Raw genomic sequence first — 72,089 nt, forward strand, 5'->3', positions numbered from 1 at the left:
CTCTCTCCCTCCTATTTTTATTGTAGCATCATTTAAAAGAGCATTTGACAAACTCCAAAAATTCTGTGCTATTGTGTCTTTCATCTTTTTTAACTTAGAAAATAATATTCTTTAATCTCAAATTCTCTCCCATCTCTTGTTTAGTATTTAATGTTTAATATATGCTTGCTGTAAATTTGGCCCAAAATGGTGGAGTTAGATTTTTTTTGCAGTTTACATATTGGAATGACAGAATTAATAGGGTGTCTGTTTAAATTATCAGAGTGTATCCTGGCACCTGAGAGAGAGAGGAGCGAGAGAGAGAGAGAGAGAGAGAGAGAGAGAGAGAGAGAGAGAGAGAGAGAGAGAGAGAGAGAGAGTCAAGAATGACAGAATGTGTGTGATGTCGAAACCTAAGATCTATTTAAGCTGGTTAATGTCCCTGTTTAAAAGGCTGGTACTCTTTTGTGCATTAGTCAGAATTAGTGGTGTTCTGTTGTTAAATATATTTCCTTCATCATTCTCTAATTGTGAAGGACTAATTTTTCACTAGGAAGGCATGTTAATTCTATATTGGTTGTACATACTTCATCCATATTAACATTCCATCCAAAGGCATAGGAAATATGGAAGAGAGAAAGGAAAGAAAGCCACAGGATAGAAAGGAGTGTTGTGAAAGCTTGACTTTTCCCATATAAACAATGGACACTTGATTTAATAGGAATTGTGATTTCTTGGACTGAAGCTACACAAAATCAGGCTATGCAAAATTGCAGTTCGGATAGGAGAAAGGTTCCTGGAGCCCTATGGCTGGCTGTTGATCTATTGATAGATAACAGCCGCTAGGAGAGACAGAGAGAGAGAGAGAGAGAGAGAGAGAGAGAGAGAGAGAGAGAGAGAGAGAGAACTATTTTTGTGGATATGGATTCTCATAGGATGTCTATTCCCCCAGAGGATGGATCTGCACATAATTCATATTAGGTTATTATTTAATTGAAAAAACAAACAAGAACTTGTGTGAGATGAATAGGGATCATTCTCACAAGTGGCTGAAAAGGTATAAGAAGTGTGTATTATTTATATACATATAAATATATATGTGTGTGTTGTATGTGTGTTTTATATATAATATATATTATGGAATTTTCCAAAATATTATTTAACAAAACTATTTCAAATCTATGATCAACATACCTGTTTTGAGTTATTTTTAAATGCACAAGTATATATGATCACACTAATTTAAATCCAATAAATTAAAAACATTTGAAACCAAGGTCATGATACAAGTGAGAAGATGTAAAATATGTCTTTCAAAGCCTGGGTTACTCTACACAAAACTACAGGGGCAGAACAACAGAGGGCCTTCATAGAGAAGAGAATATTGGCAGGGCATCTCTGTGACAAGCTGGAGATCTGAGCAAATGTAGAATATTGGAGAGACCCTAGACGAAGCTCCTAGTAGCAAGGGTCATGGAGACTGAAAAGTACACACTCTTACAAGACACAAGGCATAGTGGAGTAAAGGGAACACCTACCTACCCACAAAATCTTCAACCAAATCATTACTCTGCCTACAAGCCATGTAGGAACAAAGACAGAAAAAAGATTGAAAGAATACCCCACCAATACCTGGCCTAACCTGAGACCCACCCCACGGAAGACAGTCAAACCCTGGCACTAATAATGATGCTAGGCTTGCACACAGAAGCCTAGCATAGCTATCCTCTCAGAGGCTCCACCAAGCAGCTGTTCCAATCAGATGCTTAAACTCAAAAATAAACGCTGGGAAATTAGAAAGTCTTATGGAAAAGTGGGGGAATGATATAAGAACCTAGAAGTAACAGGAGATCCACAAGAAGACCAACATGGCCAACTCACCAGGTCTTAGAGGGGCTTGTAAAATCTGAACCACCAATGAAGCACCATACATGGAATGAACCTAGACCCTATACACAGATACAGACGATGGGCACCTCATGAGCAAATTTTTGATACATTTATCTTCTGGATTGTGAGTGACCTCACTTAGGATGATTCTTTTCTTAGATACATCCATACTTTTACCTTCACACACACATGCACACACACACACACACACACACACACACATGCACACACACACACACACTCCCCACTTAGAAATTATACATAAGCTATGTACTTTGTTCAATTTCCTGCTGTCTTTTTCAAGGATCATAGGTAGTCATTCATGGATTTATCCCTCATGTCCATAGAGTCCAATAAACCTCTTTTATAAGATTTGCTGACTGGTGTCATTCTCTCATCAAAAGGAGCCAAGAAACAATGAAGAGAAGCGAAGAAGAAAGGAAGGGGAGGGGAGCTTAGGCTCTTGGGCTCCTCAGCTCACCTAAAATTACCCTCCCTAGGAGATGAAACTTTGAAAAAGATGTGGGGCTGTGGCTACTACTATCCTCAGCCAAGCTGGGAATGCTATGTCTTGGAAGATACAGTGCCTCTGCTGAGGAGGCTTTCTCTTAGATATGAGTGGTTCCTGAGATCCCATGTCACAGGATGCCCTTCTATTGGGATGCCTCTCTCTCAGAGCTATGTGATTCTTGGCCTTCTGAGTCCCAAGTACCCTTCTATCTGTGCAGGAAGGGCAATACATCCTACTCCAATCTTCTCTCCAATCCTACTCAATCTATCTCAGGCTCTGCTGGCTACTTATATCTTCTCCTATTCCCAGAAGTCCAAGGGGCAACCAACACTAAAAGTATTAGGATCAAGATGTTCTAATGGCTAAGCATTCCCAAAGAGTCAATTAACGAGCCTTTGGGGATCTTCAAATGGCAAGCCACACAAAATAAATAATGTTACATGGCTCGTCAGCTGTAGAGTTTTCTGGTGACATTTTTAGAATCACTAATATATACACCTGTAAATCAAGATACTTTGACTTCTCCTTTGCCTATTTCTTTTCACTTGACCTTCTTCATTGTTTTAATGTTCTATGTAAGATTTCGAGTACATAATTAACTAGGTATACAGAGAGTGAACAAGGTTGCCTTTTTCCTGATTTTAGTAAAAATTCTTTAAATTTTCTCTACATTTAGGATGATGTTGGAGATTGTTGTTAAAGCCATTATCAGTGACCAGCAGGACATATCTCATATTAGCTAGGCACTCCTGAGACATTTTTCGAGTATGAGTCTAAAGATTATACATTTTAGCCTAATGAGCTATTAGCCTACATACCTGCAAAGTAACCTATGTTTATATTTCTTACGCAGAGATAGAAAGAGCAAAAAAGTGCTCTTGGTAAACTGTTTTCCAATGAGTTGGCGAGAAATTTGTTTCCTGGACATTTTCTTTTCTTAAACAAGTGAATTAGACCTATACTTATTGTCCACAATTCCTCATCATTAGCTATGGAAATGATCCATTTATCTACACACCTCAAAATCCTGAGCCACCATCACCCTGCTTCACTCTCATGATAGTCTGTTCTATCAAGAACATGGATGACTGTCTCAATGACAGGAGCATAGTTTATACCAACATGTTCTCTACTCCCATGTGAGTGATGAATGGATTTTTGTCCTCTCACCTCTTAAGTATAAGATACCCAGGTACTCTGGATATTTTATTACCTGGGTCTCTATTGACTATCTTGTTAGATAAATATTTATAATGATGAAGGATTTTATTATCCATCAGTTCAAAATATCTTGATAAAGGGAGCATGAACTGAAGAAATGTTTCAGTTCCACTGGACTATATCCCCTCCGTGAGGCGTTTTCTTAGGTAGTCACTAAAATAAGCAGATCCAGCTCATTGTGAAAGGTCCAATCACTAGGCAAGTAGTTCTGTCCTATATAAGAAAACCATATAAGAAAGCCAGAAATCAGTGTTCATTTATTGCCTCTGCTTCAGTCCTTGCCTTCACATTCCTGTCTGGTGTTTCCACTTCGGTTTCTCTAGAAAGAATATAAAATGAAACAAATATTCTTTTAACCGAGTTTTCTTTGGTCATGATGGTTATTACAATAATTGAACAATGTTTAAGCAATAACCAGAAGTAGTAGGGGCTTTGCATGCTTCCTGTGTAGATGGTAAGAATAAAGGAGAGCAATTCAGACACTGAGAAGTTGTTCCCTGTGCTAGCTTGTCTTTTGTGAAATTGACACAATCCAGAGTAATCTGAGGGGAATGAATCTCAATTGAGAAAATATGTTCATAGGATCTGCCTAAAGGAAAGATCTGGATGAACTTTATTGATTAATTATTGATATAGGGCAGCATATTCCATTGTGAATAGATCTACCTACCATAGATTGTTTTAGAGACTCAAAGAAAACACAGTGAACAAGCCGTGGGGAACAAACCAATAGGCAGCACTCCTGCATGGCTTCTGCTTAATTTCTTCCCTCATGTTTCTGCCCTGCTTTCATCATTGATGAAGTACGACCTGAAAGTAATAAGTTAAAGTAAATCTTCCTCAATTGATTTTAGTTATGCTATTCTTTTATAGGAGTTAAAATATAAGTGTGTCCCTGCCACCCTTTTGACATCTTTACCTTGTAAATAGGCTTCAGTTGTGCAGAGTAAGGCCTGATGTCTCTGTATTGCATTCTATTAATCAAAGAATTTCTTGTCTGGGCTCTTGTATTTGATCACAATTGTTCAACCAAGTAGGAAATGGTTTACCTTAGACTTGGAGTACAGGCTCAGAGAAACCATAAGCTTCTGATAGAAATATTTAAGCAGTGACTTGCATAGACTTACCAAAAGTACAGAGCAGATGGTCACCTATGGCCTTTCATGACAGGAATGTTCAGGAAGAGATAGCAGTGTGTGTTCAAGAGCCAGGTAGTCTTCTATATAATATTAGTTCACCTAATTATCAGTATCCTTGTAACTTAATCTGAATGTTTCCTTTGCCTTGATTTCATTGTTTGTTTTACACTAAGTCTTTTCTAATGGAAAAGAGTGATGAGTGTTGCAGAAACATGGTGTTTAATGTTCCCATTTTCTCGATGATCTTGAACTGATTTGAGAGTACGTGTTCTGTAATTTTTGATTGCTTGATCTTATTTATGTTGTTCAGTTACAAAAAAGTGTGATAAGCTGGTTTCCCCTCAAATTGCTTTCTCCCAGTGATTACTAAATTGATACAATATTATCAGTGCATCTCATTCCTAAGACACGAGATTGAAAGAACTATACAGTCCATGTACAGTTTTCAGTAAACATATTTTCATCCAAGTAGAATACATATCTAAGGTCCTATTACTGGAAGAAAAGGTCAGAATATATGCAATCTCGTATAAATTGCCTCCATCAATATCTATGAAGTGAAGGCCACTCTGCTAGAATTCATGAGAGGCCTCATAGTGCAAACTTAAAGTCTGTGTCCTTGACATGGCTGAGCACTATTCAGAAACGAGTCTCTACAGTTACATATGAGAAGCAGACACCCAGACAGGAGTAGCCCTGCTGCAAGAGGAATGTAGGGCACCAGGTGGTGCTCATAGTACACACAGCAGAGACTTGAAGAACAGGTGCACACAGATGCACCAAGGGAGTTTACAGACTCCATCAGGATTTCCTTCTTTCACAGAACTTGATATAGCCCAGTTAAGCAAATGAACCCTCAAGAGACCATTCCCTAATGAGTTGTAATGTTTTCCCTGAGAGACCCAAAGCAGATGTAACTATAAATCTCCAACAATATATTTTAAACCTAAATCACTCTTCTGGGAATGTCACAGAAATAGAAATGCCACAATTCACAGGATCATTTTGTCATCCCAAACACAGTTGCTCTCCTAGTGGAATCAATTCCTCAGTTGAAAAATTATGAAGCAACAATCTTTCTCTTAAGGATGTTTTGACAGTCTTTTTATGGTGTGTGTTTGCTTACTTTGAGAACATTAAATAGTGACTTGATTTCTCAGGTTGTTGACACGAATATGCCCCCCAAAGGCATTTTAACATAGATAACATATATGTATATGTATAATACATACGTATGTATATGTATGTGTAATATATAGGTGTGTATACATATGTGTATATTCATTGACATTCTAAGTGATTTTATCATTAATAAAATATATTTATAAAATTATTTTTAATTAACTCTAAGGGTTTACTATGCTTCAATACTGGGCTATTACTTCAAACAAACTGATACATATGTGCATTTAGCTTAATTTCCTTTATGTTAAATCTTCAAAAACTATAAACATTTTATTCTTTTTAAAAAAGATGGTAAGGTAGGTAGACTATACTATGGACCAACGAAAGAAAGAAACAAACAAAGAAAAAAGGAAAGAAAGAAAGAAGTAACAATTTTTATATTTTCTTACAAAGATATTCATACTGTCATTGCCACAAACTCCCTAATTTCATATCTCCACCTTTACCTGTAAATGCTTTCCTTAATGTTTTCACATAAAGCATGACAGGGAAATACAGTTTTGGCACCTCGTGAGATAAAACACACCCTTAATCCTGCAGCTCTAGCAAAGAAGCCAACCCTTGGACTTTCAGATGTTGCCAGTCAATAACCAGCACTTAACACAGACTACATAGTCATTGTGTATTTTTGCATCTATGTTCATAAGGGAGATTGGTCTACAATTCACTTTCTTTGTTGGGCTTTCTGTAGTTTAGTTATTAAGGTGATTGTGGCTTTGTAGAATGAGTTTGCAAGAGTTCATTCTGTTTCTATTTTGTGGAATAGTGTGAGGAATATTGGAATTAGTTCTTCTTTGAAGGTTTGGTAGAATTCTGCGCTGAATCCATCTGACCAAGGGCTCTTTCTGGTTGGGAAATTTTAAAGACTGCTTCTATTTTCTTAGGGGATATAGGACTATTTAGTTTGTTTGCCTGATCTTGATTCAACTTTGGAAAGGGGAATTTATCAAGGAAATTGTCCATATGTTTTATATTTTCATATTTTGTGGTATATAGGCTTTTAAAGTAGAACCTAATGATTCTTTGGATTTCCTCGGTATTTGTTGTTATTTCTCCCTTCTCATTTCTAATTTTGTTAGTTTGCATACTCCCCCTTTGCCTTTTAGTGAGTTTGGCTAAGGGTTTGTCTATTTTGTTGATTTTCTCAAAGAACCAGCTCTTGGTTTCATTGATTCTTTGAATTGTTTTCTTCATTGATAACTTATTGGTTTCAGCCCTGACTTTGATTATTTCCAGCCATCTACTCCTCTTGGGTGTGTATGCTTCTTTCTTCTCTAGAGTTTTCAGGTTTTCCATTAAGTTGCTTATATGCGATGTTTCCAGTTTCTTTGTGAAGGCACCTAGTGCTATGAATTTTCCTCTTAGCACTGCTTTCATTGTGCCACAAAGGTTTTGATATGTTGTGCTTTCATTTCCATTAAATTCTAGGAAGTCTTTGATTTCTTTCTTTATTTCATCCATAACCCAGTTGTCATTGAGTAGAAGATTGTTCAGTTTCCATGTGTTTGTAGGCTTTTTGTTATTTCTAATGTTGTTGGTGCTCAGCTTTGGGGCATGGTGGTCTGATAGAATGAAAGGGATTATTTGAATTTTTTGTATCTTTTGAGGTTTGTTTTGTGACCAATTATATGGTCTATTTTGGAAAAGGTCCCATGTGGTGCAGAGAAGAAAGCATATTCTTTTTCATTTGGGTAGAAATCTCTGTGAATGTCATTTAGATCTATTAGATTCATGACCTCTGTTAGTGTGATTATTTCTCTGTTTAATTTCTTCCTTGAGGATCTGTCAATTGGTGATAGTGGCATGTTGAGGTCTCCCACTATTATTGTGTTGGGATCAATGAGTGATTTAAACTTTAAAAGTATTTTTTTTACAAATGCAGGTGCCCTAATATTTTGGGCAAAGATATTTAGGATGGTGATGTCCTCTTGGTGGATTTTTCCTTTTATTGGGACAAAGTGTCCGTCTAGATCTTTCTTGATCGATTTTAATTGAAAATCTATTTTGTCAGATATTAAAATGGCTACTCCTGCTTGCTTCCTGAGACCATTTGCTTGAAAAATTTTTTCCAGCCCTTTATTCTCAGTTAATGTCTATTTTTGCTGATGAGATGTGTTTCTTGAATGCAACATATTGAAGGATCTTGTTTTTGCATCCATTTTGTTAGCCTGTGCCTTTTTACTGGGGACTTGAGACCATTAATGTTAACAGATATTATTGACCAATGGTTATTGGATTCCTTTATTGTGGAGTTAGTGGTAATTATGTGTAGCATGTCTGTTTTGGTTTTGCTGGTGTGTGCTTGTCAGTATTCTGAATTTTTTTGGGTGTGGCTGCTCTCGTTGTGACGATGTTTTCCTTATACTATTTTATGTGGAGCAGGGTTAGTGTTTAGATAGTGTTTAAATTTGGTTTTGTCATGGAATATCTTGATTTCAATCATCTATGTTGATTGAAAGTTTTGCTGGATATAGTAGCCTAGGTTTGCATCTGTGGTCTCTTAGAGTCTGCATAATCACAGTCCAGGCTCTTCTGGCTTTCATAGTCTCTGTTGAAAAGTCAGGTGTAGTTCTGATGGGCCATCAGTTATTCCTCTCAAACTGGCCTGGATAAAACATTTAACAGGGGCTGGTCTACAATGCCAGAGTTTTCATTCATTATCATCATATCTGGAAACATGGCAGGCTGCAATTTGAGTTACAAATGAATAATCCATTATCTTAAAGGTCAATATTATAAAATTTCTCAATGAGCCCACCCCCTAATTAGCACTTTTTTATTAAATCATATCATGAGATTTATGTCAGACACAGCCAGTTAAGCTGATATTGTTCCTAATTCTTGACTTAGAAAAAAAAAGCTTTAGCTCACCTATTGTGTGTGCTTTTCTTAGCCCCAATGTTCCCTATATCATAGCCACAAACAAAAGCATCCTAACCTAACCTTACTAAAAACCTACTTCTCCAAATTCTTTCCAAGGTTGGTAGTCATTGCTAGCAGTCTACATCTGTAAATTGTTTCCATTGGTGGTGGTTCAATCACTAATCCGCCACAGCAGCATGCTTGAAAAAGGTAAAGCACTATTATTATAAGTGCCAGTGATACTGAACATTGAGGGGCAATAAGCCCCCTTAGAGTTTTAATACAATTAATAAATTATGAAGAATATGCAGGCTGTAATAACAACATGCAGAGTGATTCTTGATAGCAGAATAAAAGCCTCTAGAAATGTAGTCTTCAGGTATCTGATTGTCTGAGACCCAGACATCCTGGTTGAAGTAACCAGTATGTCAAATTCCATGAGTTCTAAGCCATCAGTTATTCCTCTCAAACTGGCCTGGATAAAACATTTAACAGGGGCTGGTCTACAATGCCAGAGTTTTTATTCATTATCATCATATCTGGAAACATGGCAGCATGCAGACAGACATGGTGCTGGAGAAGTCACTGAGAGGTCTACATCTTAATCCATGGGCAGCAGAAGGAGACTGTGTGCCACATAGAATTTATCTTGAGCACATATGACCTCAGAGCTGGCCTACATAGTGACACATTTCCTCCAACAAAGTGCAGTCTCCTAACGCTACCATTCTCTATGGCTGGGCATTCAAATATATGAGTCTATGGGGGTCATTACTATTCAAACTACAAAATCATGTGCTCAAGACATCAACATGATCAATTCAATAATTATATTCATGTATCCTATTCAAGTAAATCATGAAAAGATGAAGTAGACATCAACAATACATTTCCACACTATCATCAGTGTTAGACATTTGGTTACTAAAGTCATTATAACATATATATATATATATATATATATATATATATATATATATATATATATATATACACTTATATAAATAAATTTTTATATATGCATAAACGATGGAAACAGAAGAAAAGGAAATTAATGTTCTATACTGTGTCATTTTCTGATTCAAATATTTAATGTATACTAATTCAACAAAATTGAAATGTAAATAGCACCTCTATGATCTGTAGTGTAAAATTGGCACATTTTGCTTTTACACTATCACCTCGTTTCCCACCCCAGTCTCTGGAAATCAGAAGAATACTTCTCATATTTAGGATTTTCTGCTTTTTATGCTCCTTGTAACCCTAGTCAGGCACCATTTGTCTTTATGGACCTGGATTGTCTCAATTCATGTAACTCACTCAAGCTTATCCAATTCTACTCATAGGACAGCGTTTTCTTCAAGGCCACATAATAGTATTTAGATAAAATCTCATTTTAGTCCATTAATTCTGCCATAAATATCATGATTAATGTTCCTTTTTAATTTGATTGAATTTTGATAATTTCATAAATGCATATCATATGTTTAATCATAAACATAACCCACTTCTCAGGGCAACTTTTAGAGTATCACACTCCACAAACCTCTCCTTCTTTCATAAACTGGGGAATATTTCATCTTGATTTCTGTGAATAATCCTGTAATTGTTGCACTTGATGATATTGACATCTCAGATGCTGAAGGCTAGGAAAGTTATGGAGATGCTGTATTTTGTTTGTTGAAGGGAATACACCAGTATAATCATTCTTATCTACACTCAAACCAGCAAACACTCCTAATCTGTACATTACCATGAGCACTTTCCATCTCCCATTTCTAAGACATTATCCTAAAATGTGTGATGGGCATTTCCTTCAGTATTTAGTTTGTATTTCAGTGATGATTGAAAGTTATATTTTTCTTTGTGTTTTTTAATGTATGAAAATATTTTTATTGTTCTTTCTTGAGATAAGGTTTCTGTATGTAATATCCCTGGCTATCCTAGAAGTTTTTTTGTAGAGCAGGCTGGCCTCAAACTCACAGATATCTGCCTGTTTCTGCCTCAGGAGTGCTGAAATTAAAGGCACGAACCACCCCATCCAGCTTTAAAAAAGACTATATTTATTTATTAAAACAAGAAGAGAGCACAAGATCTCATTATATATGGATATGAGATACCATGTAGTTGCTGGGAACTGAACTCAGGACATCCAGAAGAGCAGGCCGTGCTGTTAACCAGTGAACCATCCTTCCATCCCTGAACATATGCAAATATTGATTTTTAAATGTCTATCTAATATGCTTAACTATTTATTTGAATTTTCTGACTGAATTGTGTTACCAATATATTAGACTAATAACTATATGAACTATACACTATAAACACTTTCAAATACCAATACCAAGTGGTCAGTTTGAAATCACTTAAATACAACACCTGAATGTGTTTTATACATATAAGACTTGACTCAATAAGTTGTTTGTTTGCATATATATATATATATATATTACAATAGCCACCATTGACTTGGAGAAGCAAAATAGTTTTGAAGCAATTGGTGATAAAGGCATGTGGTATGTTGGACAAAAAATGATGTAAATATATTTTAATGAAAATATTAATTAAAACATTTTTAAGGCTGGGTGTTTTCTTCACTTTTCAAGAGAAGTTTGTGCTGTGCTTTTTTCAAAATTGAACATGTTAGATGTTACTATCACAGGTGTGAACCTGTTATGTTTATTATTCCTTTTTATCTTCACTTAATTTGAAACCACATAATGGACATACTTAGAGGATGTGAGTGTGCTTCCTGAATGTGCAAATGAAGAAAGAAGATTCACACTTAACATCGATGTGGCCCTCCCATGATTGGCATCTCGGCACTGATTAGAATAATAAAAATGATAATGAATCAAATACCCAGTTAATAATTGTTTATTTACTCTTGCATCTATGCAGATGAGAGAAAATGATGAAAAGATATTCTACTAGAGATTCATTCCAACATTATAACTACCTAGGACAAACTTCTGTAGCTATAGACCAAGGGCTCCTTGCTTTGCATCCCTTTGGACTATAGTGGAATGGAATGTTTACTCTGTAATAAGATATCTGGGAAAGTACACATTGTTAAAAAGGCACTTTAATTCCATGATTAATCTTAGCTTTTAAATTTTGAAACATAGAATTAACACATTGACAATTTGGAGAATATCATTTTATTTACATTACCAAATTATATTAGGAAAGCATTAATTTTTATGTGGAATTTTAAAAAAGTCCTGGTGTATTTGTATATTTTTAAATTCTTATTAAATATTACATATACACATTCATAATACTACACACATGTAAAATAAAATACCTAGAGAAAGAAGCACCATGAAACAATAAAGAGGTGTGTGTGTGTGTGTGTGTTTGTGTGTGTGTGTGTGTGTGTGTCTGTCTGTGATGAATTCATGGTGTTTTGGCTATTTCTGGTTGCAGCCACGAAGAAAAAATCTTTCCTATCTTGGGGAGTCTAAAATTCTGAATGTAAATAAATAACTATTATATCTCTATATCAACTATAAAACATCTATCCAGACCTAAAAACATCTTAACCCCTAAACAACTAAGTTTGAATGTAAAACAAAACTATCTTGTCTACAGCACCATAAGAGAGTTGAGAAATAATATAATTAATTACCTGAGTATAAGGCAAGTGCAAGTTAGAAGCATCTCAAATAAGATGACAGAGATAGTTTGCTCTCTGAGCAGCCACCCTAAATTCTGTGTAATGATGGATCATCTTATTTATCCTTCTTGCCCAATATATCTGAGAAACATATTTGTGAGGCAAGAAGTATTAAGGACTTGCTTACCGTGTCTTGGCATAGTTTGGCCTTTGATTCTGCCTGCATCCAAGCTTGCCCATTTTTAGGCAGAATTCTGTCTGTGATAGAAATGACATTTTGACCAGTGGTTTGTTTGTCACATTTGAAGCCATCTCCATAAGGAAGTCCTTTGACGCTCATTATCTTCTGTGAGGTAGGCTGTGTGTTGCCAAGAGTTAATCTGCCTCATTGTAAATGTACCTTTGAAATAATAAAAAAAGCATCTGGAAATACAATATTCTGTATGTCTCAGAGGTTTCTGAGAATGAAGACATTGCTCAATTATGAAGAGCACTTCCTGCTATTGAAGAGGACTTGAATTTGATTCCAGCACCCCAGATTGTCAACTCATAACTATTTGTGCAACTGCTCCAGTTGCCCTGTCAACCTCTTCTCACCTTCACCTTCATCTTCACTAGTGTGCACACACCAAGAAATGCACAGGAACACATAATGAAGACAAAAGGCAAGATACTTAAATAGTGTGAAAACCTACTAGCTCAGAGAAGCAGAGAAACCACCCAGCTGATATCCTTACTCAGCCAATGTGCCAACAGGATAACGCCTTTTTACTAAGTTCACACCCTAGAAGGAAAAAGCTAAAAGCCAAAATATCCTCCTCCTCCATCTCTTCTTTCTCCTCTTCCTCCTCCTCCTTCTTCTTTTTCTCTATGCTATCTTAAATAGCCTTCTAAATATCCCTCCTTACTATTTAATTCCTATCACTTGGTTTCTTGTTCTACTTCCTGAACTAGAATTGACATTATCAAGCTCTTGCATTCAAGGTGTGTGCTAGAGCTGAACCACAGCACAGGGATTTGTTAACAGAAAACAGAAAGCTCTTTGGATGAACGTGTGTGTTTGAGCTGAGCCATGCTAATCATTATTTATGTGATGAAGGTGAGACTGAAGGGAGAGAGGGTTGTGGTCAGGCTGTAAAGTGAATTAATTAATTAATTAATTAAGAAGAAATTCCATGTGTGGTTTCTGGGAGAAAGAGTGAAACTAAAGAAAAGTACGAATTAGCAAAGCTGATAAATCCCAAAATATTGCGAACATGTAAGTTGACAGTTTTTGACATGAAGCCAGAAAACTGTCTTAATATATAGAAATGCAGTTTTTCCAGAATGGACTTGATCCATGGACACTGTTTAGGATCTGGGGGGGGTAATTAAGAGGAGTAATGTACAGTGTATATGAAGTGTTAGCCATCCCAGGCCTCAAATATTTTCTCTTCTCTAAGGATCATAGGCATTGTGCTCACATCTGAACCCACTATATATTACATAATTCACTTTCTCACTCTATAGCCCTCATTCACTTCTGTTTTTTGATTTTGACAAACAGAATGCAAATCTGACCCCAGGCTCCTAAAGAGCTGTACGATTCCCAGGGAGTTCAACCTTTGCTTAGCCGATATCTTCTCCAGGGCATCAGGTCATGACTGTGAAACTGTGCAATGCCCCTGAAGGATCGATTTACCATCTCCAAGACAATGCCAACAAAATTCTCTACACTCTGCACCTGAAATGAGAAAAGTGAGGTTTGAGGGCACAACCACTTATTTCTGTGCTAGACACACACTGACAGTGTAAACCCATAAACATCACTGTGAGTCCCCTCGGGACCACTAGGGGGTGCACAGCACACACAGAGCACAGGTCACCCTGGAATTATAAACACATAAAAGAGCACTCTCTTCAGGTCTCTAGGCTGGCTTTAATCTTAATTTCCCAGAAAATGTCTCTAAATGTTTGTTCCTGGGGAAATTGACATTCTCAAAACATTTCACATGTTTCTGCTGTTATCTAACAACATGAGGCAGAGTCTAACATGAAGAAAATTCAAAATGACAGCTATGGGATTATAAATGACTTGGTCTTCATCACTAAAATCACACGTGGAAGTTCATGGAGTTGCCAAGTTCCAATTTTCTCATATCCAAGGCAGAGCCTTGGTGTCATTCTTGATTAGAGTAGCACTCCTATTGATTGACCAGTCTAAGCATTCACAGTGCTACTGTGTGTGGAGGTCAGCAGCACTCCTAGTTCATTCATATAAACATTTTGCCTTTTATGTCTTCTTTAGTCAGGTTCTTCTAGGAAATATTACTATGGTTGTCACAGCTCTGTGCTATTTATGGGCAGTTTGAAAAGTGGCATCTAATGGTCATACAGGTCCCACAGCGATGTCCCTACCATTAATGAAACATGGCTGTCCTTTTGAGCAAAATTGACAGTACTAAACTTATTATTTCCAATTAATCTGTTCTTTTCTGCCTTGATGTCCATCTTGATTGCACATACTAAGAGGAAAGGCTATCTATATGTGCTTTGTGAATTAGAAAGCTCTGTTGGCCCACTGTTGTCCCTTGCTTCCTAATAAGGACACAGGAACCTGGCAAAATTCCCATCATAGAGTGATAGGAATGGTGGAAGTTAGCCAGAGGTTTGAAGGCATGTGCACCATACTTTAACATGCATATGAAAAGGAGAGGTGTCAACCATGGAACAGCATGGATAAGTGAAGGAGACATATGGACAATGGATCAGTATGCATGGGTAAAGAGGATATGTGCACCATGGATCAGTATGCAGAAGTAAAGGGGAAGTATGGACCATGGATCAGCATGAAGTGGTGAAGGAGGCATGTGGATCATGGATGATCATACATAGGTAAAGGTGAAATGCGGACCATAGATCAACATGCATAGGCAAGGAAGATGCATGGACCAATGGATCATCATGCATAGGTAAAGGAAATGTGTGGACCGTGGATTAGCAGGCATAGGTAAATGTTCAAAAAGGAATCTCCTTCTTAATAGAGAGAACATATTTTTGAAACTTTAATATTACGTTTTGTTTTATTGGATGTAAAAGGCAAACTATCAGAAGCAAATTTATATTTGATTATTTTTGAAATCTGAGTTGATTAAAAACATACTCCATTTGATTCAGGAGCAAGTCTCTTTTTCTTCTACCTCTTGATCTTCTCTTCCATCCATTTTCATTATTTGTAACAGTAGCCAATACCTAGTAATACTTTCTACCTTGGAGCCTTAGTGACTACCTGAGAGTGAACACTAAGTTTAATGAAACCTGAGCTTCACTATTCTTCTTTACCTCTTTTATGTTCTCATCCTGAGTGTGGTAGCATCCTACTTTCATGAGCCCTTTCTCTCATCCTACTGCTACTTCTGAAGACTCTGTTTCTTGGTTCTGAGCAAGCTTATCTTCATATTCACTGGGTTTCTTGTAAGAGAGGCTTCTATTATTGAAGTTAGGATCAGCATATCTGTTTCATAAATCTAGATATTGAGGAGGCAGCTTGCTGCTTTTGTCAATACTTTATACACAATCAGTTTATTCATATGTGAATGAATGTGCTTTAAACATTGATTTTGTAGGTTTTGTGTGAACATGATATCTTACCTGTCTGGGCCATATCTAAAATGGTGACAGCTAAAGCATGTAATCAATCTATATCTGTGCAGGTTTGCATCAATTTTCTATAGCATTCCTGGAAAAGGAAAATCCACTTTAGCTAATACCATATTCATCCTTGAAAAAGACTAAATAACAAATAAATACATCATGGAAAACCCAATGTCCATGTCTTAGACCTAAAAAACCCCATACAACAGGTAGACTACAGGATACCAGAAAAAATCCCATTTGTGTCAACCCTGATGCAGTAGAGTGCTGCCAACTTTGTGGTGCTCACACCTCACAAAAAAGAAGGACCCTGAAGACCAGGTGCAGAGACAGGGCATAAATGTACTCCCTTCTCCATCCAAGGGCCTGTTGACTCAAAAGAACCATTTAGAGGACTGTCCTGTATGGTAGAGTTTTCTTGCTGTTGTTTTCTGAGGAACTCAAAGCAAAATTAACACATAATTCATTGATCTTAGTTCCTTTCAGCTACATCACTTAACTGTCTATGCTCCAAGGCACACAGCTTTGGGTCATAATCTGAAAAAACACTTCTTCCTCATGAGAATAATTCTTGGGATTTACAGAGACTGAGGTGACAATCACAAAAATTTTCTTTATGTTTCTCTTCTAGGTCCTCTATATATGTTGTGTAGCTTTTTTTCATATATTTGTGAGACTCGGAGGCTAATTCACAATCTCTTGTCTGAGCTTAGGATCATTTTATCATACTGGGTTGCCCTGTCTGGCCGGATATGAGGATTTGTGACTAGTCATTTTGTAAGTTCTAATGCCGTATTGATAACCCTGGTAGGCCTGTCCTTTTCTTTTCTTTCTGTTTTATTTTATTATTTTATTTTTATAATTTACTCATTTTACATCCTGAATGTTATTCCCACCAATTACATCCATTTTCATAATAGTGCGGTGAGTTCCTTATTCCTTAGAGATGAAAATTTCTGCTGTGTTGTAAGTATACCATGTTTTTCATAAACACTTGTTGACACATATATGAAGTTTGTTTCTACATTTTCATGCTTGTGCATAGTTCTGTATAAGTAACCATTTCATTGTACATATTTTGGAAGCAAGTTCACTCTTTGTCATTTGTGTAATATTTTAGTAAGTAAACTGATAGAAAAAAAATTATAATTTTATGTATATGAAACATTATCAATTCATAACTTAGGAAATTTCCAGATAACATTATCCTCATTACAACCACCAACAATCAATTTTGTCACCAAGAATAACAGATATCTCATATTGGGATTCAATTTTAAATTGAGATATTAGGACTGAACGTCATATTCACAAGATCTGCACAGGTCTCAGAGAAGGTTATTCCCTGACAGAATTCAGTTTTTGATCTCAGCATCCTGCTGTCTGACCCAGGTGTCCTCTGCCTCCTTCCTCTTCAGTTGTAGGATGTCCTTATCTAAGAAACCCATGCTCATGAATATGCAAATCATGTGAGTCTGTGTTGGTAAATACAGGGATGTGCACACCCCACAACAACATATGATCACTGTCATCTAGACATTAACTGAGTACACAGGACCTCACCATGGAGTGGAGCTGGATCATTCTCTTCCTAGTGGCAGCAGCTACAGGTAAGAGGATACCAAGCTCCAGACCTGAGGAGGGGCCATACACTCAAATGACAATGACATCCAATCTGCCTTTCCCTCCACAGGTGTCCATTCCCAGGTTCAGCTGCAGCAGTCTGGAGCTGTGGTGGGGAGACCTGGGGCCTCAGTGAAGTTGTCCTGCAAGGCTTCTGGCTACACCTTCACCAGCTACTATATGAGCTGGGTGAAGCAGAGGCCTGGAGAGGGGCTGGAGTGGATTGGAAGGATTGATCCTGAAGATGGTGGTACTAGGTACAATCAGAAGTTCCAGGGCAAGGCTACACTGACTGCAGACACAACCTCCAACACAGCCTACATGCAGCTCAACAGTCTGACATCGGAGGACTCTGCGGTCTATTACTGTACGAGACACAGTGTTGCAACCACATCCTGAGTGTGTCAGAAACCCTGGAGGAGCAGGAAGCTGCTCTGGGACTGAGAGGCCAGAGACCGTTAGGCTGAATGTATGCTTAGAAATAGTCCTTCTGAGTATCCCTGTGTCTGTCATTTCAGTCATATAGGGTCACCTTCCCTAAAGGACAACTGGGAATATAGTGATGCTGATTCAGGAAACATCGGCAATTTGTTTTCATAGTATACGCAGGTTTTAATTTAGTTTTTTAAATGACACAAATTTGCAAACACCCAATTTTGTATGTCAATAAGTTTTCTCCTTGTGTTTAATTCATGAATGCAGCACAGAAACAGAAAACCAGACAATTAACATGATACATGTCATTTTTCAGGTTCAAATACTTAATAAATATATATTGACTAAGCAATTTTGAAATGTAGATCCCAAAAGTATAGTACTGAAAATCGAGACTAGTGCTTTTCCATTGTCACCTCCTCTTACCATCACAGCCTCTGGCAGTCAGAAAAACACTCTTCATTCCACTCATAAGACAGCATTTTCTTCATCTCAAGGTCAGTGAACAGTATTTTGATTAATTTTCATTTTCTTTATCCATTCCTTCTTCAACACAGTGTTTAGTTTCTCCTTATCCTCTTTTATTACAGCTTCTTCACATTATACCTGTATTCATGTGATTTAATCATATTTAACAGGTACACAGATCACTAAAAGCTAGATTTCCACAGCCCACAAATGCCTCCTAACTTTATAATGACAAAAAGTGATGCTGACTCATAAGGCTCCTAAAGTACACCATACTTTACCTGTTCTTACCAGTGAATACCGCCTGTGGAATGATTACCTTTTACTTTAAAAAAAGACAAACGAGGGCTGGAGCAATGACTAAGAGGTTAATAACACTAGTTTCTCATCTATATGACCTGAATTCAATTCCAAGTGACCACATGGTGGCTCACAACCATCTACTCATTGTATTAGCACTAATGTTTGAGCTGCATGGTATGCTATGGGGTCTTCACTGTATGGAGTCTGCTGTTTTGGCAACAAGCTGGGTTCATTCTCAGATATCACTAAGGCCAGAGTGGTGGAATTCTAAGCAGGTAAAGTATGCAACTGTATCATGTGATCATTAGCCATGGGTTTCATAAACTGAATTGTCTTTGTTACCACTACTGTTTTGAAATTGATTGAACCACTCAAAATGGTTTTCATGTGTTACAAATATTTCAAAGGAAGGTTTGCTATCCTGAGGATGATAGCAAGTTTTAGTTTATATTATTTTTGAAATTATCCTTTTCCATCCCCATTTGAAACATATAGGAGGATGCATGGATATTGCCAGAATCTGATACTTATGCTCCAATATGTTGCCATATTTCATCAAATCATCAATAACATGAGAAGTATTAGCAATAGCAAAATTATTTTTAGTAGTTGAAACTTTTATTTTTATTAACTGATAAAAGAGTCAAGGTAGAAGAAGCATTTTCAATATCTATCTACCTGAATGCAACGTATTGTAGATGTTCAACAATGTTGAAAAATGATCATTGGAAGGGAGCTTGTGAGAGTACTAATATGAACAAATTTATTTCAAGTCTTTATAACAACTTGTCTGCTTTGGCTATTTATTGCTCAGTGAGGGCTGGCAAGCTATTGGGCCACTGTGTGGTTGTTTCATTGCCTGATATATAACGGGTTTGGGGGGGGTTCCTGACTTTGTTTATGATTCTCAATAAACAGGCTCTCATATATTATAACCAAAGGTACAGAAGGTAGGCAGTGATAATTGCTTTGAAAAGAGCTTTCCAGTTAAAAGGTCTCCTTTTATACATGGTTGACATATTGTCTATTATTCCTGTACTAAGTTGACTCTCAACACATTCTCTGTTATTTTTTGGGATCCTTAAGTATGTCAGTGGGGACCATTCTGTGCATGATTTTGTGATACCTCTTTAATGACTGAAAATATTCATGCCAAAGAAGCTTTATAAAGGTGTCTTAGTGGGTGAGCCCCAGAGGGCACATTGATAAAGCTGTGTTTGTTTCTCTTAATTTTTCTCTTGACCTGGCTATCACACAAATAAATGAGATTCATATTACTAAACAAGCTTCACAGCACAAGAACTGAGGAGATATTACTTTATTCTTAACCCTCTAAAAGAATTTGGCTTCCTTTGAGTAGATTTTCCAGAGATACTTGTATTTTCTATCTTTTATGCTATGTCTCTTCTCTGTGATACCTTTGTGGCCATCTCCCATGGCTGAATTCCCTATTTCTTCATCTAACTTTGGTTTATTTTGATAAATGAGTCAGTTAGTCCCTGCTATTCAAACTTGTCCCAAGCATTCATGGCAACTGTTCAGCATTGTTGTAGGACAGCATCATTAAGGAAAATCTGTACTCTTAATTCAGCATATTGGCCTTAACCTAGTAACTGATCCTTGGGAATATTAACAACTCTAGTCCTATTGCCTTCTTCCATAAGTGAGGCCTCATCTTTCTACAATGCCAGCCATTGTGAATGGAACTAACTCTAAAATGGCTGTCATCAAATCTCTACAATCTTCTGGAATTATGTGATTCTGTTTGACCCAGTTATTAAGCATCTGTTCGATGTATGGTGAGCAGTGTAAGCCAGAAGACATTATTGCCTCTTTAACCCTTGTGAAAACTTCCGCATGTGTAGGTTGCCAATCATGTGCATGATAACCTTGTGGATTTTCCTCATCTCCTGGTAGCTCCCTTTTCAAGACTGAGAAAACCATTTTAGTTTTTTTACACAGATATAATCTTCTTAAAAAGTGATGTAACCATTGAGATGTAACGAGAATAAATTAATAAAAAAATTTTTAAAAAGTGATGTTACATATTCTGACAATTTTTCTTCTGTTTTAATCTTAGAAACATTATTCTTGTTATAAGCCTTACTAATTTCTCTTCTAAAGTTTGTTTCCAATTTTCATATTTTCATTTAACTTTGTCTCTGATACCCTAGCATTTTCTCAGCCCAATGTAAAAAAAATTTTTCAATTTTTTTCTTTAATGTTTTTTTCTTTGAGGAAGCATAGGAAGAAAAAAATGACTATTAAAGTAAAAATATTAGACACAGTAAGTAATACAAACTCTCCCTTTCTCCTATGTGTATCATGGCATCATTTAAGAGAGCATTTTATTTTCGTTTATTTTTTTCCTTTTCTTTTCTTTTTTTTTTATTAATTTATTCTTGTTACATCTCAATGGTTATTCCATCCCTTGTACCCTCCAATTCTTCCCTCCCTCCCATTTTCACCTTATTCCCCTCCCCTATGACTGTTCCTGGGGGGAATACCTCCCCTTGTATATGCTCATAGGGTATCAAGTCTCTTCTTGGTAATCTGCTGTCCTTCCTCTGAGTGCCACCAGGTCTCCCCCTCCAGGAGACATGGTCAAATGTGAGGCACCAGAGTACATGAGAAAGTAATATCCCACTCTCCACTCAACTGTGGAGACTGTTCTGACCATTGGCTAGATCTGGGTAGGGGTTTAAAGTTTACCACCTGTATTGTCCTTGGCTGGTGCCTTAGTTAGAGTGGGACCCCTGGGCCCAAATCTGCCTATCATAATGTTCTACTTGTAGGTTTCTAGGACCCTCTGGATTCTACTATTTTGCTATTCTCCCATGTTTCTCTCATCTAGAGTCCCAATTAGAAAATCCAAAAATTCTATCTTATGTGTCTTTCATCTTTTTTTAACCTAGAAAATATTCTTTTTTAACCTCAAAATCTCTTGTATCTCTTGGTTAGTAATTAATATTTAATATATGCTTGCTTTAAATTTGGCTCAAAAATGGTGGAGTTGGTTTTACTTGTAATTTTCATATTGCAACTACAGAAATAACATGGTTTGCTGTCTATGTTTAAATTCATCAGAGTGTATCCTGCAACATGAGAGAGAGAGATGGGGGGACAAAGATGACAGTATGTGTGTAATGTCTAAACCTTAGTTCTATTTAATCTTGTGAATATCCCTGTTTAAGAGGCTGGTTCTCTTTTGAGCATTGACCAGAATTAGTACTGTTCTGTTGTTAAATATATTTCCCTCATTATTCTCTAAGTGTGAGGACTGATTTCTCACTGGGAAGCTATATTATTTCAACGTAGTTCTACATACTTCATCTATATTAACATTCTAACCTAAGGCTTAGGAAATATGGAAGAGAGAAAGGAAAGGACATAAAAGGCACAAGATGGAAAGGAGTGTTGTGAAAGCTTGACTTTTTGTCATATAAACAAACAATGGACACTTGGTTTAAGGAAGTATGGTTTCTTGGAATCAACCTATACAATATAAAGCTAGGCAAAGTTGCAGTGTAGATAGGAGAAAGGTTCCTGGGGCCCTATCCCTGGAAGACAAACTATTGATAGAAAACTGCTGCTAAGAGAGAGGTATTTTTGTGGGTATGGAATCTAATAGGGTGCCCATGTCCCAAAGTATGGATCTGCACACATGAGCAAATCTGCAGACATAAATCATGCTGGATTATTATTTAAATGAAAAAAGGGTCACAAGAACTTGGGAGAGATAAGTAGGGGTGGTTCCAGGAAATGGCTGAAGAAGGTTGAAGGAATATGTATCATTTATATACATATAAAAATGTATGTATGTGTATTGTGTATATGTCACATATAAGATATATAATGAAAAATTCCAAAATATTGTTTAACAAAACTATTTCAAATCTATGGTGGCATACCTGTCTTGAGTAACTTTTAAATGCACCAGTATATATGATCATACTGGTTTAAAACCAAGGAATTAAAAATATTTGAAACCAAGGCCATGATGTTAGTGAGAAGATGTAAAGTATGTCTTTCTATGCCTGGGTTACTCTACACAAAACCAGAGGGGCAGAACAACAGAGGCCTTCAGAGAGAAGAGAACCATAGGCAGGGAATCTCTGTGAAAAGCTGGAGATCTAAGAGAGTGTGGGCTTCTAGGGGGATATGGGAGGGACTCTAGGTGAGGCTCCTAGTAGCAAGGGTCAGGGAGACTGAAAATGATACCCGCTAACTAGACACAACTAGTAGAGTGAAGAGAACACCAATCATCCCACAAAAGCTTCAATCAAAACTTTACTCTACTCTGCCTACAAGATGTGTAGGAATAAAGATAAAACAGATATCGAGGGAATGCTCCAAACTCAGACCCACCCCATGGGAGACAGCCAACCCCTGGCACTGATAGTAAAGCTATGCTTGCACACAAATGCTAGGCAATGGTATCCACTGAGAAGCTTCACCAAGCAGCTGTTCAAATCAGATTCTGAGACTCAGAGCCAAATATTGGGCAAAGACTAGGAAGTCTTATGGAAAAGTGGGTGAAGGACAAAAGGACCTAGATGTGACAGGAGATCCATAAGAAGACAAAATTAGCCAAACTCACCAGGGCTTAGAGGAGCTTGTGAAGTCTGAAGAGCCAATGAATCACCATGCATGGAATGGACATAAACCCTCTACACAGACAGAGCTGATGGGCACCTTGGTCTTCATGTGGGTCTCCTAGTAAGGGGAAGGGCAGGTGCTGCTTTCATGGACACTGTTGGCTGCATTTTTATCAATTCCTTCTGGTGGGGCTGCATCACCAGACCACAAAGGAAGAGGCCATATTCCTTCCTGATGTGACCTTATGTGAAGATGGGGGCTCTGCTTTTCTGAGGGAGAGGAAAGGGGGAAAGATGGAGGGAGGTTGAGACTAGAAGGAGAGGAAGGAGTGGAATATGATCTGGGTGTAAAGTGAATAATCCAAAACAAATTTGAAAATACTGTTTTTAATTTTCTAAACTTGCAAGTGTAATTGTACAGACCATATTTATGACATTTCTATGATCCATTCATTAGTTTATTAACATGTAGGCAGATACATTTCTGTAACTATTTTGAGTAATTATTAAATTTTACATTTTACCATTTAGTTCTTTTAGAAGTCATGACACTATTGTTGACAGTACCTATACTATTTATCCCTTCCACCAATAACGACCAAAGGCTGCTCATTACATACACTGGCAGCATTTTCTGCCATTCATTTTCTGGATATTATCCATTTTTTACTGGCTCCAGATTAAAATTCAAGTTAAAATTACTTTGGCTTCATTTGAATACTTTTAATTAAGTATTGAACACATTTAATATTTACTATAAAACAGGAAAGAACCTTTCCCCAGTATATATTTGATCAATATTTGTAGCTAGGATCTAATTTAAACTAAAACATTAACCCAAATTATATCAGCAAAGAGAAAAAGTAACCACAGATGATTCACTGAAGAGGAAACATAAATGGACAAGACATATGTGAACCAAAGTGCAATATCCAAAGACATCAGAGGGAAGAATATGAAGTGTGTCATTACTCCATCTCACTTCAGGAAGGATGGTGTTCTTCACAAAAATAAATGTCATATCTGGTGAAGATAAAAAGAAAAGATTCTTATATACTGCTGATAGGGAGGCAAACTATCTAATTCAAAATAAAACACTGGAAGGTTATTACATAAATATAATAAACAATTTCATAACTTTGTTACTGCTACCTGTCCCATCCATTTCATCCCTGCATTCTGTAATGATAACTGCAGCCTCTATTGCTTCAACCTGTGCGCTGATGATATAGCAGGAAGACATGCAAATCGGGCCCCACTCTCCTCATATAAATCAGTCTAAAATGACCTGTAGCTCTAGCAGAGGGGTTGGGTCCTAAGTTCCCAGGTCTTCCCAATCAGTGATCAGCACTGCACATAGGCCTTTCACCATGAAGTTGTGTCTGAACTGGGTTTTCTTTGTAACTCTTTTAAAGGGTAATATATTTTGAACAACAGAGATGCTGAGTGTGTGAGTGTATAAGAGTAAGAGAGACTGTGTGTGTGTTCATGTGTGCATGTACACATGTGTGTGCATGTGTGTGTGTGTGTGTGAGAGACAGTTTCCTGACCAGAATTCTCTACAATTGCAGGTATTCAGTGTGAGGTGAAGCTGGTGGAGTCTGGAGGAGGCTTTGTACAGCCTGGGAATTCTCTGAGACTCTCCTGTGCAGCTTCTGGATTCACCTTCACCGATTACTACATGGAATGGTTGCGCCAGGCTCCAGGGAAGGGAGTGGAGTGGGTTGCTCAGAGTAGAAACAAAGCTAACAGTTACACCACAGAGTACAGTGCATCTGTGAAGGGTCGGTTCAGCATCTCCAGAGACAATTCCCAAAGCATGCTCTACCTTCAAATGAACAACCTGAGAGCTGAGGACACTGCCACTTACTACTGTGCAAGAGATGGACACAGTGAGAGGACTGTAGTTTGAGCCCAGACACAAACCTCGTTGCAGGGGTCCTCAGCACCAAAAGGGGGCGCTCAAGGCCAGAACAAGGATGCATTCCTTCTCCATTACTAATTTTATCAGGAAAGTTATAGTGATCTTACAATACTGGAGCTATTATAATGCTGTGTCAATACAGAAGTCTCTACATTCGAAAGTGGCAACTGAACCGAATGTCTGGCCTATAAGAAATTGTAATGTAGATGCAAATTTCTAATTGAGAAGACATGAATCCAAACTACTAAAACCACCAATATGACTTATTTTCAATTATGTGTTGCCTTTAGACACTTTTTTTTGCAGCTTGTTGAGCAATATTTTAATGTGATGAAATTCTACCATAGATGGTACTTCCAGGTTTCCTTTGAAAACACATTACATTCTTATTCTAAACTAAGAGTGTGGAGCTTATTACTGCAGTAATGCACTTCCAACATTGGAAATTTATTTGTGTGATATAAAGTTATTACTTTTAATATAATGTAAGGTGAGGATTTATTTATTCAGTATGGTCATTTATAAAAAAGAATTTCCTAATTTTTTATAAGAAAGCATGTTCTATTATACAGATTACATGAAAATACTTTTAAAGTTCATTTTTATGATGGAATTGTTTACACAAACATTGACAAAATATAAAACACTGCCAGGTTTTTACATAATTCAATAACTTAATGTCATTAAAATGAGTTTTTAGTTCCTTATTAATTTTAAATCATGGTACTAGCTGAATATCTTTACTTTAATTATTTAATTTAATTACTGCTTCTTTTCTAATATGCTTTCTAAGGTTGAAGACTGGTTTCCTGTGTGTGGAACTTACCCACCCTGTATTATTCCCTGCATAAACATCTCTAGAGTTACATTTTGTAATAGTTTTGTGAAAAAAACAGCAATATGAGTTCTAGGCTTGCTTCAGTTTTGCTGTCACAAGGGTTTTCTTCAACTTCTGGTTCTCCTGAATTGCCTCCTCAGTTCTTGGATCATAGGAATGCACATCACAAAGGGAATTTATAGCTTCTGGGGAAAAGAACCCTTGTTTTGGGCATTTTGGGAAATCACTCTGTCTAATGAGCTATATGACAGGCAAAGTTGTAAATATCTTCATGTCTATCTTATAAAAGACACAAACAAAATGTTTGGTCTCCCTTGTGATTTGTTTTTTTAGATTATAATATGATATAATCACACAATTTCTTCTTCCCTTTCTTTCCTGCAAACTTCACCTAGTAGAAACATGCTTTCTTTAAAATTGATTCACTTTTCCCTTCAGTTTAAATTTATGTTACAAAGAGAAATTTCCTTCACGAGTGGGGAAACTACATCTATCTGTGGACAGTGGCTATAAGGATAAATAGTTAGAGTATAGGTAAATTTTATGCTATTTAGAAAAGTGGCAGTTTTATGTTTCTCCTAGATCTATGACTTAAGTAACCCTGAGTCGCTGGCTAGGTCTCCAGTATCAGGTTTTATTTCCTTTGTGTTCAGAAGACTTTAAGTCAAAATGACATTTGCTTATCATCTTCCACTAAAAGTATTCTTAAATTTGTTTCCAGTATCTTTATCAGAAGTCTGTTTTACACAACCTTGTTAGTTTATTGTTGGTCCAATCTTCTGCTAAGGATACTTTGAATAATTTTAGTTTTACAGGAGTATAAGAGAAACATCTCCTCACACAAAAACTCGAAGTTTCTCCCCATGCTCCAGGCTCAGTAAATGAACGTGAATCATGTTGTGCACATTTGGGTCACTGTCACTGTCTTTAATATATTCCTTGATGTATTGAAAGTCACCAGCTCCCTTCCACATTCTGTCTCTTAGCCAAGACTTGCCACAGCAGTCTCTATAAATGGTAGTATTATTCTCCGGTATCTTAGCATATTAGCTGAGAGTCTTGCACAGAGCATGCATCAGGCTTCATGGTCATATTCTAATAGATGGCCTCCTAAGAGAGCTCTGCCAGACTAGCTGTTACATTACACACTGCAGTGCATATTTCACCAGATCTTAGGATAGAAGGACGTTTCTTGTTTGAGGAATGTTGCAAGAACATTTTTATTCTGTGCGGTAGGAGATTTCAATATCTTATAAAATAATTCCTATTTGTGGATAATGGATTTCCCTGGTGATGTTGTCTTTATCTAAAATATGTATGAACACTAAAATTTCTTTGTGGTCTGTATTTTCATTGTATAATTTATCATTCCTCCTATTTATATTTAAAGGAAATTTTACTGGAAATGGCATACTTGAATTATCATCCTTTTAGCTATATTTTTACCAAATGTTTTCCCTTATGTAATGGCATTTTAAGAAATCTTATCCATTGCAAACTTGAAATAAAACAAAACATCTAGCTACTAGTTTTCATTTTTCTTCTTTTTACATATTTTTCTACCAATATCTTTTTAAATTAGATTTTTATAATGCATATTCTTTAATGAACTATTCAAATTATCCTTCTTTTCAATTTCACTGACTGATGTTTACAAAGTGATATTAAGATACCTGATTCTACTGTAAGTCCTCTTGTTCCTTTCTAGATAGTGTGTAGATCATGGAAGTATCTTAATTATCTTCCTCATCATATTCTTACTTTTTTTCTATTCTCTATAGTAGATACATTTTCAACATTTTGTTGATGTATGTGTGTAGTGTATGAGTGTGTGTGTGTGTGTGTGTGTGTGTGAGAGAGAGAGAGAGAGAGAGAGAGAGAGAGAGAGAGAGAGAGAGAGAGAGAGAGAGAGAGAGAGAGAGAATCTCTATGAGTCCTTCTCAGATTCCTGGATCTGAGGCTAGGGGCTTATTATCAAATTGATTCATTTTCACATCTTTGTTGCTGAAATGTTCTATCCCTTGTTTTTAATCATTTACATTTTAGATTTTAAATATAACCATTTTGTCCTCAATTGTTGCTTCTCTTACCTCACATCTCTTGTCTTCTCTTTCTTTCTTCCATCCTTCCTTCCTTCTTTCTTTACTTCCTTATGCCCTTCATTTTTCTTTTTTTTTTTTTTGAATTTACCTGTTGAACTACCCTGAGTTTGCTACTTATTTTAATAGAAAACATAGGGCTAATTGAAAATGCCACTGCCCTCTTTGGATAGAATCTTCCCAATGCTTCCCTTTGACTGTATCTTCCACCAATTTGCTTCTGACAGGTTCCGTCATTTACACTGTGGAGATTCTACCATGATTCAGAATTTCTGAGAGTCCAGTGTGAGGTGAAGTTTGTGGAGTCTAGGGGAGGCCTAGTGCAGCCTTGAGACTCTCCTGTGAAACCTCCAGATTCACTTTTAGTGACTACTGGATGAGCTGTGTCTGCCAGTCTCCAGCGAAGTGGATGGAGTGGGTTGGAGTAATTAATCAAAATAGTGGTACCAAAAACTATGCACCATCCCTCAAGGATCGATTCACCACCTTCAGAGACAATGCTAAGAACACTCTCTACCTGCAAATGAACAGTGTGAGATCTGAGGACACAGCCACTTATTAATGTGCTAGATACACCATATGGGGACTTCAGTGTGAACCCAGAGAGAAACCTCATTGTGAGGCTGCTAATGACCACTGTGGGGTACACAGCACACACAAAACACAGGTTCATTCCAGGAGATTGTGAAGAAGTACTTAAATACTTCTGTCCTGTATCTGGCCTGCCATTTGTTTGATTGATTGTTTCATAGCAATTCTCTAAAAGAAATAAGTATCTGAATGGAACCAATATCCTCAAACCAGTACATGTTTTGTGTATTATTTTAAAAACAATAAAGCATAGTTCCCCATGAACAAAATGCAAAATAGTCTGAGGACATAAGGTACCATGCCTTGGTCACTGACATCACATAATAAGGAAGTTCATGGAAATACCTTTTTTTTTTTCTTTCATACTCTAGGCAGAGCTTTCATCATATATCTTGACTAAAATAGCACTTGTGTTAAATGGGAAAAAATCAATAGGGTGTTGAGTCAAAGATTATTAGATCATAAAGCTTTCTAGGTTTCAAAAGTCCCATCTTCTCCCCCAAGGACTGTGCACAAAAGTGTCAGATGAGACCAGCATTGCTGTGAACTAACTCAGTTTATTCTTCTGTAGCTTTTATCATTGTTCCAACATGGGATTGTGTACAAACTGAATCCTGCCAAAAAGCCCTTCTCTATGTGGAATCATACACTTTTCAAACATGGTATATTGTTTCCTACTGTTCTTGAAGAAGGAACTGTATTCCTAGTCTTTCCAGGTCTTTTATGATGAAAGACTCGTGGATTAGCCTTTTCTGACTCCACTAACTTAAACATGTGAACTTTCATTTTAGTATTTATATGTGGTAATGTGTGTGTGTGTGTGTGTGTGTGTGTGTGTGTGTGTGTGTATCTTGAACCATTTTTGAATATCAGGATGAATCTTAGTTGGTCATGGTGAATGATCATCTTGATGCGTTCTTGTGTTATGTTTGCAACAGAGTTATTGAGAATCTTTGCAGTTATGTTGTAGGGGAAATTGACCTGTAATTTTCTTTTTAGGTATCAAGATGTCAGTGTTAGATATCAGGTTACTTAGAGCCTCATAATGTGTCTTAAATTAATATTTTGAGGAACACTGACATCAGTTCTTTGAAGATATGGTCAAATTCTGTGCTTAATTCATCTGGGCCAGAGAAATTTTGGGGGAGCGCTATAAGTATTGCTTCAATTTTACTAGGTGCCACAGATCTGTTTACATCATATACCTGATCATGATTTAACTTTGGTAGGGGATATATGAAAAAAATTTAGGTTTTCATACTTGTAGGAGTACAACTTTTTACAATATATCCTTATGGTTCTCTGGATTTTCCCATTGTCAGTTGTGAAGCCCCCAATTTCATTTATAATTTTACTAATTTGGACATCATCACTCCATCTTTCTGCTACTGTGGCTAAGGGTTCATCAATATTATTATTTTTTTAATCAAAGAAGCAAATCTTCAGGACCAGGATAAGAGAGAGAGAGAGAGAGAGAGAGAGAGAGAGAGAGAGAGAGAGAGAGAGAGAGAGAGAACATGATTGAGATGTAAAGTGAATAAATTAACAATAACAATAACAATAAATGTATCCCTCCCATGCTCAGCCAACTTTAAGTTGTGATTGACCTGCCTCAGCCTTCAGAGTGCTCATTGTGTGTGTGAGTCAGTAGCATTCCTAGTTCATTCATATAAATTTGCCTTTTATGCTTTCTTTGATTAGGGTCTTCTGGGAAATATTTATTTTATTGCCACAGCCATGTGCTGTCTATGGGCATTTTGAAAAATGCAATCCAATGGTTGCACAGATCCACAGCAATGTTTCTGCCATTAATGAAATATGGCTGTCCTATTGAGCAACATTGACAGTACTAAACCTATTATTAAAAATTAATCTGTTTTTATGCCTTGATATTCATATTGACTGCAAATATTAAGAGGAAAGGCTTCCTATATGTGTTTTGTATACTAGAATTTTCTATTGACCCTCTGTTGTCCTTTGATCCCTAATAAGGATAAGTGAGCCTGGCATTCCTATGGTTGGGTGAGAGGCAAGGTGTAAGTTGGTCAGAGGTTTGGAAGCATGTTTGGACCATGGATCTTTATGCATTGGTGATGGAGGCATATAGACCATGTATCAGTATGCATTGGTGAAGGAAATATGTGGACCATGGATCAGTATGCGTAGGTAAATGTTTGGAAAGGATTCTCCTCCCCAATATTAAGAATATGTCTGTGAAACTTCAAGATTATGTTTTGTTTTATTGAAAGAAAGTGGCAAACTTAGTGAAGCAAATTTATATTTGATTATTTTGGAAATTTGAGTTGATAAAAACAAACAAACAAACAAACAAAACTTCATTTGAGCGAGGACCCAGCATCTTTTCCTTTTAACTATTGATCTTCTCTTCCATCCCAACTTCATTCTTTGTATCAGTAACCAATACCCAGTTATACTTCCCACCTTGGACCCTTAGTGGCCACCTGAGACTGATCACTAAGTTTAATGAAACCTAGGCTTCAGTGTCCTTCTCTTTCTATATTATTATCTCATCCTGACTCTTGTAGCCTACTACTTTCAGGAAACCCTTCTCTCAGCTTCTCTCTATTTCTGATTGTGGTTCTTGGTTTTGAACAAGCTCATCTTTATATTCACTGAGTTCCTTCTAAGAGAAGCTTCTATTTTTGAAGTTAGGATCAGCATGTCTGTATCATAAAGCTAGGTATTTAGGAGACAGTGTGATGCTTTTACATATTTTTCAACACATTCAATTTATACATATGTGAATGGATGTGCTTTAAACATTGATTTTGTATGTTTTGTGTGAACATGATATCCTGCCAATCTGGGTCATATATAAAATGGTGACAACTAAAGCATGTAATCAATCTATGTACATGCAGATATGCATCAATTTTCTATAGCATCCCTGGAAAAGGAAACTCCACTTTAGCGGATGTCATATTAATGTATGGAGGAGCCTAAAGAACAAGTGAAAGACACCAGGGAAAATGAAAATGTTCATGTCTTAGACCTAAATGAATGCCATACAATGGTTATACTGCAGGACAACAGAAAAAATCCCACACATGTCAACCCTGATGTCTCGATTTAATCCCCTGTGGTCAGATAGAATGCTGGATATTATTTGAAATGTTTTGAGCTTGCAGTATGTCCTAACATTTGGCTGTCTTGCAATTCCAGGTAATAGTTCATCACTGAAGGACGTCAGGGTACAAACATGGAGGAGGGAATTGATGCAGAGGCTAAGTAGGAGTTCTGTTCACTGGCTTGCTTTCATGACTTACACACCTGAGTTTTATGCCTTACACCACCACAAAGCCAGGAGTGGCAAACATTCTTGTATCTCTTAAATAAAATCCTTCTGATCATACTGCAAAACATTTTTGACAGAATCCCATGTTCACATTGATAGCATTTAATGGAGAACTCTGTTTATAAGGGATATTGGCTGGTAGTTTTATTTTTACTGTTTTTGTTTCTTTATATTGCTCCCTTATGATACTAAAACTGTCATCATAGGACAAGTTTTGAGGTACTACTTTTGTTTCTATTTTTAAAGTATAGCATGTGACATGTTGTTTGTAGTTCTTAGAAGTCTGTTAGAACATTGTTCAATATCCAATTACAGTTGGTTTGATTTTACATTTATTTTAATTTAAAAACTAGCTTTTTATTAGTTTCTGCTTCCTTTTTAAAAAATTTTACATAAACAATTATATTATTACACAATAAACTACCTGCAGCAAGGAGAACCATGACACAATCAGTAATTACATAAATGTCACTATATTAAAGTTTTGCTCTTTGTGTTTGGCAGCCTTGAAGAAAACATCTTTCCTATTTTGGGGAAATTAAAATTCTTAATGTAAATCAATATCTATCATATCTCATCATTATCTACTTAAAACATCTATCTAGGCCTAAAAACATCTTAATCCTTAAAGAACTAAGTTTAATTGTAAAACTAAACTATCTGGTCTTCAACCCTATTGGATACATGAGAAGAAACAAACCTGATTACATGAGTATACCAGGAGAGCAGGTTAGTATCTTTCCAACTGAGAAGATGACAGAGAGAGTTTCATACCTGAATAGTCACCCAAACCTCTCTATAATATTGGAGCATTATCTTCAGACTTCTGGCCCAATACATCAGACAGGCATATTTATGAGGCAAGAAATACTAAGGATTTGCATGCCCTGTCTTGTCAGCATTTGTCCATCGACTCTGCCTGCATCCAACTTGCTCTTTTTAGGCAGAATTCTGTCTGTGGAAAAAGAGGACATTTTGCCCAATGGCTTGTTTGTCACATTTGAAGCTATCTCCATAAAGAGGTTCTTTGATGCTCATCATCCCTTTTAAGGTAGGCTGGTTGTTTCCAGGAGATAACTTCGCTCATCATCCATGAATCTTTAAAATAATAAAAATATTTGTAAATGCCATATTCTGTATGTCTCTAAGTTTTTTGAAGACCTTATTTCCAAAATGTTTCACTAACACATTAAATGTTCACAACTCAAGACACCAAAATTGTTAGTTTTAATGCAAGAGCATATTTTCATACAAAACATATAAGAACACATTATTCAGGATTAAAATTCTCTGTGTTATGGTTTCAAATGACATCAACTTCACATAATCAACAGCATTGCTAAACATTTGTTGCCACAGACAACAAAAGGGAAACCGAAAATAAATTAGATGTGCAGAGACTAAGGATCAGGTGCAGAGAGGTGACTACAGGGGTATTATCTGACACTACCCAGAATATTTTCCTCTCAGGTAAGCACAGACAAGCCCCAGGATACAATGCCCTATATCAGTCTAAACCCTTGCCTTGAAGGACAGAAGATCTAACAGATAACCCTGCAGTTAGTTCATAAAATCCATTTCACTCTTATGAGAAGCAACAGAAACAGAAATGACACAATTCAATGGCCCTGTCAGTCACCATGAAGACACTTTATCTCATGGTAGATGAATCCTTAAATTGGAAAACTAAGACCAGACAATCTTGTCTTATGGAGAGATAATGCAAGGCTCAAAATTCTTAGGCTTACCCGCAATGAGTAAAAATGTGATGTTTTTGATGTAATGTATGGAAGATGCCCATTTCCATCAATGACATTAAATGTCAAAGTTTTTCTGCTTAGGTTTTGTCCAGATGAACTGTTTTTCATTGGAAGTTGGGTATTGAATTCACCCACAGTCATGACATTGGGTGTTTCTTTGTTTTTATTCATAGTGGTATGTCTTTTATAAAATTTGCTTCAACTTTGCTGCATGTATATATGTAGATACATATACATAAACTCATGTACAGATATGTATATATACATATACATACACATATATACAGATTATAGACATACATACTAATTTTGGAGAAATATCCATTCATTTATATATAAGAATTACACTCTCTGTTTTTATTCTTAATTCCATTTGCTCAGAGTATCCTTTGGTTTCCTTTCTAACAAACTTTAACTAAAGGTCATATGTGCTTTGATGGTGAAATCTGATCCCCATGACAGCAATAAGAAACATACCATTTTCTCTTCCATTCTGCTAGTCTGAATCAATTTATTTTTGAAAAGTATAATAACAGTCCCTTTAAATTTTTGTTTGTGGTGTTTTCTTAGAACTTTGGATTAACTATTCTGGAATGGTTTAGTCATTCCTTGTGACTATGAGTGTGTTTAGCCTCTCAAGTTAAATATCCAATTATTCATCTTCTCCGTGGACATGGATCACGAGTTGACATGTTTCTTTATGAATTTCAAGAGGATCTTTGCAGTCCTCTCTGACTTTAGATATTTCTGTTGTCCATCTCTAGGTGCTATTCTGATGGATCTGACTTTTTATAAGTGACCTGACCTCTATTGCAGTTTTCAGTATTCTTTCCTTATTGTGTTTATATTATTAAGCTAAAATACAACATGAAAATTGTTTTCCTGTTCCTAATTGTTATTCTACAGTCCACTTTTTGTTCTGTTATCCTCTCTGGATACCTAGCAGCACATCTGTTTCTGCATGTTTGTATTTTTTTCTTCTATGTTGGTGTTTAAAACATTCTCGATGCCTTTGCTGTGATATCTTTCTCCAGGCTCCGTGTTCTCATCCCATTATGAAAAGACTGGTAACATTTTTTCAGGATATTTCAATGAATTCCCATGTTTGCTTCATACACTTTTAAATTTTCTTATTGTCCTTTACTGTGCAACTCCTTATCTTTACAGTATGTTCTTTATTCTAATTTTTTGACATAATGTATTATATAAGTAAGCCTTTCCACTGAAGGTCTTTGTGTTTTGTGTTATTAACATTTTTCCAACATTATTTAGTTTGTTTCTTTTAACAATTCTTTGCCTAGTTAACTCTTTTCATAACTTGGATTTATTCCTTATTTCATTTGATTCTTTTGACGTTGTTTTATATGATTAGCTTTGTCTTGATGTATGTTATTATCTTTATTTAGTTATATGAACAGAAATATAATCAGCTTTTTAAATTCAATATCACCCTATTATAATTATTGGATTTTTTACTGTATAATTATTGACACAGGAATGAGAAAACATGTTGTCTTAGCTTTTTTTATTATGTTTGTTTTCCCACTAGTACTTTTATATCAAAATAATTTCATTATAATTTATTCACATTGCATCCTGACTGTAATCCCCTCACATCCGTCCTCCTCCTTCCACCTCCCCTCCCTCTTATGCCAGACTCCTGTCCCCTAGCCCTCCTACAGGTAGGGTCTTCCTTCCCTTCCAGCTGACCACAGCCTATCAGGCCTAATCTGGACAGCCTGCAGTCCCTTCCTCTATGTGACCACATGGCCTCTCTGCCAGGGGTCAGTGTTCAACTAGCAGGCACCACAGTTGATGTTAGAAGCAGTCAACCACTCTCAAATTCCTTACCCATGTGGAGAATGAGCTAGACCCGCACATGGGGTTTAAATTCTCTTTTTGCAATTTCCTAGGTTGGTATATCAGTTTGTGCAGGCACTCCTGTATTCAGGTCCCTGAGCCTTCATAGTCTCCTTGTGGAGCGCTTGACAATCCCCTTTTGTACTTCCATCCCCCAACACTTCCATACAACTTACAGCTCTTCCAGCCGAGTCCAGCTCTGAGTTCCAGTATCTGTCTAGATGCTCCCCTGGGTGTATTATTCCAGAGGACATCTATGTTGAACTAATATCCACTTGTGAGTATATACCATACATGACATTTATTAAGTCCAAGAGTTTCTACTAGACAAAGTAGGATATTTTAAGGAAAGCATCATGACATCTGCAAATATAGATGAATTGACATGTTTTCTTTATATTCTTATTTAGTTTTATATCTTTTTCCTGTCAAAGAAGTACACCTAAGACTACAAGCACTTTATAATGGGAAGAAGAATTTATATATTTGTCTTGTTGAATTTAGGGAAAATTATTTCAATATAATGTAATTATGTCTATAAGAGTGTTCTATGTAGAAGTTTTTATTTATTATTATTATTATTATTATTATTATTATTATTATTATTAATTTGTTGTTGTTACATAGCATCCACTTCTAAATTCTTCATAAGTTCAAGTTCTTTTCTTGAAGGAATGTTGACTTCGCCAAGTGACCTTTCAACATCATTTGAGTTAAATATATCATTTCAAACTTTGTATGTATTTAAGTGGTGTTTAACATAGATTGATATATGTATGTTGAAGCAGTCAGGTTTTTAAGGAAGATGCCCATTTGGTTGTAATGTCCACACTGTATAATTTATTATTGAATTTGATTTAAAAACAATTTTATGAATTATTGCATTTTTACTCATCAAATGAATAGGTCATTTTTTATTGAACTATACACAAGGTGCATTAAATTATCATATGCTAATTATGTATCTTGTCGTTATTCCCTATGAATGTATGTGATAATTTCTCCTCGGAGAGCAGGACAGTTTAACTGTAAAAGTGTAATAAAGTATTTTTATTAATTTTAGTAAAAGATAATTTAATATAAATAGTAAAATTATATTACTATTTATAACTAAAATTCATGACAAGTGGTAATTCTTCTTCCTTATCTCTTCCTTTTTTCTTCTCTTTTTTTGAGACACAAGTTTATATATCCAAAGGAAAACTGATACATATGATTCTCCTGCTTCCACACCTTCTTTATCCACAGAGTGCTGGAGCTGAACATAGGGCTCAGGCATGAAAAAAGGATGTTTACTACTAACTGAGCTAAGCACCCAGGACAATAGCGATACTTTAATTTTTTTTAATGCCACCTTGACCCTATTTCATCACAGACACCTGCACCATTTCTTTTGTTCTCTAAGGGTCACATTTCTCATCTCATGATATAGCAGCAAGATATACAAATAAAGTCCCTCTCTCCTCATAAAAGCCAACCCCGATGTTACAGCTCTAAAGAAGTCAGGCACCTCAAGACTCACATTCATTCATCAACTTGAACAGGGAACATCCAGCATGGAGTTGAGACTGAGCTGGATTTTCCTTCTTGTTCTTTTAAATTGTAATTTATGAGAAGAGGTTCTAAGTGAGTGGATGTGAGTGAGAGGGACAGTGGGTATTTGTGACAATTTACTGAGAGAATTCTCTATGTTTGCAGGAGTCCAGTGTGAAGTGCAGCTGGTGGAGTCAGGGGGAGGCTTGGTGAAGCCTGGAAGTTCCCTAAAGCTCTCCTGTGCCACATCAGGATTCACTTTTAGCGACTACTGGATGCACTGGGTTCACCAGGCTCCAGGGAAGGGGCCGGAGTGGGTTGGTGTAATTAAACACAAACCTGAATTATGAAACATACTATGCGGAGCCTGTAAAAGGAAGATTCACCATCTCAAGAGATGATTCCAAAAGCGGTCTCTACCTGCAAATGAACAGCTTGAGAACTGAAGACACCGCCATTTATTACTGTATAACACATAGTGACAGGCTTTCAGTGTGAACCCAGACACAAACCTCCTTGTAGTAGCGCTCAAAACCAGCAGGGGGCGCAGAGCTCACATAGAAAAGGGGGACAGTGCAGAATCAGGTGGAGAAATAATTGAGTGTTGTTTCTGGAGTCACAAAATCTAATGATTTCATAGAAAATTCACTATACTTGTAGTCTGTGACCTATGATAAAAGAGAGTGCTCATGTTGACACACACACACATATAATACTACATATATAATATGCATAATATAATATGTATATTATATATATTCAGTTTAAAAGAACTTAATGGTAAAAACATTTTTGAACTTACAAACAAATCTGCTGACAGCACGAGGATCACATTCTTAGGAAGACTACAGTGCTGGTGAGCTATCTTCATCATGAGATTCAGGGCAGAGTCATGGTGGTATTCAGATTAGGGGAGGTAGGTGAGGACACACTCTGAAATCTGTACACTCTAACAATTTTGAAATATTTTTTGCCTTTCCTAGAACTGTGCACAGCAGGTATAAATGTGCCTAATTGTATTTCCAGCTGATTCAGCAACATAATGTGTAATGTTCTTCATCATATATCATATTAAATTTTGTTCATCTAGAAAAAAATCACTTTTGTTCTCAATACAGACAATGAGCCACTTAGCTTAAGCTCAGCTGAGGCCAAAGCTCCAGTGGGTACATGGGGAAGGTTGTGAAAGACCCCTGAAGGGAGACCCTCACTCAAGCCTCAGGATGGCGTGCACCCAAAAACACACAAACGACCATCTTCCTGTAAACACATGAGGCAGTTTATTGGTGGAGCTCCGGGTCAACACATATCTCACGCAGGAGACAGAGGGGTCTACCCAGAAGCCCAGGGGTTTGGGGTTTATATGGTCAAAGGTCAGGGGGAGTGGGAAGTTTTGACGTGGCCACACACGATTGGTTGTTTCAAACATTTGAACATCAGCAAATTGCGTAGGCAGATCTGGGGTAAGGTCGGACTTAGTCACTCGGGAGCAGTCCTCAGTTCCTGTTTTCCTCAGAACCCGAGGGTAGATGTTTGTCTGAGCTAACAACACATCTGGTTAAACTCAAACGTGGAACATTGTGTGTGGGCCTCAAGGGGGGATTAAGCAAACACCATAAGATCGGATGAGGGATCTTGGCTCATTACTCACTCGACCATGCCCAGTACCTGTTTCTCTCAGGAATTTGTCCTTGTGTACCCTCCCTATCTTTTACGGCCAGCTGGTCCCTAGAACACTCAATAGGCCTTTGTCTCTTAGCTCTGCATTCTTTGTGACTTATCATCTGGGACCTTGGGCTAGCATACCTGCCAACCTGCACTTATGAGTTAGAGAGCCAAGAGCTCTGCTGTTCTGGTTGCTTTAATGCTAATTAAAAATTTTCCCTTTCATTCCCCTCTTTTTTCTACTGGATAATTCTAATCTTAGAATATCTGTTCTAATTTTAAGTATCATTTTATTTTAGGCTAAAAGATTCATACTCTGTCAGGGTCTCTTATTGATTGGTATTGTTGTCTTAGAACCATCAGCTGAACAGCACTAATTCTATCTCTAATAAGAGCAAGTAATCTATCTGCCACACACGAGCCAAAAATTAAAATCAAACTAATCACCAATACTGGCCTAGCTAAAGCAGAGAATAGGGTAGTCATCCAGGGGGACCGGGTGAGCCAGGACTCAAACCAACCTTGCTGAGCTTTTCTGTCCCTCTGTCTTTTATCTAGCCTGCTTTTGTTTCCCTCTTTATTGATCACCTCTCAAGTCTGTTGCATCGGGGCATGAGGGTTGTTGTCCTAACTTAGGGTTGCATCTGCAAAACAGACACAGCTTAAGAGGATTATTAGTCTTTTCCAGGATCCATTCATCTTGACTAGTCTCAGGAGGAGCCCTTTTCACATGTGAAGCATGCACCCAAGGTGGGATTCCCTCTACCTTAATGGCAGTTGGAGCCATTAACAGTACCAGGTAGGGTCCTTTTCACCAAGGCTCGAGATTCCCAGCTAGGTGTCTCCATACCAAGACGGCTTCTCTAATCTTGAACTGATGAGGAACTGTAGGGTCTCTAGCAGTGTAGGCATCTTTCAGCTGTTCCCAAATCTCTTGCCTGATCATCTCGAGAGCCTTTAAACAGGCTAAAAGATGGGTGGAAGGCACAAAACTGTCATCAGGACACACCACACTCTTGGGTTTTAAACAGTGGTGGTGGTGCACTAAACAGTATCTCAAAGGGTGTCAGTCCCAATGGTCCAGGCGTGTTCCATACCCAGAACAAGGCAAGGGAGAGAAGGGCTGTCCAATCACCCCTGCCGGTCTCTAAGGTCAATTTTGTTAAGGTCTCCTTTATAGTTTTGTTTTTTTCTACCTGTCCTGAGCTCTGGGGTCTATAAGCACAATGTAATTTCCAATTTATACCCACTTGTCTGGCCAGTCCCTGACTTACCTGGGCAACGAAGGCAGGCCCGTTGTCCGACCCAATTACCTTAGGTACCCTGAACTGGGGAAGGATTTTTTTCAAGTATCTCCTTGGCCACTACATTCGCCATTTCTTTTTTCATGGGGAATGCCTCGACCCACCCTGAGAAGGTGTCTATGAAAACTAGAAGATATTTATTACCATATCGGGCCGGTTTGACTTCAGTGAAATCAACCTCCCAATAAGTTCTAGGTCGATCTCCCCGCAAGCGCTTTCCTGCACAGTGTCTGCTGGACCCGGCATTAGTGAGAGCGCAAGCCTTGCAGTTTTTCACCAGATCCTCTGCTGTCTTTTGTAGTCTGGGGATGTGATAGGGAGACTTATTGACTAGTTCTGTCATCTTCTTGGGCCCTAGGTGGGTAAGGCGGTGTATATTAGCCAGGTATTCTAGCCCCTCTTCTTCTGAGAGGATCCTTTTCTCAGAAATCCCCTTAGCATGTTGGAGCATAACCTTAGCTATTAGAATCATCAGTCCTTGTGTCGCTTCTTTGACTGTCTGATCAGCCATTTGGTTCCCCCTTTCTATGGGACCGGACCGTTTTTGATGTCCTTGGCAATGGATGATTGCCACCTTGCGGGGCAAACGGACAGCCTCTAACAAACTAATACTTTTTTTTATTTTTAATGTCTTTGCCAGCTGAAGTCAGCAGCTCACATTGTCTATAAATCGCTCTGTGGACATGGGCTGTTGCGAAAGCATACCGACTATCAGTGTAGATATTGATAGCCTTTCCCTCCGCCAATCTTAGTGCTTGGGTCAAAGCAATAAGTTCAGCTTCTGGGGCCGACGTCCCTTCTGGTAAACTGCTGGCCCATATGACAGACTTCCCATCCACTACCACTGCCCTAGCCCTTGTTTACCTTCTACCACGAAGCTACTTCCATCAGTGAACCAAGTTTTACCCCAGGCCACGGCTGGTCAGTGAGGTCTGACCGAGTTCCTGTTTCTTCAGCTAGTATCTCTTCACATTGATGTACTGGGGTCTTGTCAGCTTCTGGTAGCAAGGTGGCAGGGTTAAGGATGGCGGGTGGAGCGAAGGTCACCCATTCTGTCAGCAACAAGCTCTGGTAGTGGGTCATCTGGGCGTTGGTTATCCAACGGTCTGGTGGTTGTCTGATAATGCTCTCAAGGGTGTGGGAGGCCACCACTGTCACATTTTGGCCCATGGTTAACTTATCGGCATCTTTTACCAATACAGCTGTTGCTGCTATCAGCCACAAACAAGAGGGCCACCCACTGGCCACAGGATCTAGTTTTTTTTTTTGACAGATAGGCCACTGGGTGCTTCCAGGGTCCTAGAGTTTGGGTGAGGACCCCCTGGCAACCCCCCTTCTGCTCATCGATGTACAGAGTAAAAGGCTTGTTCAGATCAGGCAGTGCTAGGGCAGGGGCTTGTAGCAGTGCCTTCTTGAGGGTCTCAAAAGCAAATTGGTGTTTCTTAGTCCAAGTGAACTCCCCCCTTTCTCTTGTTAGAGGGTATAATGGAGCTGCCAGAGTAGCGAACCTGGGAATCCAAAGCCCGCAGAATCCCACCAATCCCCAGGAATTCTCTTACCTGGCGAGGGGTGGTTGGGGTCGGGATCTGAGTCACTGTTTGTTTCCTGGCTTCTGTGAGCCACCGTTGTCCATCTTTCAGGGTGTATTCCAGATATGTCACTTCAGTCTGGCACAGTTGTGCCTTTTTGGCAGAAGGCCGATACCCCAACTCACCTAACTCAGCCAGGATTTTCTGAGTCCCAAACTCGCATTCTTCACGGGTCTCTGCAGCCAATAGGAGGTCATCTACATATTGTAGAAGAGTCACCTGGGGATTATTAGCATGGAAAGGGGCAAGGTCCCGATGTAGAGCTTCATCAAATAGGGTGGGGGAGTTTTTAAACCCCTGGGGCAATCTCATCTGTGTAAGTTGTCCAGTTCTTCCGTTTTCGAGGTCTTGCCATTCAAAGGTGAGCAGGAATTGGCTGTTAGGGTGCAATCTCAGACAGAAGAAGCCGTCTTTGAGATCAGGCGGCAGCGTTCAATCTTCTCTGGGTCTCCTTGGACCCTGCCTTTTGTTGTCGCCCAGGTTCCCTGTCTGCCTAGGCCTGGCTGTTCCCTGATGCCTTCCTTCTCCTACCACTGTGGCCAGTATTTTCGTCAGATTCTTTTCCTGCCTTTTTTCTTTTTTTTTTCCCTCATCCTTAGCTCTCTCTTTCTTTCCTCTTTCCTCATCCTCAGCTCTCTTTCTTTTCTCTTTCCTCATCCTCAGCTCTCTCTTTTCTTTCCTCTTTCCTCATCCTCAGCTCCCTCTTTCTTTTCTCTTTCCTGTTTCACTTCCTCTGTCTCCTTTTTATGATAAACTTTCTCAGCCTCCTTCACCACATCCCTGACGGTATAATCTTGCAATCCCTCAATGCGCTGGAGTTTTTTTTTCTAATATCAGGTGCTGACTGTCCAATGAAAGCCATGATTATGGAGGCTCACTGTCCCTCTGACGTAGGGTCAAAAGGGGTATATCTCCGGTAAGCCCCCATGAGCCTCTCTAGAAACACTGAGGGGGGCTCATTCGCTCCCTGCATGACTTCTCTTACTTTGGTCAAATTGGTGGGCCTCCTCGCGGCCCCTCTGAGACCTGCCACCAGAGCCCGGCGGTAAATGGACAGCCGTTCCCTACCTTCTGCCGTGTTGTAGTCCCACTGAGGATGGGTCAGGGGGAATCCTTCATCTATTTCGGCCAGGGTCTGGACGGGGTGTCCAGCATCATCTTGGATATTCTTTCAAGCCTCGAGGAGAATTCTTTCTCTCTCCTCGGTGGCTAATAAAACCTGCAGAAGCTGCTCACAGTCATCCCATGTGGGTTGGTGGGAGAACATCAGGGGTTCAATCAGACCTGTAAGGTTCTCTGAAAAAGTTGGGTGGTTAGTTTTCCAATTATAGAGATTGGAGGAAGAAAAAGGCCAATACTGTAGGAGTTGTAACTCATTTTGGCCTGTCAGGGCCAGCCGGACAGCACTAAGGGGCAGAGCCAAGGTGGAATCAGGCCCCTCAGGGGTTGCTCTATGGCGCCTCCTAGTGCCCGCCGAGGGTCCATCACCTGTGGCCCCAGAAGCCGAGGTCGGGGCTGAGGTCGGGGCTGCCGGCTGGGGAATTCGAGGATATGGTGGGAGCAGGGCATGGGCCATTCTGGGGGTTCTGCTATGTCAGGATACATTTTAGGGATGGGCTCTGGTGGTGTGCTGGGCTCACTTCCTCCATGCTGCCTTGGTTTCAATTTCTCCTCCATGCCACCGTCTCGCACCGACAAGACTCGGGAGCTTTGTGGGCAACGTGGAATGAAGGGCTTGATTCACGGGGGTGGGTAACAGGCCAAATCTTCCCACACGGTGATGTAAGGCTGTTAGTTTGGATGTGACCCTGATCCTTCCTGAAAAATAACTGCTCTGACAGCTCTAATAACAGGTAAATCAAAAGTCCCTCAGGTGGCCAGCCCACATGGAAGGTCGGCCATTCTGAGGTGCAAAAGGTCTGCCAGGGTTCTTTCTTAACTTACGGATAGATTATGTCCTCTTGCCCTAACGTCCTTCCAATGGTCCAAAGTCAAATATAAAGGGGTCGTCACAGTCTGTCCCATTTCAAAAAACAAGAAGCACAAAACAATATAAGCACACAAGACACTATTATATCCAAGCACACTCGTCCGCGTCTGGACTTGTACAACCAACCGAACACAAGTTCCGATGGGGTAGGTTTCCACACCTTCCCCTCAAGAAGGAGAACTCCATCTCCTTCTTCCCGAAAAGAGGCAGTCAGGCTGTCCTGACTCCCCTTCACCCTTAGGGCATCCCCCAGGTTTGCAGCCTGTGGCCCTAGCATGTCTGCCTCCATAGCCACTGGGTCCTTACGGCCCACAGCAGCAGCTGCCATAAACTGAAACCAAGACACGAAATCAGCAGCACCACACTCAGACACACAAAACTCACACAGACCTACTTCCAAGGGGTCGTTGGGGGTCTTGGGTGGTCGTGCAAATCCCGGACGAGCCCCCAAAATGAAAGACCCCTGAAGCGAGGCCCTCACTCAAGCCTTGGGATGGCGTGCACCCAAAAACACACAAACAACCATCTTGCTGTAAACACATGAGGCAGTTTATTGGCGGAGCTCCAGGTCAACACGTATCTCATGCAGGAGACAGAGGGGTCGACCCAGAAGCCCAGGGGTTTGGGGTTTATATGGTCAAAGGTCAGGGGGAGTGGGAAGTTTTGACGTGGCCACACACGATTGGTTGTTTCAAACATTTGAACATCAGCAAATTGCATAGGCAGATCTGGGGTAAGGTCGGACTTAGTCACACGGGAGCAGTCCTCATTTCTTGTTTTCCTCGGAAACCGAGGGTAGATGTTTGTCTGAGCTAACAACACATCTGGTTAAACTCAAACGTGGAACATTGTGTGTGGGCCTCAAGGGGGAAATTAAGCAAACACCATAAGATCAGATGAGGGATCTCGGCTCATTACTCACTCGACCATACCTGGTACCTGTTTCTCTCAGGAATTTGTCCTTGTGTACCCTCCCTATCTTTTGTGGCCAACCGGTCCCTGGAACACTCAATAGGCCATGGTCTCTTAGCTCCGCATTCTTTGTGACTTATCATCTGGGACCTTGGGCTAGCATATCTGCCGACCTGCACTTATGAGTTAGAGAGCTGAGAGCTCTGCTGTTCTGGTTGCTTTAATGCTAACTAAAAAATTTCCCTTTCAGTTGTAGTTGAAAATGCTCAGTCCCAGTTATCCTGATTATTTCTTCTATCTCTTGTCATAGACTTTTACAAACTCAAAATGTCATCGTTAAGCAAGGAACCTTTCTGCTAATTCAAAAAGTTTATGTTCTGTGGATGAAGGACTTAACCTTGTTCTCTTCCACTATCTTGTGCTATTTGGGGGAGGCTAACATGATTTTCCTGATGAGAAGTTGTTGGACCTTGGCCCAAAATATTGGACCCTTGGAGTCCAATTCAGAAAGGGGGTCGTCGCAAGAGACCACTCAAGTAACACCAGCTGAGAGGTATAGGTAAAATTTATCACTGACACACCAGAAGTCCCAATTGTTGATGGGTCAGGGTCCCTCAGCATTTGGGAGGTGAAGGAACCCGAGTAGCTGTTACAGGCTAGTTTTAAAGGCAAAAACCAGAAAGCAGGTGGGGTGCTTATCACTGGAAACCATATGTATATTAGGGCATCTGGCCTGGGGGAACTTCTTGTGAGGACATCTGATATCTGCAAATTTGCATGTAACTCTTCTGGGAATTAGGGTGGAACTCTTGATGTTAGCAGTTCTGAGAACTGGGAGAATCCTCTGGGGTCAGAAGTTTAGGTTCTCAGGCCACTGGGCAAGCAATGCTGGAATTTTACAGTTTCTCAAAGTAAGCTCTAGAATTCAGTATCCATGTCTCTGTGAGACACGTGGACCCTTATATAATTAGTCACCTGCAATGAATTTTTGGCCTCTTGAAAGGCATTCCCTTGGTAGTCCTCTATTTTAGAGACCCCCCCTCTCTACTAAGCCTAAAATCACAACAAAGGAGAAATTAATTTCATGTTTTCCCTTCATTACCTTGTTATCACTAGAAAATGTGTTTTTATTAAACTTTTATTTGCGTGGAAATCAATTTATTTACAAAATATATGTTTAAAATTTACATCCCTCAAGCATGATTCATGTACAAAATAAGAAAAGCCATTAATTAACTGTACACTTCCAGTATTGAGTAACATTTTGTTTATCAGAAACAGTGTTTGGTCCCAGCCTGCGGGGAAAAATGAATCAGGGTTCACCTAAAAGTGGAAGTGGGGATTGAAAGTAGGATACAGAGATATGGGAAATAACAAATCAAATCAGGACATTTCTGATCAAGATTCATTTTATTGCCAACTAGCAGGAACATATATAGGGCAAGGTCAATAGGATCTATTCTTATATCCCTCACCCTAGCCCCCGGGCAAGAATACAATAGCCTAAACCACTCCCTGTAGAACTTCCTAGTTCTCTGAGTAGTTCCTTGTAAGAACTTCCTAGATCCTCTGGGTGGTTCCACGTTGGGACTTCTCTACTTCTTTCAAAGGTAAATAGTCCAAGGATGGCCTAGAACACAAGACCTCATGAGGTAAAGGTCAGCAACTCGAAGGTCACAGCATACAGCCTAAGCACAGGATTTCTGACATGGCAGAATTTGGCGTGGGTTCCCACAAAACAGAAGGTTCCTCTTTTACACTAGGAAAAAAAACTGGACATGTTTGAATCTCTTATCTATGTAATGTATACTGACGACAGTTTCACTTTTATCACAGAGTTGGTAAAACAACATTGTGTTTAATGGGTTATGATATAATGGGTGATCTACTGGCAAGGAATGTTTTAAATAGAGAGTTGTTCAAGTTATTTTAATTATAGACATTTATGACAAAAATAGCTGTAAGGTGAAAGCAGAGGTCATTTAAACAAAACACAAATAAATATAACATACATGTAATTTTGGTAATTATAACAGATGAGATCCTATCACATGGTGATAAGTACAGATAGCATGTCAAGGAATGCAATGTGTACTGCAAAGGAAATGTTCAGTTATCATGTCAAGATGTGCACTGTGTGCTGAAAAGGAAATGTTCAGATAGATTGTCAAGGTGTACAATGTGCACTGAAAAGTGAATGTTCAGCCAAATAAAGAAACAGGAACAGTGGGAGCAATCTCACAATTTATTTTTAAGGATTATATTTGTACATAGAAAGAACTGTGACTGTAATGAACTCCATTTTTCTCTGTTCTCTCCCTACCACTCCTGCTGACCCTGTGTCACTCTCAACCACTGTGTTGCCTATTTTCATTACTCTCTCATGTTCAGGTATCACAACCTCTGAGCACTGATTGTAGTTATGACCTAGTCTCATCCAAAGGGCAACACTTCATAGAACTCATCTCCATACTCTAGCTCTTACAATCTACCCACCACATCACCTATGATGTTCTTTAATCCTTGGATAAGATACTATCAGTGATGCATTCAGTAGTGAGAAAATTAGATAAAGATCACAAAATCAAAAGGATTTCTGTAAGATATCAAAAAGGAAAAGTATAACAAAATTATTTGTGCAGAGCCTGAGGACCAGGTTCAGAGATGAGCAGAGCTAGCCTTTTCTATGTCTACACTTGCTTTTTCCTCTCAGTTAACTATATACAAACTGCAAAAAACTACATTCTATATAAGTCATAACCCTTGCCTTGAAGGACACAAGTTCTGATTGAGATCACCGCAGTTAGTTCCTAAGATTCATATCACTCTCCTGTGAAGCTACAGAAACAAACCATTCACAGGCCTCTTAATACACCATGAAGATAGTTTATCTCATAGGAGAATGATTCCTCAGTTGGAAAACTAGTGCCTGACATTCTATTTTCATGGAGAGGCACTTTCTAAGCCCCTTATTCTGAATCTCACCCACAGTCGGTAATGTCATTTCCTGGGAAGAGGCCAGGACTGGAAAGATAGAAGAACATCAGAGCAGGGCCCTAGAGTGGAGGCTCTATGTTTCCCTCCATCTTTTGGTACACGTTGAAATGTTCCTTTATTTGTTTGAAAATGGGAGGAAAAGGTTTACATGGTTCCTAGGAGGCCAGCACTAGAGGAGCTAGCTGGTAAACACAGGACTTCATTGTGTTTTATTATTGATGAATGAATAATCTCAGTATATTTTTCTACATAGTATTTTATTATATTTCTTGCATTTTAATCTATTAACCAAAAGCTGAGATTGTTACAAAGGTATGTTTATGCTAGTTGGTATATTTTAATTTAGTTGTGATTTCATTACAAGATGGGATTAAGACATGCTTTCATGTCAGCTGCAGGAAGGTAGCCGAATAACTAGAAAAAAGAAATTATTAAAATACTGTATTTACATTTATATGAATAAGTTATTTTATTTTCAGGATCAAGTATTGAGCTTTATGCCTGGTATATTGTATTCCTGGGCTATGCAGTCTGCCGCACTTGTCTACTTCAACTTACCATGTGCATTCACTGAGTGCACTGAACATATATAATGCTTCCCAAACTGTCATATTTGAGGTTTTCTTGTAACAATTTCCTATGAATCGATATTGTAGCATCTGCTGAGTAAGCAGAGGAGTTTCCCATGTACAAAGCACAATAGAGTAATGCTGCAAAGTAATATTTCCTTTGTTCTCAATACAGTTTCTTTTCTTTTTTTTAAGTTTATTTATTTATTGTAAACAAGTGCTTTATCTACCGAAGAGGGCATCAGATCACATTATACATGGTTGTGAGGCACCATGTGGTTGCTGGGACTTGAACTCAGGACCTCTGGAAGAGCAGGCAGAACTCTTAACCACTGAGTCATCTCTCCAGCCCACAGTTTCTTTTCTTATTACTATTTTCTTGTTTGAAACACAGGTTCATATAACCTACGCATAACTCAAACTATCCTTATCCTCCTTTTTCTTTTTCCTGGGAATAAATATCTGGCTTCAGGAATGTAAAACAAAAACAAAAAAACAAACAAAAAGTGTCTAAACTTGAGCAGTTTCCCTGGGATAACAAGTGATATTTTGATGCTACAAATGTCACTTCCATCTACATTTTATCTTAGATATTGACAGTCTTCATTCTTTCCTCTAAGGCCCCTAATGTATATGTTGATATTGCAGGAAGACATGCAAATAATATTACCATCTACCTATAAATACCTGCCCTGATACTATAGCTCTGCCAGAGGAACCAAGCGCTGGTATCAGGTCCTCCCTTTGAGTGCTCATCACTGAACACAAGGTATTCAATATGAAGTTAGGACTGAGTTGGGTTGTTCTTATTGTTTTTTTAGAAGGTAATTTTTAAGATAAGAAGAAATATTGAGTATAAAATATTGAGTAGGACAGTGGATAATTGCAGCAGTTTACTGATAGAATTATCTGTTTCCAGGGGTCCTGTGTGAGGTGCAGCTGGTGGAAACTGGGGAAAGCTTGGTGAGGCCTCAAAATCCCTATAACTCTCCTGTGCAGCCTCTGCATTCACATTCAGTGACTACTGGATGAATTGGGTTCATCAGTCTCCAGAGAAAGGGCTGGAGTTGGTTGCTCAAACTGGAACCAAAGCTCATAATTATGAAACATAGTATCCAGCTGTATCATCTCCATCTAATGATTTCTCAAAATTCCCTCTAAATTTATAGTCTCTAAATATCTATGGCATCTGAAAAATGTAGTTCATTTTCTGAGGTTAAAAAATATGTGTACAACACAGTCCAAAAGGAATTAATTGCAGAATATCACCTCAGATTTCAGTGTAGGGTCTGCTGAGGTAACCATGTTCCAGTGGTTAGAAAGGTCCACATGTTGGTGTTGCATCTCCATCATGAAATTCAGGGTAAAGCCTCAGTGGTGCTCCAATTATAACAGTGTTTGTGATTAAGGGAACTTAGAAGAAGGCAAGGCCACATTCAGTGACCCACACACACTAAAAGGTCTCCAGTGTTTCTGCTTTCCTTTGAGAACTGCATATCAGGCACAGATTTGGCACATTTGTATTTCTAGCTGATTCAGTTACATCATCTATAACTTTCATCATTGTATCTCTCATTATATTTTGTTCATCTAGAAAAATGTCTGAAAAGGGGCACCAGAGTTCGTGTGAGAGTCAGATCTCACTCTCCACTCAACGGTGGAGAATATCATGTTCGTCGGCTAGGTCTTGGTAGGGGTTCGAAGTTTAATGCCTATATTCTCCTTGGCTGGTGCCTTAGTTTGAGGAGGACCCCAGGACACAGATCTGCCTGTCATAAAGTTCTTCTTGTAGGTTTCCAAGACCCTGTGGGTCCTACTATTTCCCCATTCTTCCATGCTACTCTTGCCACGTCCCCTGGATGGGGAGGCCTGGCGGCACTCAGAGGAAGGATAGCAAGTTACCAAGAAGAGACTCGATATTCTAAGAGCATATATAGGTGGAGGAGGTCTCCCTCAATCACAGACATAGGGGAGGGGAGAAGGCGGGAAGTGGGAGGGAGGGAAGAATGGGAGAAAACGGGAAGGGCTAACAATCGAGATGTAATATGAATAAAATAATAAAATGAAAAAAAAAAAAAGAAAAAGAAAAATGTCTGAACTTTGTCCTGAACACAGGAAGGAGCTACTTACCTTAAACTCAGATGAGGCCAAGTCTATAGCTATTGAGGGGACTTAGGGAAGTTTGCTGAGAAAATTTCAGTCTAAATTTCCTCATACTCTTCCTTCTGGCTCTTGTCATAGACTCTTTAAAAACTCTAAAACAACCTAGTTAATTTGCACATCTGTCTATTATGTGAATAAAGGTCTCACCTAGTTCTGTTCCTCCATCATGTGCTCTTTTGGAGAAACTGACATATTGGAGTCCTGTTGAGGAGTGAACTCTTGGTCTCAGAGTCCAGGGATCTGTGATCCATGCTGTCCCTCTATTGATAATTACCTGGCTTCAATGGAATCTTTGGCTTCTGGAAAGTCATTTCCCAGATAGCCTTCTATCCAAGAGCCCCCAATGCTAATATTACACTTATAGCAAAGAAGAAAATCATTTCTTGTTTTCCCTTCATTACCACAAAATGTCATTTTTATTGATCATGTTTTTGTGTGAGAATAGGTTTAGTGCACAAAATATGTTTAATATCAAACCAGGCAAGGTGACACCCAGCTTTAATCCCAGCACTTGGGAGGCAAAGGAAGGCAGATTGCTGTGAGCCTGATGGAATCCTTGTCTACATATCAAGTCTAGAACAGCCAAGGCTACACAGAGAAACCCTGTCTTGAAAAAACAAAAAAGTTTTTTATCTTCCTTCTTTCCTGAAATGTTCTTGTGGAAAATGGAAAACCATTATTTAGCTGCACACATCCATTATTTAGTAACTTCTTGCCACCATGAATATTCAAAGCTATTCCCATTTACATTAGTAAAAGATTAAACATGTATGATGAATTCCAAGATGGCAGCAAGCATGGTGGAGTTTGTTTAGAAGCCAGAGTAATCGAGTCAGGGAATTGGACTGATTTTTTAACAAGGAATATAAAACTTTCCACCCCACCACAGTGGGAGTTCGACAGATATAAACTACAGAAAACCTGCCCATCCCTGTACATGTTATGAGCATGGATCCCCCTGGAAAGCCGCCACAGTAGCTGAACGGGAGTCTGCAGCTGCTGAAGCAGGTACCTGGGAACACAGGCAGGGTTCCTCTGGAAGACATGATTGGCATGGTGTCTAGAATAAGTGGACAATACTAGGTACAGAAGGAATGGAGATCATGGATCTGGGCCCCGGTCAACAGAGAGACCCAGAGACCACATAGGGGACCAGACAGCCATGAACACACCATTCATCTGTAGCACTGAAGTTGTGCACTCAGCTTGTCTGTTCTAAGAACATGGAGGTATACTATATACTTCCCTGCACCTGGACAGGTTCCCACCATTGATATCCTGGAGCTTTGTAACTGAGACTGAATAATAGCCAGCATATATCCAGGCTAGAGCTTCTTGGCCCAGGAAAAACACAGGAAAATATGTGATTCTGACCCCAGACCAACAAGCTAGTCCCAAGAAAGCTCCAGGGGCTGGTGTCACAAACCCAAAAACCATAGCCAAGGAGGTTGGCTTCATCTACACCTCCTGTCTTCCTCTCAGATCATTTGTGAGCCTGCTGCCCAGAGGGAATAAAAAGTGTGGATCTGAGCCTACCAGTCCACAGAGAATCCCAGGGCCCACACAGGGGATAAGGCAGGTGGGGACATACCCTACAGACACAGTGCTAAAGCTGTTCACTCAGGTTGTCTAATATGAGACTGAACTGTGGATGGTGTTACTCCACACTGGATCTGCTAGCCCAGGAAAAAGGGTGTTTCTGAGCTCAGACCAACCTGCAAGTTCTCAGAAAGCCTCAGGGGCTGGAGACCATGGGAGCATGAGCAGAAAACCAAAACACAGAGCTTAGAGTGTTTGCATCAACTGTGTCCCCTGTCTTCCCCTCTGACTATCTCTGGGCCTCCTGGCCCAAGGGGAATGGAGAGCATAGATCAGGCCTGCCAGTCCATGGAGAGACACAGGGCCCACACAAGGACCCAGGTAGTTGCAGAGACACCTTCAGCCACAGCTTGAAAGCTTCCCAATGCCGGGGAGTGCCTGTGTGAGTGTGTGCATGCCACATCTGCCGACCCTCTGTGGGCTCCCTGGCCTATGGGAAATTGAGAGCATGGCTCAGGGTCCTGATGTCAGAGACAAAAGGATGACTAGACGTCAGCACAAAACCATACACATCAAAAACAAAAACAAAAAAAAGGCATCTCCAGATCCCCAAAATGCCAATGAAATCAACCCTGAGAATGCGAACACAATTGAAACAAAACAAAATGACCCTCAATCCATAGTAATGAGGATAATAACGGAGGAAATGAATAAAATCCGAAAAGAAATGCAAGAAGATTTGGCCAAACAGAGGCCTACCGAGAGGCACTTGAACAAATCCAGGAAAAGACAATCAGCTGAAGGAAATTCAAGATCTGAAGACACATAGAAAGTCACTGGAAGAAGCTCAGGAAATTACAAACTATCAGATGAAGGAAATCAACAAAATGGTTCAGGATCTGAAGATGAAAATATTTTAATTATCTGTATGTGTTGCTTTGTGTGTATGTGCACATTAATGTATGTTTCCAAGGAGGCTGAAGTATTTGGATACAACAAGATTTGAAGGTGTAGGTACCTTTCAGCTACATGATGTGTGTGCTACAAATCAAATAGGTCTTTTAGAGCAGTACATGTGTATAGATGAGTATTTACTTATCTATCTCACTACATCTCTAAACTATTCTTACTTACAACATCTGCTTCACCACTTTAATGTAATGATTTTTAATTTTATATTATTATGCATACACCATTTTCCTTCAAATATTCTCATGTACCCCTATGCACTATTTCATGGTTATAACATGACTTCTTTAATGGGAAAATAAACATTTTATAATTTTAAATAGAAATATAAAGTTTACGAATTTCATCAATAAAAGTCAGGCACTGATGTCAAAGGGCAGAAGATCCTAAGAGTTCAGAAATAATATCCATTCCTGCAGCAATAGGCAAGGAAGATGTAATGAAGAGGTCTCAGTGTGCACAGGGCAGTCTCGACTGAGGTGGATGAAATCATTGATTTTGAGCAGAGAACAGGACAGGCACCTGATGAGTGGTCAGCATAGGACACTGTTGCCCTGCTACACTATAATACTCAGGATTAAGCACTGAGGCTGTGAGTTTCATGGCTGAGGACATCGTTGTGCAGACCCAGCTCAAGCAGAATCCTTCGAGGACAATACAACCAGCATGATGACATGACCACCAGGTACTGAAAGGCTCAGCCACCTTGGGCCAGAGATTCTTGTATATCAGTAGGAGTAGGGAGCCCAGCCTTATGCAAATATGTAGAATACTTTAGAGTAGAAATCTGAGGCTCTCTTCATATACGAGCAAGGGAGTGCCTGGTTAGTCTCAAGAAACCACTGAAGCCCAGTCTCATACATCATGTTTTGGGTGTGGACATTTCTCTTCTTTCCGGCAGCTGCACAAAGTAAGACTAGAGAGCTAAGAGCTTCAATGGATCTTAGGCAATTACAGGAATACTCATCTCCTCTGTTCTTTCCACAGGCACTCAAGCACAGGTCCAGCTGGTCCACACTGGATTTGAGCTGAAGCAGCCTGGAGAGTCAGTCAAGATCTCTTGAAAAGCTTCTGGGTATACATTCACAAGCTATGGCATGACCTGGGTGAAGCAAACACCAGAAAGGGGCCTGAAGTGGATGGGTTGGTTCAACACTAATACTGGGAAGCCAACATATGCTGGAGAGTTCACAGGACGGTTTGTTTTCTCTTTGGACACCTCTGTCAGCACTGCATATCTGCAGATAAGCAGCCTCAAGAATGAAGACATGGCTATGTACTACTGTGCCAGACACACAATGTGAAAACCACATCCTGCTGGTGTCAAAAACCACAATGGGAATGTGATTCCACTCTACCCAGACTAAAACATAGAAAACTTTACCCCCTTGTTCTTTAGCTAGAGTTATGAGGTTAGTGTTAAAACAAATAGAAAACTGGCATCTGGTCATCCACCGAGTATTCTGTGTTGTGTTGACAGACTAGCTCCATGAAAGGAATAGTGGTCATTGGGTAGCATCTTTAACTTGGTATAAAAATTTCTATTATTACAAATGAAATCAATATATATTCTCTAAACTGTCTACAAATATTTCTGAAAATCATGTACTAAGAACAGTAGTGCCAGATTCTATCATGCTCTCAAAGAAAATTAAAAACCCAGTGATCATAGGGTCAGATCAGATAAGGCTTACAACAGAGGAAGAATAGACTGATAAAACAACTGTGGTGGGAAAAGTTGGCCTACAAGCAGCCACTGTAGGCAACAGACATCAATAGACACCTGTGCCTACAATATATCTGTTTATTTGCCTCACAACAAGTTTAAGTACTTGCAGATAAATGGCACACGTATCTCACGAAGTGGACATTGCTGGTACAAAATGGCATGTTGCAGTTACTTGTAAAAAAAGAACGTGAGTATTTAAAGAAATAATCACTGGAAAAATCATAAGAAAATTTCAAGGAAAAAGTAAGATGACAATTTTGCAGTAGCAAAAGTTATCTTTTAGTCTTGAATGTGAATTTTGATATTTGATATGTGGTTCATGGCTATCATGATCCAAGTTATCAGAATTCAAACACAGAGCTTTTTCATATTCAGCTGATATTTTCAGTTGCAATATTAATGATTATTAGTATTTTTCAAGTTTTCATGTCCAGGTGAATTTATTAAACTACAAAAATCCAGCTCAATGCATTGCCAATTCTGTTGTTTGTTTGTATGTGTTTATATTTGTTTATTTCTAGTGTCCAAGTTGCAAGGTTATTATTTGCCCCCAGAGTAGACTGCTTCTATTGTCAAATTCCACAATATTTTCTATAAAGTTTTACATTATTATAGAAAAGTTCTTAGATGTTGACACATTTTATTCCATTTAAAGCCCCCTTGTTTCTGCATTGTAAATATTGAAATGCTGTGATAAATAGCTCTCTCTTAGTATGTATAATAAAAGGTAAATTATCTTAGGGAACTTATTTCTTCAAAGGGAACATTTGTGCAAAAATGGATGTCATGAGGTGTGAGTTGGGTACAGGTAACAACCCAGAATCACAAGTATCTCAAAGAGTTCTGTGGGACACCAATCACTTTTGGGATTGTATTCTTTCTGACCACTCCCATAAGCCTGCCCATCCAAGATACAGCCAGAGAAATAGCAGGGGAGACTCTTAGGACACTTGAGAAGTTTCTGGATTGGCTCTCTCTCTCTCTGCCCACTCCTCCTTGGCCTGGCCCATCTGGGACACAGACAGCAAAGCAGCAAGAGTTACTTGGGCTTATTTATAAGCAACATTAGCAGCCATCCAGAGTGGTACTGTGGGAGACCAGAACAGCTTTCAGGTTCAATCTCTCTTTGCACACTGCTTTCCAGACTGGCCCATCAGGGATACAGAGAGTGAAAAGGTTTAGGTGATTTGGGAATGGGCTACAACCCACATTATGTGCTACCCTGAAAGAAGCATGTGGGACACCTGAGCAGCTATAGAGAACCAGAAGTGGTGAGTCAGGTGCTGCAACAACCCATATTTTCCACCATATGAAGGAGGACTGAGACACCTGAGCAACTTTCAGCTTAGACATCCCATAACCTGATTTACTCCTGACTGACACACCAAGGGCACAGGCAGCAAACCCAGAAGAGGGGAGCTGTGTCTAACACTCACTGTTTGCCATCCTGAGGAGACCTCTGGGGATCTCTAGCAAATAATCTTTGCCTTTAAACACTCTTTTCCTGCTCCATTCAGCTTGGCCCACCTGGAACATAGAATATGACCACATTTGAAGAACCTCCAGTCCTGCTAACACCAGAGACAACCAGACGACTAGACACCAGTGCATGAACATAAGCACCAAAAAATCAGAGTCATGGGACAACATCAGAAATCAGTGGTACTGCCACAGCAAGTCCTAGAGTAATGAGAAGTTTGAAGCCCAAAAAGAAGATTTTAAATCTGAAGTGATGAAAATAATAGAAGCCTTCAAAGAGGAAAATAACTCTCTCAAAAAATACAGGAATATACATTCAAATAGATGAAGGAATTGAAAAAAATCCTCTAAAGACTTCCAGGAAAATACAATCAAAAGGGAAAAAGAAATAATTAAAACTATTAAAGACTTAAAAAGGAAATTAGCAGCAGCAGCAGCAACAACAACAACAACAATCTGAGACAATCCTGGAGTTGGAAAACCTAGAGAAAAGAATAGGAATTGCAGACAGAAGCAAGATAAACATAACAAAAGAGATGGATGAAGTTATGGATATATCAGTCAAAGGAAATGTTAAAGCTAAAAAGTTCCTGACACAAAACATGCAAGAAATCAGGAACACCATAAAAGGAACTAACCTAAGAATAATAGGAATAGAAGAAAGAGGAGGCTCTAAGCCTGAAGGACAAGAAAATATTTTCAATAAAATCATAGAAGAAAACGTCCCCAGTAAAGAAAAAATGCTCGTAAAGATAAAAGAAGCCTACAGAACTTTAAGTAAATTAGACAAGAAAGGAAAATATTCCCACCACATAACAAACAAAACACTAAATGGACAGAATGAGGAAAAATATTAAAAACTGCAAGAGAAAAGAGCAGAGTCGCATATAAAGGCAACCATATAAAAATTATACCTGATTTCTCATCAGAGACTATGGAAGTGAGAAGGGCTTGGATGGATATCATGCAGGCATTAAGAGACCACAGATGCCAACACAGATTACTACACACAGGAAAACTTGAGATCACCATAGTAGGAGAAAATAAGATGTTCCATGACAAAACCAAGTTTAAAGAGTTCCTAGCCACAAATATAGCAATACATAGATACTAGAAGGAAAACTCTAACCCAAGGAAGAAAACTGCATCCAGGGAAAACCAAAAGAAAGGAAAAAACCAACTGGGGTGGTGATGTACTACCACCAACATCAACAGAAGAAGAATGAGCAACCAGTTGTCATTCATATATCTTGACATCAATGACCTCAACTCCCTAATAAAAAGACACAGGCAATCACAATGGCTTAAAAAATGACCCATCATTCTGCTGCATACAAAAAAAAAAACCAACTCAGCAGTAGAGATAGACTTGACCTCAGAGTAAAGGGCTAAAAACAAGTACTCCAAGGAAATGGACCTATTAAGCGATTAGATACTATCCATTCTAATAGCTAATGAAATAGACTTTCAACCAAAGCTAATCAAAAGAGATTAGGAAGAATATTTCATACTTATCAAAAGGTTAATAGACAAAGATGAACTCTCTATCTTGCAAATCTATGTCCCAAATGCAGGAGTACCCTTATTCATAATAAAAATATTACTAAACCTTAAATTACACATCGAACCTCAGAAATTAATAGCGGGAGATTTCAATACCACTCTCTCACCAATAGACAGATCATGATGACAGAAACTAAATGGAGAAAGAATGAAACTAATAGACATCATGAATCAGATGGACCTAACATATATCTACAGAACATTCCACATAAATACAAAGAAATTATCTGCTTCTCAGCACCTCACACAAACTTCTCCTAAATTGACCATATACTTGGTCAATGTGTAAGCCTCAACAGATTCAAGAAGATCAGAACAACCCCTTTCATCTTATCAGACCACCATGTAACTCAATAAAACCAGAAACATAGAAGCCTACAAACTCATGGAATCTGAATGACTCTCTATTTAATAAACTCTGTCTGGGTCAAGGATGAATTAAAGAAAAGAATTAAAACTTTCGAGAATTCACTGAAAATTAAGGTGCAACACACTCAAACTTAAGGAACAAAATGAGTGCAGTGCTAAGAGGAAAGCCCATAGCACTAAGTGCCTTCATAAAGAAATTCAAGAGACCCCATAATATCAACTTAAAAGCATATATGAAAGCCCCAGAGGAAAGAAAAGGAGACACATGGCTGGAAGTAATCAAACTCAGGGCTGAAATCAATAAGTTAGAATCAAAGAGAACAATTCAAAGAAATTAATGAAAACAAGACCTTGTTATCTGAGAAAATCAACAAGATACACAAACCCTTGGCCAAACTAACTAAAAGGCAGAGGAAGAATATTCACATCAACAAAATCAGAAATAAAGTGATACATGATGACAGATGTGGGGTACTTCTGGACATTGGTCATGTCATACTTCCCTCAGATCAGCAGTTTTAAATGCACATTAAAAGGGTGACCCTCTTCTCTTCCTGGCAGACCTCTAGATATAATTTGGTGAGAAGTGTCGCAGACATGGCTCTGCTTTGATTAAAAAAAACTACTGGGATACCAAAGGGATTTTCTAGAGATAGGCTCTCAGGATATTTACTATAAACAAAAGCCATTTCCTGGGACCTCTCCTTTTCTTTCATAACTTAGGTTTAAAACCAACAGTGTATCATTATTCTGACTGCTCTTCTGCCACTTCCCTCTTAAGATTCAGGTCTCCTGTGCTTCTTTCCTGACATGTGTTTTGTCCTTTTAATTGCATTGGCTTTTGACTCCCTAACTACATATAATGCAGTAGAATTGAAATGCACATTAAAGGTTATTTTCTTGAATTTTGGCTGACTCATTTTGGCTCATGGTTCTGGCTATTTTAAAATTCCCAGACCATGGCTTCTCTCTGTGTTTAAGAGACACATTTCAGACACATTCACACAGGGACATGTGAAGATCTGGATTATCGCTGCCCCAAAGTGCACAAATTTTCCAGCACTTTCTATGAGAGAGTGGCCACTGAGCTTTGCTACACTTTCCAGATATAAGGCATGCTGATCCCCATCCCTGTTCATCCATCAGATCCTACATCTCAGTAACCCCTTGGGACATGGACCAGCCTGCTGAAGCAAGCTTCTCCAGAGCTCAGAGGAGAAGAAAACAGGAACAACTTGCCTGCCCCATCCAGAGAAGGTTCTGGAGTCTGGGGGAGAGAAAACAAAATAAAACAGACAGAAACCTAGGAAATGCAAATAATGATTATTACAAAAGCCTAAATACCACAAAATTTGAAAATCTAAATAAACTGAACTATTTTCTTGGTAGCTACCAATTTCCAAAATTGAATACAGATCAAGTAAACAAGTTAAATGGTCCAATATCTTCTAAAGAAATAGAAGGAGTCAACCAAAGTCTCCCAACCAAAACAAAAATAAAATGAAACACACAGTGCTTAATGGATTCAGTGTAGAATAGTACCAGAACTTCAAAGAAGAGCTAATACCAATTCTCTTTAAACTGTTCCACAAAATAAAAACAGAGTGTACATTATCAAGCTCATTCTATGAGGCCACATTCAATTTGATAACTAAACAATACAAAGATCCAACAAAGAAAGAAAAATTTCCCTTATAAACATTGGTTCAAAAATACTTAATAAAATATGCAGATACAAAATCCAAGAACACAACAAATACATCATTCACTATGACAAAGTAGGCATACAGTGGTGATTCAATATATGTAAATGCATTATATAAAGCAAGTGAAAGAAAAACCCTCCATATTCATCTCCTTAGATGCTTAAAAAACATTTGATAAAATCTAATACCCATTCATCTTAAAAGTCTTGAAGAGATCACAGATACAAAGCACATACTTAAATATAGTAAAGGCAATATACAGCAAGCCTATAGTCAACATCAAACTAAATGGAGGGAAACTTAAATAAATTCCATTTAAATCACGGACAGGATAAATCTGTCCACTATCTCTATAAATCTGCAATATAATACTTGAAGTCTTAGCTAGAACACTAAGAGAACTAAAGGATAAAAAAATATAGAAGGTAAGAAGTCAAAAGTAGCACTATTTACAGATAATATGATAATATACATAGGTGAACCCAAAAATCCTACCAGTGAACTCCAAAAGATGATAAACACATTTAGTAAAGTGGCTAGATCAAAAATCAACTATAAAACCTCAGTATCCTTTTTTCCACAAAAAAATAAGGAGGCTGAGAAAGAATTATAGAAACAACACCCTTCACAATAGACACAAAATAACAGAGAGTATCTTGGTGTAACTCTAACAAAGCAAGTTGAATAGTTTTATGAAACCTTAAGTCTCTGAAGAAGAAATTAAAGAAATTATCTGAGTGTGGAAAGATCCCTCATGCTCATGGATTGGTAGAATTAACAGGGAAAATGGATATCTTACAAAAAAAAATCTACAGATTCAATGAAATTCTCATTAAATGCCAATTTAATTCTTTATAAATCATGAAAAAACAAATCTCACCATAAAAAATCCAAAAGATTTGAATAGCTAAAAGAATTCTATATAATAAAAGATTTTCTGGAGATATATTGATCCATAGTCTCGAGCTATACTATAGAGCAAGAGGAATAAAAACTGCATGATACTGGCATATAAATAAGCAGGTAGATCAATGACATCCAATCAAAGACCAAAAAATACATCCACACTTGATTTTTGAAACAGAATCCAAAACCATACAATGGAAAAAAGAAGTCATCTTCAATAAATGGTGCTGGTCTAACTAGATGTCTACATGTAGAAAAATACAAATAGATCCTTATGTATCATCTAGAACAAAACTACAGTCCAAGTGGATTAAATATCTCAACATAAAACCAAACACACTAAATCTGTTAGAAGGAAATGGGAACGGCCTTTACTTCATTGACACAGAAGACATCTTGAATAGAAGGCCAACAGCACAGGGTCTAGATCAACAACTAATACATGGGGCCTCATGAAACAGGGAAGCTTCTATAAGGCAAAGCACACTGTCAATAGAACAAAACTACAATCTACGGACTGGGAAAAATTCATCACCAACCCTACATCTCACTGAGTGCTAATATCCAAAATGCCTTAAAAAAACTCAAGAACTTAACCACGAAACCACATATTCAATTTTTAAAATGAGGTACGGAACTAAAATAATTTTCAATAAAGAAATATTGGACGTCTTAGAAACACTTAAAAATGTTCAACATTCCTAGTAACCAGGGAAATGAAAATTAAAATGAATCTGAGATTCCACATTATACCAGTCAGAATGGCTAAGATCAAAAACTCAAGTGACAGAACATGCTGGCATGTTGAGAAAGAGAACACTACTTCATTGCTTGTGGGATGGCAAACTTGTACAACAACTTTGGAAATCAATCTAGTTCTTTCTTAGAAAATTGGGAACAGTTCTATGTTAATACCCAGTTGGAACACTCCTGGGCATATACCTGAAATATGCTCCACCATACTTCAAGTACATTTGTTCAACTATGTTCATATCAGTTTTACTCTTAATTTCTCAGAATCTGGAAATAAACTAGATGCCCCTCAATCAAAGAATGGATAAATAAACTGTGATATATTTACACAATGGGATCTGACTCAGCTATTAAAACAAGGAAATCTTAAATTTTCAGGAAAATGAATGGAATGGGAAATGATCATCCTGAGTGAGGTAACGAAGATCCAGAAAGACATGCATGTCACATACTCACTTATAAGTGGATATTAGCCACATAGGAGAGAATAACCTCACTACAATACATAGACATAAAGAGGCTAAATAACAAGGAGGTTCCTAAGGAGAAGGCTCAATTCTCATTCAGAAGGGCAAGTAGAATAGATACAGCAGTTGAAATGAAGGAAGAGGTTGGGAGCCTACCATAGAGGTCATCTTATAGACTTTACACACCATCAGATTCATGCAGATGCTGGTAATCACACCCAAAGTTCAGGGTGAAATTCTGGGAGACTCATAGATAAAACATATATTGATACAGCTAATATTCAAATTCAAGAATCATTTCAACAGATACTTACTGACAGGAAACAGCAGGAGTGTCTCACTGGCTGGGGGCCCCGCCAACAATACCAGCTGAATTCCCTTGGCCAATCCAGAAGTGACAGACCCACAGGAAAACAGGAACTGATCATTAGTGGTGTAATGCATCCTACTGAAGGCAGTGCAGCCTTGGATCCAGCTTCAAATATGTCTCTTACCCTATCTCCACAGATTGAATGTTACAAATTAAATACTGGTGTTTTGGTCCTTTACATTCAGTCACATTTGGAATAGTTCTGGGAAGAAGTGGGCTGACTTCTCATAGTCTTATTGTGCATTCTGGTATTATAGATGGAGATTGTAAGGAGGAAATAAAAATCCTGGCATGTGTAAAGAAGGTGAAAATAATGTCAGGGATAGAATTACTCAACAGTTATTGTTTCCTTACATTAAGGGCAAGGCCACTTCAAAGGAAAGAACTGGTGCACTCAAACACACAGGGACATTTATGTCCTGGCAAACAATAGTTTTTTATCAGAGTCCTAAATTAATTATATGAGTAAATGGTGTAAAGCTAGAAGGCTTGGTGGACACATGAGCAGATGTTTCAATCATGACTCAGAAGTCTTGGTACTCAAATTGGCCACTTCAGAAGATTTATACAGAAATTATAGGACTTGGTAAAGTATCTAAAATAAAACAAAATGTGTAGTGGCTAGAGTGTGTGAGACCAGAAAGGCAGACGGGGAAACTGAGATGTTATGTGGCTAACATACCCATAAGTCTATGGGGAAGTGATCTCTTACAACAATGGGGTACTGAGATTAATATTCCAGCAGTTAGAGATAAACAATGTTGAAACTAATGGTGAAATGGTAGGTGCTTCTGGGGAAGATATTAATGTAAGTAATCAGGAGCACCCACCATCTACACCATTGTCCAACCTTAGAACTTCTCAAGTTTAGAGTATTCAAATTTATAAGAGGGGCCACTGCTGAGATACCAACAACTCTGCCCCTAAAATGTATTACAAACAGACCTGTATGGCAGGATCAGTGGACCTTAACAAAGGAAAAATTACAGGCCCTTCACTGCTTAGTGAAAGAGCAGCTGGAGGCTCAGCACATAGAAGTATCTTTCAGCCTCTGAAATTCACCTGTGTTTGTGGTAAGAAAAAGTCAGGCGGCTGGAGGATAATGATGGATTTGAGGGCAGTAAAAAAAGCAATTCAACCAATGGGTCCGGTTTAGCCCGGAATTCCTTTGCCTTCCTAGTTACCTAAGTCTTGGTATATAATTATAATTGATTTAAAAAATTGTTTTTTCACAATACCTCTCCATGTGAAGCGCATGGAAAGATTTTCTTTCTTAGTTCCTACTCTGAACAGTAATTCTCCAATGAAGAGTTATCATTGGAATGTACTTCCACGGGGAATGATGAATAGCCCAAATTTTTGGCACTATTTTGTGCAACAACCATTAGAAATAATTTATAGGCAGTTTCCTGAATCTATCATTTACCATTACAAGGATGATATTCTGCTAGCCAATTCCGATCATAATATTTTAGAAAAAACCTTTAAGGAAACTCAAAGAATTCTGCTATGCTGGGCATTAAAGACTTCTGCGGAAAAATTCAAAGAAGAGATTCAATTACCTTTTAGGCTATAAAATAACTGAACAAAAAATTTGTCCCTAAAAAATACAGATCTGTAGAGATCAATTGCAAACTGTTAGTGACTTTTAAAAATTGATGGGAGATATTAATTGGTGAAGGCCTACAATTGAATTAACTACCTATGACTTAAGTGACTTTTTTTAAAATGTTACAAGGTGATTCAAATTTATACAGTCCAAAGTGTCTAACAGCTGAAGCAGAATAGGATTTAATTCTGGTAGAACAAAAACTTCAAAAGGCATATGTAGATAGAATTGATCCTAAACTTGTTTTCATTCTGATTATTATGCCTTCAAAACATTCTCCTACTGGGCTACTTATGCAAAGAGAAGACAGAATCATAGAATGGATATTCTTGGCATATAAACAAGCAAGAATTTGAATACATACATAGAGAAAATTTCTGATTTGAGTACAAAGGAAAGAATAAGATTGTGCCAACTGTCAGAGATAGACCTGGTGGAAATTGTAGTGGCTCTTACTAATTCTGACATGATGTCATTATGGGCAATTAATGAAGAGTGTCAGAGACATTAACAACAGATTCCCAAAAAACAAATATATGCAGTTTATAAAAAGAACTAATTGGATCATTCCTAGTATTGTAAAGAGTTCACTGAGTCCACTGGCACCCACCTCCTACGTTGATGCAAATAGTTTGGATATGGCTGTATATAAGTTTGATAAAAATGATGAAGGTGATTAAAAGCTCATTTACCTCAGTGCAAAAAATGAGAATGATAATCAATCCTTATGATATTGTCAGATTTTCCTGAATCTCTTAATATAATTACTGGCTCTCAATATGCTGAAAGAGTTGATTTTCATATAGAAACTGCTGAATTTTCTCCTGATAACTCAAAATTATTTATAGAACTGCAAAAGATCATCAGAAATAGAGAAGCTATCCCTTGTATTTTACTCATATTTGATCTAAACATGTTTACCAGGTCCATTGGCACAAGGAAATTAAGAAATTTGTAAATTACTAATAGATAATGTATTCAAAGCCTCCAATTTTCATTGAAAACATCACATTAATGGTAAGGGATTGAATAAAAGATTCCCTATCACTTAGCAACAAGCCAGAGAAAAAATTAACAAGTGTCCTAAATGTTCTTTGCATAATCAAATCCCATTTCCTGCTTGAATTAACCATAGATGTACAAAAAGGAATGACATTTGGAAGGTGGAAAGTGTTCTATTTTGTAAAATTTGGAAAGATGAGGTATGTGCATCATATCATCAATACATATGCAAGTTTTTATGGGCAATTGCCTTAAGTTCTGAAACACCTGCACGTGTGATTACTCATTTATTGGAAATAATGGCAATTATGGAAATTCCTGCACAAATTAAGACTGACAATGCTTATGCATACATGTCCCTTAAAAGGAAAAAATTCTTTATATATTATAATATAAAACACATTACTAGTATACATCACAAACAAAACAGGGCAAGCAGTTGTGGAAAGAGCTAATTGTACCTTTAAAAATGCTTATTTTAAAAAAGAAATGGTAATTAAACAAAAGGGGAGGATAAAGACCCCCAGGGACAAACTAAGTAATGCTTTATTGACTTTATATTTTCGTAAGGTAAATGATGATGGAACAATAGCAGCTGAGAGACATTGGATGATAGAAACAGATGAGGAACTGCAGCAGCAAACTCACCAAGACAGTCAATCTCTCTCTCTCTCTCTCTCTCTCTCTCTCTCTCTCTCTCTCTCTCTCTCTCTCACTCACTCACTCACTCACTCACACACACATGCACACACACACATGTCATTTGTTGTCTAAATCCATCATGTGTCACATTGGGTCAATGGAATGACACCTCATCAGTGACAGAGACATCTCCTTCTCTAAGACTCAGAAAAAAATCAGCCTCAGTCTCTGGTGAGTTTCTTTCACTGTATGAGAAACTAAAATATCTTAGTTATTTTCTACATTTTAAAAGAGCATTTATTTCAGCTTAAAATGGCAGAGCCTCAGAACATCAGAGTGGACAATGGATAAGCATGACTTAGCAGCCTACTCAGCAGCAGAGGGCTCACAGCTTTATCCATATGCAGAAAGCAGAGAGAAACCCTGAAATGGCTTGAGTATTTAGAAACCTCAGAGCCTTCCCCAAGTGATGCATCTCCCACAAGGCACCACTTCCTAAATCCTAGCAAATATTTTCACCAACTCAGGAGCAAGTATTAAAAAACATGAGCTAATTGGGGGGGGGGGGGCACATGATCATTGAAACCACAACAGCCCCAGCCCTGGATGGAATGGCAGTTTTTCCATTAAGAAAAGGATAGACAGCCAGGCATGGTGGTATGCATCTTTAATTCCAGTAGTGGAGGAGGTAGAGGCTGGTGGATCTCTGTGAGTCCAAGGCCAGTCTGGCTTATAAAGTGAGTCCAGGACAGTAAAGGCAACACAGAGAAACCCTGTCTTGAAAAATCAATAAGAGAGAGAGAGAGACAGAGACAAGAGAGAGAGAGAGAGAGAGAGAGAGAGAGAGAGAGAGAGAGAGAGAGAGAGAGAGAGAGAGAGAGAGAGAGAGACAGAGACAGAGACAGAGACAGAGACAGAGACAGAGAGACAGAGAGAGGGAGGGAGGGAAGGAGGGAGGGAGGGAGGGGGAGGGAGAGGGAGGGAAGGGTAGCCAAATACATTTACAATAATAAACTTGTTATAGACTAGGAAAGTGTAAGTAAGCAAGGTAATTATCTCATCAAGTTTCTCCTACTGGCAGGCTGCAATTTGCAGTTACAAATGAATAATCCATTATCTGAAAATCAATATAAAAATTCTCAGCAAGCACATCCACTAACACTTTTTTATTAAATCATATCATGAAGCACAGGGTAGAAACAGGCACCAAAAATAATAATCATCTTGATCACCAACCGAGTTTTAGTGAGATTTATGTCAGACACAGCCAGTTAAGCTGATATTGCTCCTAATTCTTGACCTCAAAAAAATCCTTAGCTCAACAATTGATTGTGCTTTTCTGATCCCCAATGTTCCCTATATCATAGCCAGAAACAAGAGCATCCTAACCTAACCTTACTAAAAACCTACTTCTCCAAATTCTTTCCAAGGGTGGTAGTCATTGCTAGCAATCTACATCTCTTAATTGTTTCTATTGGTGGTGGTTCAATCACTAATCCGCCCCATCAGCAATGCCTGGAAAAAGTAAAGCACTATTATTATAAGTGCCAGTGATATTGAACATTGAGGGACAATAAACCCCCTTAAACCTTTAATAAAATTCCTAAATTATGAAGAATATGCAGGCTGTAATAGCAACATGCAGAGTGATTCTCGATAACAGAATAAAAGCCTCTGAAAATGTAGCCACAGGTCTCTGCCTGTCTGAGACATAAACATCATAGTTTAAGGAACCAGTAGGCCAAACTCCATGAGTTCTAAGCCATCTGTTATTCCTCTCAAATTGGCCTTGATAAAACATTTACAGGAGGTGGTCTGCAATGTCAGAGTTTTCACTCATTATCATCATGTATGGAAACATGGCAGCATGCAGGCAGACATAGTGCTGGAGAAGTAACTGAGAGGTCTACATCTTGATCCATGGGTAGCAAAAGGAGACCGTGTGCCCCATAGAGTGTAGTTTGAGCACATATGATCTCAAAGTTGGCCTACATAGTGACGCACTTCCTCCAACAAGGTGCAATCCTCTAACGCTGCCATTCTCTATGGCCGAGCATTCAAACATATGAGTCTATGGGGGTAATTATTATTCAAACTACAAAATAATGTGCTCAAGACATCAACATGATCAATTCGGTAATTATATTCATGTATCCTATTCAAGCAGAGACCCAGATAAGAGTAACCCTGCTGCAGGAGGGAAGCAGGTCAACAGGTGGTGCTCACAGCACACACATGCAGAGACCAGAAGGTCAGGTACAGACAGATCCAGCAAGGGAGGTTACAGACTCCATCAGGATTTCCTCCTCTCAATGAACCACAGGTAACACAGTTAACCAAATAAACCCTCAAGAGACCGTTCTCTAATGAGTTGTAATGATTTTCCTGAAAGAACCAAAGCAGATATGACTATAGATCTCTAACGTTGTATTTTTTTAGCCTAAGTCACTCTCTTGGGAATATCACAGAAGTAGAAATGCCACAATCTACAGGATCATTTTTTTCACCCCAAACACATTACCCTCATAGTGGATTACATTACTCAGTTGAAAAATTATGAAGTCCCATTTATTAATTGTTGACATTAAGGCCTGGGCTTTTGGTTTTCTGTTCAGGAAGTTGTCCCCTATGCTAATATGTTCCAGGTTCTTTGCCACTTTTCCTTCTTAGTGACTTTGTGTCTCTGGTTTTATGTTGAGGTCTTTAATCCACTTGGATTTGATTTTTGTGCAAGGTGACAAAAAAGGTCCAGTTGCTTTTTTTTTTTTTTTTTTTTTTTTTTTTTTTTTTTTTTTTTTTGCACATAGACATTCAGTTAGACCAGCACCATTTGTTGAAGATGCTATCTTTTCCATTGAATGGATTTGGCTTCTTTGTCAAAAATCAAGTGACCGTATGTGTGTGGATTCATATCTGGGTCTTCGATTCGATTCCACTGATCAACCAGCATGTTGCTGTGTCAGTACCATGCTGTTTTAATTACTATTGCTTTATAGTACAGTTTGAGATCAGGTATGGAGATTCCTCTGGAGCCCTTTTTATTGTACAAGATTGTTTTAGCTATTCTGGGTTTTTTTTTGTTTGTTTGTTTGTTTGTTTGTTTTTCCATATGAACTTCAGAATTGAACTTTCAATGTCTTTAAAAAATCATGTAGGTGTTTTGATTGCATTGAATCTGTAGATTGCTTTTGGTAGGATGGCTGTTTTTACTATGTTAATTCTCCTGATCCATGAGCAAGGAAGGTCATTCTATCTTCTCATGTCATCTTCAATCTCTTTCTTCAGAGTTTTGAAATTTTTTTCAAACAAGTCCTTCACTTGCATAGTTAGAGTAACTCCTAAATATTTTATATTGCTTGTGGCTAATGTGAAGTGTGTCGTTTTCCTAATTTCTTCCTCTGCAAGCTTGTCATTTGTGTATAGGAAGGCTACAGACTTTTTTGAATTAATTTTGTATCCAGCTAATTTGCAGAAGGTGTTTATCAGCTGTAGGAGTTCTCTGGTGGAATTTTGAGGGTTACTTGTGTACGCTATCATATAATCTGCAAGTAGGAATAACTTGACTTCCTTTTTTCCCATTTGGATGCCCTTGATCTCCTTTTGTTGTCTTATTGCTCTAGCTAGAACTTCGAGTACTATATTGAAGAGATATGGAGAGAGTGGGCAGCCTTGCCTTGTTCCTGATTTTAGAGAAATTTCCTTGAGTATCTCACAATTTAATTTGATTTTGGCTATTGGCTTGCTGTATATAGCCTTTATTATGTTGAGGAAAGTGCCTTGTATCCCCGATCTCTCTAAAACTAAACATGAATGGGTGTTGGGTTTTATCAAATGCTTTCTCTGCATTTAAAGAGATGATCATGTGGTTTTTTATTTTCAGTTTGTTTATATGGTGGATTACATTGATGAATTTCCATATATTAAACCATCCCTGCATGCCTGGAGTGATGCCTACTTGGTCATGATGAATGATATCTTTGATGTGTTCCTGTATTCATTTTGCAAGTATTTTATTTATTATTTTTCATCGATGTTCATAAGAGAAATTGGTCTGAAATTGTCTTTCTTTGTTGAGTCTTTGTGAGGTTTAGAAGCAACCATCTTTCTCTTAAGGATATTTTAGCAGTCACTTTTTATGGAGTGTATTTGCTTACTTTGAGGATATTAAATAGTGATTTTGTTTCACAAGGTTATTGACACAAGTACACCCCACAAATCGCATTATAATGTATATAACATATATGTATATGTATAATATATATAGATGTGTAATATATACGTGGTTATACATATGTATATTCATTGACTTTCTCAGTGATTTTGTCATTAATAAAATATATTTATATAATTATTTTTAATTAAATCCAAGGGTTGAGTATGCTACACTACTGGCCTATTACCTCAAACAAATGATACATATATGCATTTAACTTTATTTAGCTTTATGTTAAATCTCCAAAAACTATGAACATTTTACTGTTTTCGTTGAAGCAGGTAATGTAAGCAGAATGTACTATAGACCAAAGGAAGGAAGAAAGGAAGAAAGAAAAAAGAAAGAAAGGAAGAAAAGAAGAAAGAAAGAATTAAAAATTCTTATATTTTATTAAAAAGATATTTTAGCTGGGTGGTGGTGGCACATGCCTTTTGTCCCAGCACTCAGGAGGCAGAAGCAGGTGGATCAATATGAGTCCGAGGCCAATTTGTTCTACAAAGTAAGTCCAGGACAGCCAAGGCTACACAGAGAAACCCTGTCTTAAAAAACCGAACAAAAACAAAAAGATAATTTAATGCTATCATTTCCACAAACTTCCACATTTCAAATCTTCCATCTTTCCTAGTAAATGCTTTCTTTAACTTAGCACTTAGCAGCATGACACACCAAATAAAGTTTTCTGCAGCTCATAAGATGAAAACCAGCCTTAGTCCTGTTGGTCTGGCAGAGCAGACTACCCTTGGATTTTCAGATGATCCCAGTCAATGACCAACACTGAACACAGACTACATAGTCATGGAATTTGAACTCAGCTGAGATTTTCTTATTGCACTTTTAAAAGAGCAAGAGATAATCTGTGTGTCAAAGGGAATGTTTAAAAGGAAGTTGGATAGGTATGACTGTTTCCTGAATTCTTTGTGTTTGCAGGTACCCAGCATGAAGTGCAGGCTGGAGGTGGAGTCTGGAGGTGGTTTAGTGATAGTTGCAGGATCCAGAAGACTCTCTTGTAAATCTGCTGATCCACATCAGGCAGGATTGATAAGCACTAGATGAAGAAAACTCAAAAGAGGGGTCTAGAGTATGCCTCAATGACTACTAATTCCAATAGTGGGTGTTAACAGATTCCATGAAGGATTGATATACCCTCTGTACCAATGATTACCAGAACACTGTGTATCTGCAAGGAAGAAATCTGAGAACAAAGGACACTGACATAGACTACTGTGCAAGACACACAGTAAAGAGACTTCAGTGTGAGCCTGGGACTAGCCTTTCTTTTGTGTGTTCAGAACCTTCAGGTGAGACCAGCATTCATACAACACAAGGTTTACCCAGGTGAACAGTTTACATGAAATAAACATTCTTTTCTCTGCTGTCTACAGGTCTTCAGCCCTAGGTGCTCTTCTCACAAAGTCTCTACCCCTTGTTGTACATGAAAAATAACTTCTTGTCTTTATCTCCCCTCAGGATAAGTAGATAGTAAAATATTTTCAGTAATTAATGACTTAAGGAGAACCACATTACCTCTTCAAGTACATACAAAAAGGGGTGTTATTTCATTTCTTTAGCCACTACCTCTGAGTGAGGTTTAAGCATCCTCCTTGGGTCCTCCTTGTTACTTACCTTCTTTGGGTCTGTGCATTGTAGTATGTTTATCCTGTGATAAATGTCTAAAATGCATTTATAAGTGAGTACATACACTGAGTGTCTTTCTGGGTCTGGGTTACCTCACTCAGGATGATATTTTCTAGCCCCATCCACTTGTCTGTAAATGTCTAGATGTTTTTGGTTTTAATAGCTGAATAGTATTCCATTGTGTAAGTGTATCATATTTTTGGTATCCATTCTTTGGTTGACTGTAGTGAGAAAAAAGGATGGAGATCAGACTCCTGGCTGTAATGAAAATCACCAGCTCCCTGCCACATTCTGTCTCTTAGCCAAGACTTCCCACATCAATCATCATAAACTCTGGTCTTATGGCCCAAGTATTTTAGCGTATTAGCTGAGAGTCTTGCACACAGCAAGCACCAAGCTTTATGGTCATATTCTAATAGATGGCCTCCTGAGAGATCTCTGTCAGATTACCTGTTACATTACACACTGCAGTGCATATTTCTCCAGCTCTTAGGATAGTTGGACTGTTTCTTGTTTGAGGAATGTTACAAGAATATTTTTATTCTGTGGAGCAGGAGATTTC

General features: G+C 38.3%; 2 pseudogenes and 2 gene segments (V, D, J or C); 3 read left to right on the top strand and 1 right to left on the bottom strand.

Annotated features, from left to right (window-relative positions):
* Positions 1–17,597: 17,597 nt before the first annotated feature.
* Positions 17,598–18,061, top strand: LOC127186579 (Ig heavy chain V region 186-1-like). The segment is given in 2 exon segments: positions 17,598–17,649; positions 17,733–18,061. Coding segments are annotated over 2 exon segments (375 nt in total).
* A 6,748-nt stretch (positions 18,062–24,809) lies between these two features.
* Positions 24,810–25,378, top strand: LOC127186580 (immunoglobulin heavy variable 3-72-like). The segment is given in 2 exon segments: positions 24,810–24,882; positions 25,038–25,378. Coding segments are annotated over 2 exon segments (387 nt in total).
* Positions 25,379–37,410: 12,032 nt separating this feature from the next.
* On the top strand, positions 37,411–37,885 carry LOC127186581 (immunoglobulin heavy variable 3-15-like; annotated as a pseudogene).
* A 1,744-nt stretch (positions 37,886–39,629) lies between these two features.
* Positions 39,630–43,970, bottom strand: LOC127186582 (uncharacterized; annotated as a pseudogene).
* Between the last annotated feature and the right edge of the window lie 28,119 nt (positions 43,971–72,089).

The sequence above is a fragment of the Acomys russatus genome, unplaced genomic scaffold (assembly GCF_903995435.1).
Source record: "Acomys russatus unplaced genomic scaffold, mAcoRus1.1, whole genome shotgun sequence".
NCBI classification, from domain to species: Eukaryota; Metazoa; Chordata; class Mammalia; order Rodentia; family Muridae; genus Acomys; species Acomys russatus.